Below are 68,395 nucleotides of genomic sequence, written 5' to 3' on the forward strand. Positions count from 1 at the left end.
AAGCAACCTAACTAAGCAGGCCGAGGATCGATATCAATCTTCTTGCTTTTTCGGAACCATAGTAAGTATTAAGAAATTACCGGAGGGAGCGATCGGTGGCCTCTTTCGGTTGTTTGTTTTGTTAATAATATATGCAGGTAGGATTCCCGTGAGTTTTATTTACAGCTTTATGTTAGGATTTTTTTTATTTATATATTTTATGGATTAGGGTTTCTCTACTAGAATGAAATATGACATCTTCCCTTTTTCTATTTGAGTTTAGGCTTGCTTATCCGTTTTTCTTCTATTTTTTTATTTTTAGAATCAGGTCTTTATAAAAACACTTTTTGCAACTCTGAAGTAAAAAAGTACTGACAAAATGCAATCTTTTTGTAATATATCGTGCGATGAACAAATTTTGTACAAGCGTAGATTACTATTGGGTACCCCTTAAACCAAGAAAGAAAAGACAAAGTCTTGTCACATTGAGAAGCTATGAATTTCTTGGTTAAGGAACGTTATCCCGCATGAGGGACACTATTAGGTGAGGCGTGGAAAACACGCTAACCTAGTAAAGGTGTAACCTTTGTTGAGCGTAATTTACGGAGAGACGTCCCCTCGCATTTAATGATCAACCAACACAATGATTAAATGCTAACGAAACCCTATAAATAATTTTGTTAACTAGGTCTGCTTCAGTACTCGTGGCCTCTCCTCTTATACCAGTAAAAGTTGGTTACCACTATTGGTCTTAGCAGATACATAATATTCTTCCTTCATTTGTGTCAACAGAAGAATAATTTATAGTTTGTAATCAATTTTTTAACACTTGACACTGCTATACCGCTGCATTGCTTGGCTTCCTCCTTTTTTGCCAATTATACTCCATCGGTATCATGTCTTTTCTCATGATGCAAAGTGTGATTAATTTGTACTAGCAATGTCAACTTGACAGAAAATGTCATATTTATATCCAAAAATCTGGAGCTGATGATGAACTGACTTACCCTCTAGGCAGTTTGTTTAGCTAGGTTTGTGTTGATTATATGTATACAAAGCAATTAATTACTTTTGTAGGAACGTAACTACTGCTTTTTGTAGAAGATCGAGTAAAAAAGATGATTGTGTTGATATGTATACATCATGCCATCACCACCAGAACACACTCAATAATGAAATGTTTTCTTATTACAATCAAAATAAAATTTTAATTTGAACAGAAGTATTGACATGCAATATAAAAAAGAAAGAAATAGTTGAGAGCCATCGTGGTTGAGTTGAGAAATCTTTCAACTAATTAGTTTACTGGTTAGTGCCCTTAAAAGTTTATGTAACTTTGATCGTTTTTAAATGTACGTATATATACGTAGTCTCTTAAGTCAGCAGCTTAATCTGCATGCAGTGAGTAGAGAAAGAGGATGGTGCTGATTAATGCAATGCCGTTTCATCCTTAGATATTGTTGGTAAGCATCGATCCTGATGATGCTGATGATTCATAAATGGTTGAATCATCAGCGGTAGTATAGAAAAACTTCACAATTGCAAATTGAATACAAAGCATACCTGGTTTGACAGCCAAACAGAAGCATTCATGAATTCTCCTAGCAGCGGTGGTGGTAGTTTCACCTCTTAAATTAATGGGCCTAACTTGCGATGTGAGGGACTAGCAGTGTGTTTTTACTTTTCTATATAAAGTTCATTAATTATTGGTGGTCGAGACAATAATACTTGACAACCATTTAAAAGGTGAGGGCAATAGTTTTTTTCTTATATAATAATCTGTACAAGAAAGTGGAGATATATGCTAAAGTTATACCTGAGAGTCTAACATAAGATTTCTCATTTATAAGTGGAGGAGGATCATTTTAGTGCTAATGACATGGTTAGTCTCACACGTGGAGTATATGTCCCGATCAACCAAAAAAAGTGAAATTGGTCGGATAGCAGTTTTGGTTGTTGATAGGATTTTTACTACCTGCAAAAGTAGGGATAAAAACACTTAAAAATACTTGCAAGAGTACAAGGTAGTTGTAGTATAAACAGCTAAGTAAGGTCGTTTTCCACAGGGATTGAATGAATAATTTGTGTTTAAAACCAACTCTTAATTAATTATTTAAAACAAAGTTTGGAAAATATTAATTTTGAGATTTAAAATAATAAAAACGAATTTAAATAAAATAAAATAAATCAACTAGAAACCAATTTAAAGAAACACTAGGGTTCCGCCGTCACCTTAACAATTTACTTATGAATTATCCATGCATATTTGAAGATCAGGTTTTCCTAATACATGTCCTACTTGGAACCTCTAACATAGAACGTATATCTAACCTGCAATCCGTCCGGACGTTCGGATCAAATATGAACATGAAGGACTCATTAAATTTTATGAAAACCCTTTGAAAAACCATGCAACCCTTAAGACGTGGTGTTCATCCTAAGTGAAATTACAATTATTAACCACAAGAAGCCAGCGTCAATTTCAGGGAACCTTCCGACCAAAATTGCATCAAATTACTTTTCTAAATATCCTAATGGTCGCGAATCACTAAGACACTTAGATAGTTTAAAACGGTGATTAATAATTCAAAACATGCATGCATAATATCATAAGTAAATTAAAAAGAAACTAGTTACGAACAATCATAAAACAAAATATTATTAAGAACATGGAAAGAAAACACCTTGAAAATAAACTTCAATTGTCAATCCAAAATAGTGTGTGTGTTATCCTCCTCTCCTTCTTTAAAAACCTAATGGCTAAATATCTTTATTTATACTACTACAAAATAAAACCCTAAAAGATCTTCTAAAAACTAGGAAACACAATAGAATAAGATAACTAGGAAATACATTCCTATACTAACTTTGGAAAATCTACCCAACCACAAAGAATTCCACGTTTCTGGATCTTTAGGGCTCCAAAACAGGCCCAAAATGACTAGAATTAAAACTTAAGATGTCCCGAACATAATTTGCAGAAGGCCTCGAACACAAAAGACATCATCATGGATGCCAGAAAGCTCACGTCACTTTGACAACATTGCGCATTGCTCATTTATTTCATCGTCATAATTAAACCGCTTAATATAAAAGTCTGAAACTTTGACACAAACACATTGAAGGACTAACGAATATCCTCCCATTGGAATCACTCCAAAATTCATCTGTTTGAATGCTTTATGCTCAAGAGGAAATCGAATGTCCTACATTGGAAATATAATTCAAGGTATCAAAATTTACACAAAATAACCAATAAAATAAAACTAAGATTAGGGTAAAATATATAATAAAATATTGACTCATCCGTTGTTCTAGAACACGTGTACTTATGTGATAACTATATGCCCCTCCGCTTCAATTTACTAACTAATATATTGTAGAGAAGACATGAACAAATCTTACAAATAGAAATAAGCAATTGTTGCTAGAACTTCAAAATAGTCATTTGCACGTCTTTTTGGTCATTATTACTTTTCAGACCAGGAAGGAGTTTGGTGACAATAATAACTCCCGAAAAACAAAGAAAATAGAGTGATTCAATTTTGATATGAAATGATGCAATCTCAAGCATCAAGCATGGTGTAAAAAATGGAAAAATGATGCATTTTTGGGAATTTTGGATTGCTCGAGAAATTTTCAGGCAAAGATGATCTTTAGCAAGATCTAGATTTGATTCTGTTCATGAGATATATTTTTGGGGTTTCATGTTTAAGTCAACTTTTTTTTTATTTCCAGACAATATTACCAGCACATCTTATTACCCAATCGGGGGATGCAAGTTTTACCCATTCGGGAAAAGAACAGAATATTAGAGAGGGATGAGCCTACGGGAGGATACCGATTGAATTTTCCCTTCACCAAAATCCTGAAGGATCCTTTTACGTTAGTTGTTCTGGCCCCTTTGTCCGGTCCGCCTTAGATTCACACCGTTTTGGTCTTGTTTTTGTTCATTCCTGGCGACGTTGGGCCTCAAATGAAGTTTTCTCCGACCCAAAGATTCTATTCATCTATCTTCGGAGCAAGAGAAGAATGCAACTTCCAAAACTAGTCATTAAATAAGGGACAAGTTTACTTGGTACCTAATCAATAACCATCTTCCAACTTGTACAAAACAAAAATTTCCATGTTTTTTCCGAGAATGTGTATAGAGCACGACCAATAACGAATGCTTGAGACGATATTTTTCAGACAAACTGGAGATCTTGAGATCCTACATATGGTTGCTTTCCAGCCAAATGCGTTCAACTGAGACCGCAACAACAATAGCAAAGGATTTTCCCATCCAATGAGTCAAACTGTTTAACACAACTAACCCAAACATTTCGACCCTCGTCATCCAACAAAACACATTGGATAAACGCTTGATAGCATTATTTCCCAAAGTCTAAAATCAATTCACAGAGCCTTTCTCAAATTTTTACCAATGCCACTAGATTTGTCTGGTTTCAATCAAACTTAATGGCAGTCTTGGCAGAGCATTCAAAGTGACGTCCCTACGAGTTTACATCCCAATTCAAAGCTATTGCACATACTGTACCGCTGTCAAAAAGAGAAAGATGATGAAGGAATCAACAAGGGGAATTTTACCGACAAACATAAACATGCAAAAGGTCAGTAGATGTTAAGATTTCCATAAACTAGGGCAGATCACTACACATAACTGCAGCTTAGGGTCACAAATGATAGTTTCCTAGAGTGGGGAGTCGAGACATCATGGCAACAAATACTACTAGTCTGCTACCACTTTCACCTCTGTACATGTCTCAGGAATAAAGAAAGAGGTAATGACATCCCACAAAGATACCTGGAGGTTTGGAAAGCCTGTCGACCCATCCTGATTAACTTATGCAATTTCTGACTAGAGAGAGGACTTAGATCGGAGAGGAGCAGCTCTTTTCTTTTTAACAAAAAGCAGTGATGAATGGGACAGAGCTGCTACAATAGCTTCAAGCTGGAGCTGCTTTATGTATTGGAGCAGAGGTGGCATTTCAGATAGCAGCAGGAGCCGGACCAGCAATTACAGAAGAAAAAAAAAAAAAAAAAAAAAAAAAAAAAAAAAAAAAAAAACAAGAAACCATTACATTCCAAATCGTCCAACGTAGTCAAGCTTTGATTCTTTCACAAAAGTCATCGCAGAACTTTTCTAAACATGTTTTACAGCAAATCTTGTTGAATCTAAAAAATATATATAAACCATTAGAAACAAACAAACATTTTTAATACATAAACTAGGATTACATATGTGTGTGTCTGCATGTATGTATCAGGAGGACCATTGCTATCACGTACATACAGAAAACATATCAATACTACAAACACAAATCACCATATGACTCCTTATTGTTGTTCTTTTCATCCCTTGTTCTTAAAGCCAGTATCCGATAATACATCACTCTGTTCAAACTGGTTGAACTCTTTAATAATCAGATGCACTGTAATTAGATCCTTTTCGAACTATAATCCGGTAACTGCAAGCCAATTAAGAATATTTATACAATTTAGGAACATCTGAGGTGTGTGCAGCAAGTATAGAGGCGTAGTATATGCCAACACATTACTTGCTAAGGTTTAACTTTAAATTAAAGTACCCATACTACTCTGCAGCTGCTAAAAGCTCAAAAAAAGTTAAACTAGAGGTGTCTCATAGAACGTGTATTATAAAAATAAAAGAAGAAAGTACAAACCTCATTGTACAAACCCTAAACCACAACATCAAACAGCAGCACCACAAAAAGACTACTCAACATAACAATTAACAGAAAACTAGAGCACTGATCAGCTAATAGAAGCTTAGATTGAGAGTCTGAGACATAGACTGACTAAAGAAGCCGAAAATCCCACGATACCCCCACAAATCTTTACTCACTTGGCTCTTTATCTTACTTTAAGCCTTTAAATTTCGTTTGTCATAATATAATTTTGACATAAAAACAAAACATATTTAACTTGTATGAGTAAGACTAGTAGTATCTGCTAAAACTTCGCTCCTGGTCATTCCTAGTGATGAGGTAGTATAAACATATTCAAAACATTGATAATCATGCACTGTACTTTCAACCTTTTGCTACATTTAAAAACTGCATAAGCTCCTCTATTATGAAGACATCCAAAAATATCACAGCACACTCAAAACATTGATAATCATGCATGCATGTTAGGTTGGATTATAAGCACAAAAACAGGGCATTTCAATGAAAACTGGGCAATGTTCAAAATCATTGGTACTATAATAGCAAGATGTACTAATACAACCTAGTAACTGGTGTGAATCCAACTGCAAAACTAAGATGACAAATCAAAAAGTTAGAGTTTGCAATACCATTCCCTACAGCAGATATTCCGGCTTCCAAAGACGAGCTGAAAAAAGTATGACAAGTTAATTTTTAGTTCTCGATCCAAGGTTAGGCAAGCTGCATTACAACCTAATGCATCAGCTCCATTCTCAGCCCAGAGCCGCCACAAACCTTCAACTCTTCAAAGGCCTGTACAAAACTCAGCGTCTCCTTGTAAGTGAATTTTTGTGCATGTCCAGCAACCTTTCAAGGGATGCAAGGGACCAAGTTTCCTCTGTTTGGGCATATACCTTTTGATTTAGAGAGTCAACTATTATGCTTACATTACCAAAGCCATACATCTGATGACCATTATGCATCCTCCCAGGCTTAGGCCTAAATAGCAGGCCATGCTGCTGCGCATGGGCTTCAATAACATCTTTCAAACTCATCTCGTGACCAATGCCATCCATTTGAGCAGTACCACCCAAGTTTGCCTGTGCTGCTGCTGCTGCTGCTTTCTGATGTGCCTCAAATTGCCTTTGCTCAAGCACCCTAAAGTAGCTAATATTCTCCTTCAAACCAGGTTGGACCACCTCCATACCCTCAACAGCCCGATTCATCATGTCAAGACCACAATTAAGCTGATACCGGATACTTTCATTAGCATGAAGCTCCTCAGGAATGAGTTCCTTCCAACCTTTATACCAATTTAAAACCTCCTCAAAGTTCGGGTTCGAACATAACCAGTGATACAAAACCTGTAGCCACTTGGTGAAGAAAAATTTCTCCATCATATCTACCATTAGATGAATTGGAATAGCAGAAGCCCAACTCATCACCCAATTATATTGATCAAGCGTCTGATCTGCAGGGTTCACTTGGAATTCTTGTAAGACAAGCTGCAACTTGGGTACTATAAATCTATACATAAGCTGTTCCCAACTCGCGGCATCAAACACCTTCTTCCACGGTGAGAGTATAGTATAGGCAGATCCATCACTTGGGTGCCAAGCACCCAGAACATTACTCAACTTGAATCGTATTGTGTGATACAAGTCTTCCAACTTGTGTCCCAAGAATGGTAGCCACGGATGCACCCACACATGGATGGGTACAGTGTCCCGGTGAGGTTCCCACAAGTCAACTGCGTCCTTCAATTTAGGAAAGATTACCATATCCAATAAGGAATCAAGGACAGAAGGAGGCAGCAATTTCTCCCAGGACTCCAGAAAGCGAAGCATGGGTTCAGGGTCCTTGGGCTGCCATGTATTCACGCCAGCAATCCTAACGGCAGGTACTACAACCTCGGAAAGCAATTGGGTGTAAGGGGACATTGAGTTATCCCAAATATCCAAGTACTGTTCTCTCTCCCCCTCGCCATGAAGCAAAGCCTTCCAAGAAGATACTAAATCCAACCCATGCGAGGGGTTTCTAAGAGGATTCCAGCCCTGAAACATCCTAATAAATAGAGGCAGAGCAAAGGAGCAGGCAATGCAAGACAAGTTACATAACTTATAGTCATCAGCGTATCTCTTCTGCAGGTCACCAAAGCCCTTTGTCAGGGAGTCCAGCGTCAATGTTCCCATTCTATTCTCTTCTCCCAGTCGATCCAAGACGGTCCTAATATCCTCCAAGCTATCCAGGTATTGCTTCTGCCTGGCCACCTCCGTCTTCAACCTCTCTTTCTCCTGGTTCAAGCTGATGGCCGTGTCCCGCTCAATCCTCAGGTCCCTATCAATCTTCTGGATATCAAGCTCAGCTAAGTCCAGAATCAACCTGACGTTGTGCTGTAGCTCGGGCATGGGAACGTCCTCTTCCCTGGCTTTCTCTTCGGCATTCAAATTCTCCAGATTGGTCAAGACTCGAACCTGAGGTCCTCGCATATCAACCACCTTGTGCACAAGGACCTCGGTGCCCTCTTCCTGCTTCTGGGCTAACAACTCCTTGGCGGAGACATAATGGTCCTTGTCAGTCTTGTCGGCAGCGGCCCTCTTCTTCCAGGAAGGCTTCTTTTTGGCGGAGGTCGCATCCGGCAAAGGCTTGCTCGGCTTTTCAGCTTCCAATTCTTGCAAGCTAGGCCGCTTGACTTCCGTCTCCTTGTAATCATTGAAACCCATGCCCATATTCTTTGGCCTCAACTTGGCTTCAATAGGAGCGAGAATGCCTTGCTCGTTCTTCCCAAGTCCGCCTCCTTTGTAGCCCATGTTCTTAAGCATCTTCATTCCAATGCCCTTGGTGTGCTTCTCGAAGGTCCCCAAACCCCCATCCCCGCCGCCCTTTGCTCCTAATCCTGCAAATTGGCCTTCTTCAGAACCTCCTCGACCCTGAGACTGACTACTAGTCTGCTTGAGCAATTTCAGCTTTTCCCTCTCCTTGTGTCTCCTCTCCGCTCCCTCCTTTATCTTCTTCCCAAACGCTGTCGGCAAAAAACTCTGCTCGTCGTCGTCATCCTCCTCCTCGCCCCCCAACGGATCCAAATTCGGAACTTTAAAACCTAAACCGGAACCGGTAGCGGCACCAAAGCCGAGGCCAATGGTGGCGCCGAGGCCAGGCCGGTTATCATCGTTTTGCTGCTTTGAATTGTCGTCGACCTCCTGGTTGGGCATGACGATTCCGGTGGAGATGAAACTGACGGGCCTGGTGAGGTCGACCTTTCGGTCTTTCCTGCGTTTTCTGGGGCCGTCGTTGTCATCGTCGTCGTCGGAATCGGCAGTGAATATGCCGTAGAGGACGTCGTCTTTGGTTTGGACGCGCTTGTCCTTGCGTTTGCGGTAATAGAACTCCCCGCCGATCCACTGACCGTCCTCGTAATCCTTCTCCATTCCAAACCTCTCCATCTCCTGATAATCATCCATCACCCTCCCTGCCCTAAAATTGTACCTCTGATTTCGATCACCAAAACCCTAACACTGGTGATTGGGGAATCAAATCATAATAAATTTTGACCAAAAAATAAAAATAAATCCGAATAAATTGGAATAAAAGTGTATATTCAAAGCAAATTATGGATGCAGTGATTTAGGGTGGAAGCATAGAAGTTTCGGTGGCAGTCTCGGCCGTTCTTAAGAGATCCCCAGAGACATTAGGCTATGTTTGCTGATTACACCAACTTGTCGCCGTTTTTCCTTTTGTTTTTTTATTTATTTATAAAAACTATAAGATTTTCAGAATGAAAACTTTTATTTGAGCCCCGTAGACCTTTTTTTTCACATTCAATTTAAATTTAAAATATAAATTATTTTTTTTTATCTTAACTTATAATTTACAGCCAGTATAATATGACATTACTACCAATTAAAAAAAATTTATTAATAAATTCATTTTCATGCTAAAACGTTAAAATAAAACTCCACTAAAACTCCATCTAACTTCACAAACCTCAAAATGACGATTGAATGCAACTCCTAAGTTAATGAATATTGCTCGTTGTGATTTAGCTATTGGATTAACAAGTTTACAGAATTCTGTTGTTATCTTTCAAAACAAAGCAACTCCAATTCCAAAGTGTGACATCCCACATCGTCCAGGAGAGTGATCCTTATATGTATATTCTCATCCCTACCTAGCACGAGACCTTTTGGGAGCTCACTGGCTTTGGGTTCCGTAGGAACTCCAAAGTTAAGCGAGTAGCGCGCGAGAACATTCTCAGGATGGGTGATCCATTCGGAAGTTCTCGTGTGAGTTCCCAAAAACAAAACCATGAGGGCGTGGTTGGGACCCAAAACGGACAATATCGTGCTACGGCGGTGGAGTCGGGCTCGGGAAGTGGTCCCGTCCGGATCGGGATGTGAAAATTTAGTATCAGAACCTAACCCTGGCCGTGGTGTGCCGACGAGGACGTCGGGCCCCTAAGGGGGGTGGATTGTGACATTCCACATCGCCCAGGGGAGTGATCCTTATATGTATATCCTCATCCTTACCTAGCACGAGACTTTTTGGGAGCTCATTGACTTCGAGTTCCGTAGGAACTCCGAAGTTAAGCGAGTAGCGCGCGAGAGCAATCCCATGATGGGTGACCTACTAGGAAGTTCTCGTGTGAGTTCCCAGAAACAAAACCGTGAAGGCGTGGTCAAGGCTCAAAGCGGACAATATAGTGCTACGGTAGTGGAGCGGGCTCGGGAAGTGATCCGTCCCGGGGTGGGATGTGACAATTTCGTATCAGAGCCTAACCCTGGCCGTGGTGTGCCGACGAGGACGTCGGGCCTCTAAGGGGGGTGGATTGTGACATCCCACATCGCCCAGGGGAGTGATCTTTATATGTATATTCTCATCCCTACCTAGCACGAGGCCTTTTGGAAGTGAGCTCACTGGCTTCGGGTTTCATGGGAACTCTGAAGTTAAGCGAGTAGCGCACGAGAGCAATCCCATGATGGGTGACCCACTGGGAAGTTCTCGTGTGAGTTCCCATAAACAAAACCGTGAGGGCGTGGTTGGGGCCCAAAGCGGACAATATCGTGCTACTGTGATGGAGCGGGGCCGAGAAGTGATCCACCCGAGCTGGGATGTGACACAAAGAATGTGCTCCATGTACAATGAGAGGAAAAGATGCAATTCTAGAATTCTTTTGTTTAGTTATTCATGTGTTCTGTGGCTGTCGGATCTAATATAATGGCTACAAATGGAGCAATCACGGAAAAATAGTTATACAACAAATGTTCTCAAGAATGATAATAGAAAAGCAAAATCATAGTTTACCATGTTTAGACCGCCTCCAAGTTTTAACTTAAAATCTAAAATTTTTAGCTTAGAAAATTTAGGTTTTAACCCATAAATAGTTTTTTTGATCTAACCCTTATGACCTAAATTTTTTAGTTTGAGATTATTAAAGAATAAATTTAGGCTAATTTTTTCTTTTAAGTAATTAAAAAAAATTATGTACACTATACTAATTTAAATTTATGAACATTTTAACCCAAAAATATTTAGATTCCGATAAGTATTGAAAAATCACTAAATTTGGATGAATTTTGAGTTAAATAATTTTTTTAAATTATTTTAGCTGTTGTATTTAAATTTGGGTAGTTAGATTTTTTTTTACTGTTAAATTTGATTATATTCGACCTCAGCCATTGGATTCAATAAATCCTACAAGACATGCCTATGTGGGTGGGATCCTGCTGGTGGTGCCCACATTATTTTCTGGGCCAAATCCTGGGCTATTTTTTGCTTTATTTTGGGTTATAGGTTTTAGGTCCAATTTTCCACTTGGGTTGGGTTGGATTTGGGAGGAATATAAGGGAAAATAGGTTATAGGTCAGGATTGGAGTTGATCTTATAATCAATTTTCATTTAAAAAAATATTGAAAATGACAAGGATAATCCTTTATGTGACATCCCACATTGCCTAGGGGAGTGATCCTTAAATGTATATTCTCATCCCTACCTAGCATGAGGCATTTTGGGAGCTCACTGGCTTCGGGTTCCGTAGGAACTCCGAAGTTAAGCGAGCAGGGGGCTAGAGCAATCCCATGATGGGTGACCCACTGGGAAGTTGCTCGTGAGTTCCCAAAAACAAAACCGTGAGGGAATAGTAAGCCCAAAGCGGACAATATCGTGCTACGGTGGTGAAGCGGGCCCTGGAAGTGATCCGCCCCGGGCGGGGATGTGACAATTTGGTATCAGAGCCTAACCCTGGCCGTGGTGTGCCGACGAGGACGTCGGGCCCCTAAGGGGGGTGGATTGTGACATCCCACATCGCCTAGAGGAGTGATCCTTAAATGTATATTCCCATCCCTACCTAGCATGAGGCCTTTTGGGAGCTCACTGGTTTCGAGTTCCATAGGAACTCTGAAGTTAAGCGAGAAGGGGGCTAGAGTAATCCCATGATGGGTAACCCACTGGGAAGTTGCTCGTGAGTTCCCAAAAACAAAACCGTGAGGGAATAGTAAGTTCAAAGCGGACAATATCGTGCTACGGTGATGGAGCGGGTCCGGGAAGTGATCCGCCCCGGACCGGGATGTGACACTTTATATTTTACAAATTATATTTTTTGTCCCTATATATTGTCTTTGACAATTATTATATCACATTAAATATAATTTTTTCATTTTTCTTATTTAACATATTCACAACGGTTTATATAAAATTTATCAAATACTTACACACTTTTATTTTATTTAAAAAAAAAAAACACTTTTACAAGAAAACATTTTACCAAACACTCAATAATTTTATTTTAGAAGTGTTTATCCTCATTGTGCGTCAGAAACAATTTTTTCAAAAAGCACCGAATACCAAATTAGCCTATTTTCAATCAAATCCCAAAAGAGAGAGAAACACGATACAAGCAAATGAAAAGAAAAGGATGATTACGTTGCATTAATTAACCTCTCACTCTCGCATCAATAGGCATAGATTTCAGAAATTCGGATCTTGCTGTATCCATTCACTGCTTCAACTCGACGCCAAATCCAGTTGCTACTTCCATTTCATAGAGAATTGGATCTGTGGGTGAAACTTGAAACTAGGTTTTCGCTTCGGGACATGTTTATAGCTGGGCTTGTTGTGTTGGTGGTCATGCAAGAAAGATGGAATTTAGATTTGAAGTAGAGATTTGGAGAAATTGTTGGATTTTGTGCGTGTTCGATTTTGATGGGACTTGAGATTTGATTCTGAGGTGAGGTGTGGTGTGGTGTGGTGATTATTTCGGTTCCAAAGGCTCCGAGTCGGAGGACAACATGTTCTGGAGGGACCGTGACCGTGAGAGGGACAAAAAAGACCAAAACGGTGGCGGCGGTCCGCCTTGTGGCCAGGTTCGGGTGCTGGTTGTCGGCGACTCTGGTATCTTTTTTTCTTTTTCTAACTTTTGATTTTCTTTTAATTTCTTTTGTGTTTTGGTTTTCCTAAATTTTGATTGATTGCTTTCTCCTTGATCGTGCTGTATGTGCTCGTATCCTATCCGTGTCATGATGTTTGTAATTAGGAGGAATATGGATAGTGACAATAAAGTTTCGTTACAACTTTGGTACCAAATTGTTGTAGATATGAGTTTGGAGACAGGACATTCTGATCACAGTGGTTGCTTCTCTTCAATTAGTTCGTTACAGAATTATTCGATTAAAAGTTTCTTGTAGCGGTGTACCAAAGCAATTTGAACTCAGAGGCTTAAGTGACACGCGAGAGTGACTTTGTCATGGAATTTTTGGAACTTGATTAGTAGATATCTACACATTTCATTTTTGCATTCTGGCTTGAGAAAGGTCTGTGCATCTTTATATTTTGGAAATAGGTTGGCCAGGTTTAATGAAACCTTTACCTGTTTTGATCTTGAACCAGTAGGTAATATTGTGATGCTTACTCAATCATGGAGTGGTTCTACACATGTTAGTTTCAAGTAGTTGTGTCAAGTTCAATTCTGACGTGCTTGATTGTTAAAATATATTATCTAAGCTTGCTAGAAGTGTAATGGCTTTAATGTTTATGATATTGCATTGCTCAAATTAATTTTTGGTAGGCAGAATTGGAATCCTCTAAGACCAACTCCAATGGTGGGCTAAAAGCCAAATTATCCCCCAAAATTTCCCCCCAAACCCACTCCAACCCCAAGGGGAAATTTTGGGCTAAATGCTAAATGCTAAACCAATGCCAAAATCCCCCCAAAATTTAGCCCAGAAATCGGAGTGGACTCCACCCAATATTTATCGGAATTAAAATTTTTTTTTTAGATTAAAATGTTCATAAAATTAATTTACGATAGTCTATGTATTTATTTAAAAAAAACAAAATTTATTTAACAAAAAAAATAGCCTAAGTTCATTCTTTAATAATCCCGGGCTACAATTTTAGGTTAGAACGGTTGGAGCAGAAAAACTATTTCTGGGTAAAAAGCTAAATTTTCCGGGCTAAAATATTTGGTTTTTAGCCCAACCATTGGAGATAGTCTAAACCTGTAATTTGACATCCGCACATGTGCGCGAAAAACAATTGTTTAATGCATTAGGGAGTATTTTACTTATCCAATCTCTTTTGTTGTACATTACATCTCGTAACTTCAGTTTTATTATCAAACTTCATCGTTATATTGTGATGTATTCGTAGGTGTTGGAAAAACTGCTCTTGTTCATCTGATTGTCAAAGGTTCTTCCATCACGCGTCCTCCTCAGACAGTAGGGTGTACAGTAGGTGTAAAGGTGAGAATTATCAGTACTTTGATTCTGATGGGATATTGAGAACTATTTCTGAACTTCAAGTCTCAATAATTGTTTACTGTTTTTCTATCCAGCATACTACTTATGGAAACTTGGGTAGCTCGTCAAGCAGTATTAAAGGTGACGCTGAGAGAGATTTCTTTATTGAACTCTGGGATGTGTCTGGACATGATAGATACAAAGAGTGCCGATCTCTTTTTTATTCCCAAATTAATGGCAAGTTTGGGACCTCTCTCCCTCTATAAACATTTTATTCTCCTGGTAAATAGTATGCATGTTAATACAAGGTAGAGACAAAGGCCGTGAAGTAAAGAAAGTCTAAGGGACAATTTAATTGAGTATTTACCGTTAATTTAGAAATCAACAGCCTTCTTGGGCTTGTAAGTGCTTAAATTTAACCATTTTTGCATCTCTTGTTGCATCCATGTTCTATAATAATGATGGAAAAAAAAGCATGATAGGTGTTGACAAAATTTTAGTGGTAGGTCATGGTGGTATTCAGTTATGATCAATACGATTGTACACAATTTATTTCCTATAAAAACTATGGAACCAGCATGTTGCAGCCGGATTTAGATTTTTCAGCTCATGATACACTTTGACATTCATATGCAGGTGTAATCTTTGTTCATGATCTCTCCCAGAGGAGGACAAAAACTGGCTTACAGAAGTGGGTAGCTGAGATTGCTGCAACTGGGACATTTTCGGCTCCTCTAGGATCTGGAGGTCCTGGTGGCCTTCCTGTCCCATATATTGTTATAGGTAACAAAGCTGATATTGCTGCAAAAGAGGGTACAAGGGGAAGCAGTGGCAATCTTGTTGACGTAGCTCGACAGTGGGTTGAGAAACAAGGTTTGCTTCCATCCAGTGAGGAACTTCCACTGACTGAGAGTTTCCCTGGTGCTGGAGGCCTTATTGCGGTAAGCAGCAGGTTTTTTATTCTTGTTTTTCTTGCTACCCTTTTTCCCTTCTCTATTGACGCTGTAGACATTATATCAATGAAAATGAAATTAGTATATGGTAACTTAGCATTCAATGAATGTGGTTGTGGTTGCATGAGACATGTTTGTAGGCAACTGACCTTGTTTTGCTGTCTCATTGGGTAAAATGCCTCACCTTAGAAAACCACATTTGGGAAGGATTTCTTTTAATAGCTGCTACTATGCTCTCTTTTTTGTTGACTTGGATAGTTTGCAATTTTCGAGCTGCCATGGAACTTTGTACTTGACGTAGAAAGTGACAAAGGGAGGAAACTTCACATGTGTATCAAAATGCTGTTAGATTCTAAGAGCATCTCCAATGGGCTCTCTATATGAGCTCCTAACTAGAATTTAGGGAGGATTTCAAAAAATCAACTCCAATAATGCTCCCTATCCACCTCCTCCTAAGATAGGGATTGATCTAGGAGATCCTAAATATAGGGAGGGAAAAAGGAGCTCCTATTGGCTCTTTATAATTAATGCTAACTGTTTTAATATTATTTCAAATAAATAATTAATTCCTACTGGCTAATTATTGACGCATAGTCATTATGACTCTAAAGTAGGGAGTACGCATAGTCATTAGTGGGCTCCTAAAATAACTTTTTGATAGTTTTAGCTAAAACTTTGCTATAAAATAGAAAGCATGATTGGAGATGCTCTAAGTAGACAGAATTTTAATTAAGTTCTATGACACAAGTAAAATAAGGGAGGAGAGATTCACTCCGGACTTTGGTGTCACAGAGGTTTTCTTGAAAAAACTCCACAGAAGCTAGACTGTTTTGGCGCACCGGCCTTCGGCATCACAAGAAAGTGTCTTGCACACAAGCCAAGTCAACTCATGCTTCACAAATGAGCAGGAAATCACAAGAACTGTGATTCCTTTCATATTAACGTTAAAGGCTTGAAGTAGCCTTTTTTTTCTTTCTTTTTATAGCACCATGTGTACAGAATCACTGAAAATACGTGTAAAAGACATATTTTACCACACTTAAATCCTAAACATGATCATGTAACATACGGATAATCCAAGATCATTAATATGACATGTAGAGTACATGTGTGAATTACATTCATTGCAACAAAAAAGTGTAAAAGCTCTTATATTCTGCTTGTTAGTGGGATGCCCTTATTTTTTAAGCTTTAAGGTTTCTGCCTGCTACTTGGTTTGTTTATTTCTTTAATTCGTACATATACAGGGAAAGTGTTATCTTTCTAAGCTGGCTGATTATCTTTTTAGATTGTGAATCTGGGTAATTGCTCAAATCAATAGTTTTGTGCATCCAAATTCACCACATAAGTCTGGTGAGAGAACACCGTAGGTTCAGCCATGCATTTGGTAGATGTTTATGATCACTAAGAATTCATTTTCTGCACATGTGAACACTAAGAATTCATTTTTTGTTGTTAGTTGTTGTTGTAGACATGCAAAGGATTTTCCTATTTACAGTTGTATCCATGACATTTGGTAGATGTTAATGATTGCTATTTTATTTAATAAATAAGAGAAGAGGATATTAAATATGGAAGCGGGTAGGTACTGGTACTTGAATAAGTATTTTCACAAGTTCACAACTGTAACTCTTTGTTTAGATGCTTGGGTTGCAAGGTCAGAATAGGTTCTTATTGTTTTCTGTCCCATTTACATGTCATTTACTCGGGAATGAGGTTGCTTGTGTTATTCGAAATTGGTGCCATAAACCCACAGAAAATCTTTGCATTATATTCATATCTAATAAATTGGTCTTAAGTTTGGTGCTCTGTGATTAGAGAGAAGTTCAATTCTGGATGTAATAGGCTAAATTTAGTTTGACTAGATTGTGGATCTGCTGTCATGGCCAGGCAAAAGTTTTTCAAACTTTGCACTTTGATCAATAAAGTTGTCTTTTTCTGTGTACAAAAATGAAATGATTTAATTTCTGTTGGAGAATATGATTGCCATGTTGAGGAATCATTGGTAATGTGGAATTACATATGGTTGTTGATCAATTTATTACAGCTGTAGTTATTCTACATTCTAATATATGTTGGTCTATTAAACATTGACAGGCTGCCAAAGAAGCAAGATATGACAAGGAAGCTGTGATGAAATTTTTCCGTGTGGTCTGTATTCATGCTCGTTGTTAGCTTTTTCTTTTTGCCTTATGAAGGATTCCAACTTTTGTCTCGGTTGTTTCAGTTGATCAAAAGAAGATATTTTTCCGATGATTTACCTGCACAGAATCCATGGTCTAGTTCTCAAGTACAAAGACCTGCACAGACTGTAGATGAAAATTGGAGTGACGAGGATCATTCCTACAGGAATGCCAGGTAGGTTCAGCTAGTTACATTGTTCTCCTTAACTTGTTATATTTATCACCATCAATAAATAATTTATGGCGGGTATGCTGGCTCACAAGTGAGATGGTCTTCGTGTGATAAAATGCAAAACAGCGATTCATTGCATTTTGGTGTTCAGATGCGTAAGTGTTGCAGGTCCTACTCTATAACTGTTTCGAATGCTAATCTATAAGTAACCATGGGCATGCCAGTTATATGACAACCCAAGTCATGATGTTTTGAATACTAACCCGTGACTGTTTATTCACCATCATCTCTCTCCTCACAATAGGCTGTTTTACTATGACTGGACGAGTGATGTTTCTTTTTCTTTGTTGGCAGCTTGCGTGCTGATCCTTACAAGTACAACATGCTCCCTCCTCTTCCAGCGCAACGCAATCTGACTCCACCTCCGACACTTTATCCTCAGCAACCAGTTTCGGTTTCTGAAAACTACAGACTTCCTAGGTTTTCCCATAATAGTTACTCAGAAATCAGCAGTGCAGCTAGATCAAAGCGCTCCGATATTAATGTGTAATTGTCATTGCCTCTGGTTAATGTGATTATGTTTTTGCATGAATGAATTCTAGTGTATGCGGCCAAAGTTCATACCATTTTGTTTACCTGTAACACCATTGATTATTTTACTCTATAGGTTATCATTGTAAGTGGCTTTTGTTTTAGGTTAAGTATATATTGATTGATTCATCGACCTGAGTAAGTACAGGCAATTCTTTCATCAACTTCTCTTTGTTTGCAAATTCTTGTCAATTATTTAGTGTTGAGGACATTTTTGTCATCTTCTCTATTCGAAGTTCTCTTTAACTGGCTGGTAAGATACAATGAAATATGTCACGTATATTTTGTACGCATCACACTTATGTCACCCAATTCTACAAAAGTCTGCAGATTTATCATATATCACTCAAAAAATAATTCAATCATGTCACCAAAGTTTTACGCGTTGCCTCACTCACTGGACCACAAGCGCCTTGCCTACACTACCTTGCTCGAGTCTTGAGCAATTACTACTTGACTGAACTGCAACTACGAGGCAACAAAGGTAAATTCAAAGGAATTTTAACGAAAAGTTTTAGGTACTGTTTATTTTAACGAAAAATTATATTTTTACATTAAAAAGTTAATCTTGGTACTATTCACTTTATTCTTTATTTTGTCTTTATAGTTAAAACTTAAAGTTTTCAAACCATTTTCATTAGTTTTCTTTAAATTCAAAACAATATCGTTTATAAATTAAGATAGTAATATCGCATGTATTGAAAATCTTAATAAGTACTAAGACATGCCTTCAGTTATCTTAACCTGAGCTTATTATTATTTCATCGATACGAGGGAACTGAAACTCATACAAGGACAAATGATCCAAACAATTTTAATTGTTCAGTTTCAGAAGAGTATTTAATATTTATACTCTGTAGATTACGTAGAGAGGTTATTGCTGTTGTGGATAATCCGAACCCTTGAATTGAATGAATCGAAGAATGGGTTCCAGTTCATCCATTAATAATAAATCGGAGTGAGCGTTCTGAGTTGCCGGTGGAAGGAAGCTTCAAAGTCTCGTACAAGAAACAATTAATGGATGAAAAGAAAAAGGAGGAGGCGGTGTGCGTGACTGGAGCCAATGGCTTCATAGGGTCGTGGTTGGTCAAGACATTACTGGAAGAGGGCTACACCCGCATCCACGCCTCCATCTACCCTGCCTCCGATCCCTCCCACCTCTTCTCCCTCCCCGGCGCCGACTGCCACACTATCACGGTCTTTGAGGCCGACCTCCTAGACGCCGACGCCGTCGCCAGGGCCGTCCAGCACTGCCAGGGTGTCTTCCACGTGGCTTCCCCCTGCACCCTCGACGACCCCACCGACCCCCAGGCTGAGCTGGTGCTGCCCGCCGTGCAGGGCACCCTCAATGTGCTCCAAGCCGCCTCGAAGTTCGGAGTGAGCCGCGTCGTCCTCACCTCCTCAATCTCTGCCATGGTCCCCAACCCCTCTTGGCCTCCTCACAAGCCCTTCGACGAGTCCTCTTGGACCAACCTCGACTACTGCAAAGCCCGCCAGGTAGTAACTGTGCCCCTAATTAATTCATCATCCCTAATGCTAATTAAGTTACTTTACTTGATGACGATATCATTTATCATCATCATCATCATCATCATCATCCCCAACCCAAATTAAGTTACTTACTTGATGATGATATCATTCATTATCATCATCATCATATATAATTACTTATTCGTAAGAAGAGAAGATGAACAATGAACATCGACATTTTATCCATAATAGTAGTTAACAGTAATAATCTATTAATCTTGGACAGAAATGGTATCCGGTGTCGAAGACAGAGGCAGAGAAAGCAGCTTGGGAGTTTGCAGAGAAGCATGGACTGGATGTGGTAGCCATCCATCCGGCCACATGTCTTGGGCCTCTCCTGCAGCCTAGCCTCAATGCAAGCTCTGCTGTTTTGCTCAACTTGCTCCACGGATCCAACGACACCCAAGAGCATCACTGGTTGGGGGCTGTCCATGTCCAAGATGTCGCCAAGGCACAAGTTTTGCTCTTTGAGTCTCGTGCTGCTTCTGGCAGGTACCTCTGCACCAATGGCATCTTCCAATTCGCTAACTTTGCCCTCACTGTCTCCAAACTCTTCCCTCAGTTTCCCATTCACAGGTAGGTTTGCTGCTTCTAGTTTATTTATTTGCTACATTTTATCCCTTGTGCGTAGACTTTCTTTTTGGATGCCAAAAGGAACACAAAAGAATTTTTGTGGAGGGAAATGGGACTCATAATCATAAATGTGATTGTGTTATATTTTATGGAAGTATTATTTTGCTAGCACTTTGAACTATTATTACCATATACATGCGAAGGCAACGATCTCATTCACTCTGGCGCAACTCATAGAAGATAATCAAACACTTTCGATACCTGTAATTTTATCTTGTTGCCTCATGTAGTTTATGATTACTTGGTTATTCTTCTCTCCTTTTTACAAATCAAATTTTAAGTGAACGCCCAGAGATCCATGAAATCAAATATAAACAAAACTAAAGTTATCATCAGTCAATTTGGACTTGCCTGAGTACAGTCTGAGTTTGTGAACAATATAGACATGTACTGATTAAGATAATGTTTATTCGTGTCGGTTGAATTACTAGTATCGTTATTGTTTTCCTGTCTGTCTGGTTGGCTTGTTCCTTAGAGAAGTAGAAGTAGAAGTAGATGGTAATGTTTGACTTGAACGAAATCCGTACAGGTTTAGCGGGGAAACCCAGCCAGGGCTAAAGGAATGCAAGGATGCCGCAAAGCGATTAATTGAGCTGGGGTTGGTGTTCAAACCAGTTGAAGATGCTGTGCAGGACACAGTGGAGAGCCTCAAAGCGAAAGGCTTTTTGAAGCCGGAAATATCACCATCAAACTCAAAATAGAGATGGCAGCGAACATAATAATAATAATAATAATAACAACTTAGTACTATTTCTCTCTAGTTATGACTTTTATGATTGGTTTATGTTTTGTTTGATAATTGTGATTTATAATATATTTAAAAGTATTGATGAGGGTCAGGTCAGTTGAGTTGGTTGTAAATATGGTTATTGTTTGTTTTAGTTTAGGGAATGAGATGAGTAGCCATTGCCCATTGGCAATTTGATTGCTAAAACGACACTGATGATGTAGAGAGCATGGCATTGGCCAATGGCCACATACAAATACAATACAATTGCAGATGAATGAGAATGAATAAATAGCAGGACAATGAGCTAGGCACGTCACGTGGATTGGGATCCGTTCTAATGTCGTACTAATGAATAATGAGAGAGGTTGTTTAGATCCTGTAACCTGGCAAAGCAGATTGTATTGTATTGTATTGTATTGTATATTTGTATTTGATTTGGATTGCCTGGCGCTCTGGCCCTTAGTTTAGTGTTAAGCCTACCTGTCTCCTCTTGCAATGAGTTATGCATTTTTATGTATTATTATTGTTTGATAAAAGTGGTCACCCAACACTCCATGTGCATCATCTTCCCTACCCCTTACCCTTTACCCTTCACCCACTACCCTTCTATCCTTGTTGTTCTGACAGTGACTTCTTTTTTCATAACAAAGGAATCAATCCATCTGCTATATATTCTTGTATTTTTCTGTTTCTTTTTCTGATTTTTTAGGGGAGAGAGAGAGAGAGAGAGAGAGACGTGCAGGTGCAGGTGCACTTCAATCATGTCATGGTGGAGGTCTCGGTTGGTTCCTCTCCTCTGGCATTTGCATGTGCCCCTAACCAAAAGGCCCACTCGCCAACTTTATTCCACTGCATTTCATTCCATTCCATGTTTCTCCTTTAAGTTAAGCTGCTTCAGCTTGAATTAATGTGAGAAAATAAGCCTCCGTCCACAACCACCAAAGACACGAGATTGATGACCACTACCAGTCCAGCACCTTGCAGCAGCAGCACCACCACCACCACCAACCGTTCCTGGTGTGGCTACTTACTGTTTTATAATATCCATGACTCTGTTTCTAGCTAGTTCCTACTTACTCACATGATACCTGACTCACTCGATCCATTTCCATTTTTTGAATTGATAGGTCCATAAGTGAGGACTCGCTTAAAAGGTATGTGCAGTTTGCAAGCGAAAGCTGCATTCAAGAATTACTGTCTGCTTCCGACTCCAACAGACCCAACGACGGCTGGAAACCCCTCCTTACTCTTGGCAACGGAGTTGAGATCTCCAAACGCAGGTCTGGATCCTTTCACACCTTCCGCAGCCGCTGCCTCCTCACTTCTCTGTCACCCCAGCAATTCATTACCGTTGCAAACGCCATCGATGCTGCCAAGCAATGGGATCCTCATCTTGTAGAAGCAAGGTACATAAAAGATCTTGGAGATAACCTCAGCATCATCCGTCTCAGGTTTGGAGATCATTCAAAGCCCCTCTTTCGAAACAGAGAATTCGTAGTCTACGAGCGACGTGAAACCATGGAAGATGGCACACTGGTGGTAGCAGTTGCTTCACTTCCAAAGGAGATAGCTGCCGGATTGGAACCAAAGCAAAATAACGCCATCAGGGGGCTGCTGCTGCAATCAGGATGGGTTGTTGATAAGCTTCAAGGTCACTCCTGCATGGTTACCTATGTTGTTCAGGTCGCCTCCTTATTTATTTTCCTTTAAAATTTGCAGTTTGCAGAGTATGAATGAATGTTATGAAAACCTTGATCAATTGTTAGTCATATAACTGTAACAGGTTTTCTTGTCATTGTTGAATGAAAATGCAGTTAGATCCTGCCGGATGGATGCCGAGGTGCTTTGTCAATCGACTTAACAACAGACTCGTTATGATCATTGAAAATCTAAAGAAACTGGCACAAGCCTCTCCTCCTACTGATGCCCAAACATCCTGAGATCACTACTACCTACATTGTACAAACTACAAAGTGGAGGAGAAACTTAATCTCCCCTAGTTATCCTTTATTTTTTGGCATACCCTAATTATCCTAGTTAATAATTATGACGATGCCAATTATCTGATCCATTCTCTCTCTCTCTCTCTCTCTCTCTCTCTCTCTCTCTCTCAATTAAAGTTTCATTTGAAGGGGGGAAAAGGAAAGAGAGAAAACAGTCGACCTCTCTTCTTTTTCTCTCTTGTTTCTTAGCTCTTAAGAAAGGATTAATGTTTAGGCGTCCAAGGTTTCTCGGCTTGTATCACACTGATGCCTTGCATACTCTCTCTACTCCTACCCAACCCATCTTCTCTCTTCTTGCCGGAAGTGATAGTTGCAGCACCGCAACCCCTCCCCATCCACCAGATTTCTTATGTACCAATCTATACCGGACTTTTAATCCTGGCCGTTCAAAGAAATCCAGTGATCACTGTCTTTCATGTTTTGGTAACTTAGTCTTCCATCACCACTTCGACCCTCTCCATTGTGCCATGGCTTCCGTCTGCCCACCTCATTCACTCAATCCCTTCTCCCCCATCAACGTTCCTACTCTTTAGAGCTTCAGTTACGCGTGTTCCACATTGCTTCCATTAACTAATAATTTGAATTTTAGCTTAGCTAAACTTTTATGAAGATTGATCTAACGTGCTGCCTGCCTACTTTCTGAAGGTATTTCCATCACTCATTTTTCTCCTCTATTAAACTTGAGATAATTCTCCTCTATCACTACACAATACTGAACAACGGCATTGGCAACAGTATCCCCCCATGGGAAACTACGAGACAAACTGAAATATAATTCAAGTACCAATGAGTTCTCACCACACTCCAGAACACCCTGAGTGAAGGACAAATTGGAAAAACTCCATTTCATCCTGGGTTGGATTCGTGTAGTTGGGAATTCTTCTCTCGTTAAGAATACACACACAAAATCATATAGCCAACATGTGTGTGTGTGTGTGTAATAAACCCGATTGCTAGGCAACTGATAAGTCATTGCATCAACAATACAGGAAGCTGTATCCTCCAAGTACACAGGATGTGTACTTCAAATGACTATTTTGACAGGCATTCCAAACCATTACATCACTCAACAATTCAACCACAACATTCTACAGATTCATCATTATTCCATCATGGGATAACCCTTATTTGGACGGACCAACACCTGAGTGCTTTACAACATTTCAAATGCTTCAGCTCAGACCATAATTGTTGACCCTTTATTTTGCACTTTGGGATGGATACGCTTCATCTGAATTAAAAAAGGGAGTTTCAGAAGAATGGAACTGACGAATTCAAATAGGGTCCCTGAAGCACCAATCAACACAAAAGCAACAATAGGCATTTCTTTCGTATGGTGCCTCACGTATTTGTCAAATGCCAGATTTAACCAGAACATTAGATATCTGCCTTTACTTTAACCAAGAGAGTAACTTATGAAACGTTAATTCAAACCTCTTCAACCCAATTGTTTAACTATGAAGAAGGAGCATCCGGCTGCTTTTCTGGTAAAGCATCTAGGAATGCTGGTATCTTATTGTATGCCTCATGCAACCTGGCCAAAAGGGGAAACTGAGTCTGCACAAACATTGAGTGAAAAGAGATTAATCAGAAGATACAGATGGAGAAAGCCACTTGAAAGTTAGACTATAAATTCTTAAAAAACTGAAAACCCTTAGCTCTAACAAGCTCAGTAAGAGATGAACACAGGTTCACTACACTGAACACATTGAATAGACTTCAAATGTCAACCTAGGCCTTGAACTAGTACAATTGAGTTCTTCGCACCACCCCACCTCCTAAATAACTAGGAAATGATACAAACCCCTAATTAATGACCACTATAATTTCCACGATATAAACCGAGCCCCTGTAAGTACCTTATTTATGGTAAACCTACCATGATATAAACCCCTAATTAATGACCACCATAATTTCCACATCAATGTGAAAAGCTACCATTCGTATCATAAGAACAGATGTGCAGATCAAAAACGAGCAGTGACTGATTCTTATGATAAAAAATATAGCTAGAATAAAAGAGACAGGTTGCTCTTGAAAGTTGAATCAGATAGGAACTTGATTTCTGACCTAAAAGGGACAACAACTTGATCATGTGATGGAAACATTACAACACCACAAAATTGGATTAGTTTCCATCATCACGCGAAAAGGGGAAAAAAAAAAAAAAAAGAAGAAAAGAAGAAAATTGTTATGATACAAATCAGATAAATTTAACATTACACAATCACGTGAATAAATGTTCATTTGCTAGAGTTGTAACTTGCACAAGAATCGAATGATAAGTACCATGTCTAGCTGGAACCTTGTAATGGCTGCACAAAGCTGCGGTGCCAGAAACAAATCTGCCTGCAAATATTTGTCAATATTTTAGAGATAAAGAATTTCACACTAACACTTGTTCTGTGGAACATTATGAAGTGACAATGCCGTGCAAACATGCCACTCAAATTTTAGAGTTCATGTAAGGACTTTTTGAAAATCTAAATCACAAAACTTCCACAGATTTTCCAAAAATCTTGATTGAATACCACAAGACTTGTATGGAATCTCTAAAAATTCTAGAAATTGTAATTGAATACCACAAAACTACTGACTCTTCAATAGTCTACATCATATATACACCTAAACTTCTTAACTCCACAAACTTTCTTGCAAAATCCATCAATTTCCATATAATCTCATACTTAATGAGACTCTTAGTACTTCTAGGAGTGTTTGGCAGTCCTATTTAGAGTTGGCAAATCAACCCATTGGATTGTTAATGGGTACCCATTATGACTCATTTAGTTTGATTTTACCTTACGTCATCATCATCACTACCAATCTCATCCTTATATTGTGGTGATATCAAATTAAATGGGTCTTGACGGATACCCCATTAACAACCCAATAGGTTAATTTGCCACCTCTAGTCCAATTAGAAGCCTATAAATATGTATATCTTTTGGTGCCTCGGTATGTCCTTTCTTCTCTCTTCACTCCTATTATTCTTTTTCTTCTTTTTTTTTTTTTTAAGTATATTGATATTTTTACACTAAGGGCAGGGGGAGTTTGGCTAAGCCACACAATGGGCAGTCTAATTTGGTATCGAATTTACCATCCACGAGATTCGAACCTAACCTCCTATTATTCTTTATTTCTCTAAAATTATAGAAACCCAAAACATTCATTTCCCTTAAAACTTTCTATATCCCCAAATTTCCGTCAATCCATAACATACCATAATCAAGAAATCCAGTAACCTTAAACCTGCCTCATAAATGGTTTCTTTTCTGGTTATTGACTCTAGTTTTTGGGTCATATTATTTCAAAAAGTTTCTAAAAGTGTTCTTATTTTCCAACATAGAAAAGGATTGCGAGTCTTTTTTTTCTTTTTTTCTTTCTGAAAAGGAAGAATAAAAAAAAGAGGACAAAATGAGCAAACAGACCATGTAAACTTCATCTCCAGTTGCATATTTTCCTGCATGGTTGTTCAGCAGTTCTTCAAGTGCTGAAAGACATGAAAATAGCAGATAATTAAGCCTACAACCATCCATAGAAAAGAACAACTGAAGACAGGAGTTTCATATATTGTAGGATTTTCCACAGAAAATAAAATTGTGGTTTGACAAATCACACATTTGGGATGAGTTGAGGGATAGAGACGCAAGTTTGAGGTGGAAATATCATTATATCTTTTCTAGGGTATAGAAACTTTGGGCGAGAGTAAGAGCATAGACTAAGGCAAGAGACACGGGTCTTAGACAATAAATTCGGGTTTATGTCAGGGCGCTCGACTACGGGGGCAATTTTTCTCTTACAGAGATCATTTGAACGACATAGAGATATGCAAAAGGATTTGCACATGGTCTTTATAGATATGGAAAAAGTGTTTGATAGGGTCCCAAGAGAAATTATTTGGAGGATTCTAGAGAAGAAATGAGTACAAGTAGCATATATCCAAGCAATAAAGGATATGTGTGAAGGAGCAAAGACTCCAGTAAGAACTCATGAAAGACAAACTGAAAGCTTTCCCATAACCATAGGATTACACCAAGGCTCAGCTTTAAATCCTTACCTATTTGCATTGGTGATGGATGAGTTAACGAGACATATTTAAGATGATATCTATTGGTGTATGTTTTATAGAAAATATAGGGTTGATAGATGAAATGCAAGAGGTAGTAAATGCAAAGCTTAATGTTTGCGGGAAGTGTTGGAATCTAAAGATCTTCAACTAAGTAGGTCAAAAGACATAGCATATAAAGTGCAAGTTCAGTGGGAATAGGGGTCCAAATGAGAAAGGAGTGAGGATTGAATAACAAGAAGTACCAAAGAGTGAATGCTTTCATTATCTTGGATCTATGTTGCAAAGAACGGAGAATTGGATGGATAGCTTAACCATTGAATACAAGTTGGATGGATGAAGTGAAATAGTGTGACCATCTTATGCCACTAAAGCTTAAGGAAAAGTTTTATAAGACGACAATAAGAGCAGGGCGGTCAAGCAAACGTGCAAAAAATGAGTGTAAAGGAGATAAGAATGCTTCGTTGGATGTGTGGCAACACAAGAAAGGACATGATTAAGAATGAGGATATCAGAGGTAAAGTAGGAGGGGTTGCAATTGAAGATAAGATGAGAGAAAATTGGTTAAGGTGGTTTAGATGTATGAACCCAAGACCTACAGATGCTCCAATTAGAAGATGTGATTATGAGACATGGTCAGGGCAAAAGGGATAGAGAAAGACTAGGAAGACTTGGAAAGAAACTCTAAGAAAAGACATGGAGTACTAAGAGCTAATGGAAGACTTGGCGCAAAATTGAGCACAGTAGCGTTCTAGGATTCACACAGCCAACTTCACTTAGTGGGATAAAGCTTTGTTGTTGTTTGTTGTTGTTGTAGAGTATAAGAACTTTAAAATGAAAAAGGTGTCGTTATTTTTAAAAGTGTGGCATCATCTGCGAAAAATCCTTATTTAACTTTTAATGCTTTCTTGAGATTCTCTTTTTCAGGGGAGGGATGGACCATTAGCTTTGTAAATCTTACCTAAAAAGCCTTTTCCAATATGAAATTGAACCCATTCAAGTTTCTCAACGGGCCTAACTTTTTCTTCAATGTACTTCTGTAAATTGGAAAAGCAGCAAAACAAGATCCATATCATTTAGGTTATATAATAGTAACATGAGAAGTAAAGTCAATATTATATTCAGCTAATTACCAGTACAGTCAGATTCTGTAGAGGTTGTATGCTTGAGGAAACAATATTTGCAGCCTGCATATCAGATGAGGAGGGACAAGCTAATAGCATAAGAATTTTGAACATACATTTAAAATCTTACATATTTTAGATAAATTTACGCATACTTTTCTTTTTTGTTTTTGGTCAGAACGGATCAGAACGGATCAGAACATGTTCCACAGTTACACTTGGAAACTTAAACTACTAATACTATATCATACTTTTTTCCTTGGTTGAATTAGCATCACTCAGCGTTTTAAACACAATATAGTAAGCACCAATACAGGTGAAACTAATTTTCCATTCCTCATAATCACAATAAAGCAACTGTTCCACATCATGTGTGTAGGCCATCACATACTCATTAATGCAGTTCTGGGTAAGTTGCACATGTTTTGCAGCACAATTACTTGTATTGCACCAAGAAATTGAGTCACTCCGCCAATTTTGAAGGCATTGAGTGCATGATCCGCTCAATTAGTTCTAAATGGAAAAACACAATATAACGGGAGGGGAGTTTTCAAGGACTATATGCATACATCTTTTTTTGTTTGGTAACTTTGGTTTCTTTCTCTGTTGCATTTTTGGTTTCTTTCTCTGTTGCATCGGTAATACTAATAGTTGAGAAAAGGAATGAATAATTAGAAAGAGAAGAGAGAAAGAAGCAGTTAGACCTGACCTGGTAATTGATAGCCTTTTTCTGAAGATCTGGTGGTAACAATGGATGCTGCGGGTACTTTTCTTCTAAATACTAGACATAAAGAAGAAGATTAATGCAATGCAATGGAATATTAGGTATTTGGATGGAGGAGAAGCAATCAACAAGAGTAATAAGAAGATAGAGGAGAAAGTAGAAAGAAGAGGGTACCAATTACCAGTAGGATGGCAAATGAGTCAGCAACAACGGTGTCCCCATCCACAAGCACAGGCACATACCCCATCGGATTTAGCTTTCTGAACTCTGCTTTATCCAAATTACAATAAAAAATATAGACAAAATTACAATAAATGAGTTAGTTGTTTGTCAATTGTCAATGGAGGGAGGGACTAGACTAAACTAACCGGGACTGAATTGCTCTCCCTTCACCAGAGCTTTGTACTCGTATTTCAGCCCTAATTATTATTAATTCAATACATATTAAATTATTACATGAATGAACCAACAAATGAACGAATATTTACTTCTTTAGAAAGAAAGAAAAAAGAAGGAAAATTGACCCTTCAAGTTGAGAGCAATTCGGACACGGAAGGAGCAAGAGCTCATCCAGTAGGAATAAAGCTTGAGTTGTTGTTGGCCACTTTCAGTCGCCGCCTGCGCCTCCACCTCCTGTGCTTCCATCTTATCATTTGTTATCGTTATCTATCAAATCAAACAAATCAATCAACCGAATATTCATCGAACACAGAAAAGAAATTCACTCACCATTTAATTACTTAAACGCAGCAGAGCAGCATCAGCCTCGGCCAGCCCAGCAGTTTTCAACTTTTGATGTTTGACAGACAGATTATTCGATTACTGAGTTTTGAGTTTTGACAGATAATTCTACTTTGTTTGACTTACATTGGTTTCTTGCCGTTTGCGCAATTTTTTTTCTTTTTATTTATGGGATGTTTTCACACACTCATTTTTATTTATGGGATAACAAGCAAGTATTTATAAAAACGCGAGTCACGACAGTGTTTCAAGTTTGAAGATTCTACGCAATTAAAAATGATTGTTTTACTGATACTCCAGGAATTGTTCAATGGATAATGCTAAGGAAATTAATTTTTAAATTAAATTTATAAATTAAATTATGTGTCATCATACAAAAATAAACACATTAATTGATACTTAAATAATAATTTAATCATCTACAATCATATTATTTGATATGCAAGTTTGATTTTAAAAAAATTAGTTTTTACCTTATCACAAAATTCCTAAAATTGACCTACCCTATCAAAATGGTCTAATAAAATTGAAAATTGAAAATTGATCAATGTAATTCTTGAAAATGTGTCCCGCAAATCAATTTAGTACTTCCGTAATAATTCTGTAAAAGTTTCTGTTATGTGTTGATGTGGCCCATAATTAGATTCCATAACTTTAACTTATAAATAAAAAAAATCTTTTATTTTTATATAATTAAAAACTTAAAAAATATATATATATAATGATGAACTGGGAACTCTGCAGCTCGACTGCCTCGACAACAATGGCGGAAATCTCCACTTTCAGATATTCCAGACGTAAAAAAAAATGCCGATGCGAAGGCCATTATTCAAATTCTGCAAAAAACCTGAATTAACTTTTCTTTCTTCTTCCAAAGATTTTTCATTCCTTCTGCTTTCCACTTTCCCTCTTCGTACAAAAATGGCAGCAACATCGCGTTCTTTCAAGTCCAATTTCCAGGAGGAGAGAGCGGTTGCTCTCTGTCCAGAAGGGCTACTCCTACTCCGAGCTGGGTGGCTTCCCCACATCGAAGAGTAAGACGCCGTTGGGGTCTCCCCGCTGTTGCACTTATCGATCAGTTGGGCACGAGAGTGGTTATTCGCCTGCCACGTCAGTAGTTATATATTAACAGATTTTTTAATGGAAGTCTAACGTTCAACAAATTCATAAGACAAGACTATTGTAATTTTTAAACATGAGATATGAGATTGTCCTCGCAGTTAAGTTAAGGTAATTTTGTGTAATTTTTTTATTTATTTAAATATTTTTATCTTATTTATAGGACCTAATTACGTGCCACGTCAACACATAACGAAAGTTTTGATAGATTATTTGCAAATGGATTACATTAATCAATTTTCAATATAAAAAAAATTATTTAGAACGTTTTCTATTTTGTTTCTTATGATGAGGACTGGGGTGCAATTTCATGCAAGCATATATGATTGCAGAAATGAGAAGCTGGAAGGGCACATTCAACCAGCAGACTCCTCTGCTTTGTAACTGCTAAATTGTTGCCCTATCACGAATTATGATTATTTCCCGGGTAACCTTTACTCGGACAAAGAAATCGAATGACAAAATGAGGATAACTAATTTTTTAGGGTTCCTTTTGAAGAGTTGATACAAAAATTCCACAAGAACTCCAAAAAAACATAATATGAATCTTGATGTAGGACAAATTTTCAACCTTGAAGCAAACACAATTTCAAACTTAACCACTTACATTCTGTTTGGATGAAGAAATTTAAGTTTATTATGGAATTATAAAATGAGGAAAATTGAAATGACATAAATTTATTTTGTAAAATTTGTTAAGTTTCTTATTTAGTTAATCTAAAAGAACAATGGAATTGGATACGGAATTTGTTATTTTTAAACTCTTGCTCATATAAATTGAGAAATGACACCTATTTACATAAAATTTAAACTTGGAATTGGAGGTCTCAAATTTCAAGTTTTTTTTTTTTTCCACGCGCAAGTTTTAAATTTCTATATTTATGAATCTAAATAACGGAATTGGTTCATGTCAATTTATAAATTCTGACTTTTGTCAAAATTTTAAGTTTATTTTTCTCGTCCAAACATAATATTGAAGTTTTTGAAAATTTCTACACAACCAGACAACATATGAAGTGGCATGCAGAATTATGCACGGTGTGTTTGTGGTAAAGACAAAGGTTTGGAATTTTTTCTGACCACAGGAAAACTTGAGATTGGTTTGGCGTGTAAGGTGTGTGGAGAATGTGATGTATGAGGGTTGTTTTGGTAAGCAAGTGGGGGTGTATTTAGATTATTTTTTAATTTAAAAAAATAAGTGTGGAGTGTTTTAAGCAAATGGGGTTTATTCAACAATATATGAGGAATGCTAAAAAAAAAAAAATTATAAAAAAAAACTCATTATAAAAAGTGTTTTTTTCCCTATATAATCCACTGGCACAAAGTAATTGAATTGTTGGGGTCATTAGCGAATTCATATCAGCAAAAAAAAAAAAAAAGAAGCTTGGACGAAATCCTATCATGGAATGGCACTGATGTTAGGGTAAATTATACAAAATTGCCTTAATTATGGATCACACAATAATTTTATATCTCATATTTTAAATATTGTAATGTCATATTTCAATTTATGAATTCGTTGTAATGTCAGACCACTATTAATCAATCTATCAAATGTACTGTTAAGTAATGACGTGATAAATGTAAGGTCCATATTTTTCTGACGTGGAAGATCATGTAGATAAAAATAAAATTATAAAATAAATCAATTTAAAAAAATAATTTTATGCCCAAAAAATTAAATAAAGAGGAGTGGGACCCACCCCAACAAACCATCCATCTTCGCCGTTCTTCCCCTCCATCCGCCCTCACTTTCCTTCCTTCACGACCAAAACCACAGCCCCGCGCCTCCTCCGACACCCCTCCTCCTCGTGTATTCCAATTCCAACCAAAACCCACAATTCAGATTCATGATTTTACTTCGATTTTGAATTTCATTTAAAAAAAAGCATAAACAAAGTTTACTCAGATGGTGCTTCGTCCTCTCGACGAGGGTTTTGCCATCCTCACCCTTCTTCCCCCTCTATTCCTGAGTGCATGCCGCACCCCACCATCCCCTTTCTTCCCTCACACTTATTTTTCTCTCTCGCCACGCCAGCACCCAGAACCACCATCCCACGTCGATGAATCCCGCCGCAATTGAAGCTAGAGCCGCCAACATAGTCACCATCTCGGCAGCTACGATCTCGAAAGGTTGACGACGATGGTGCTCAGGAAGAAGATGGACATGGTTTTGGAGGTGAGCGTGGAGGTCTGGACGAGAAGAGATCGTTGTCGGCGAGAGAAGTTGTCTTCGCACGCTACCGCAAAACTTTGGTTGAGAGGGTCAAGCACCACCTGGTAAGTTTCGTTTGTGCATTTTTTTAATGAAATTTGAAATCGAAGCAAAAATTTTGAATCTGAATTGTGGGTTTTAGTTGAATTGGAATTGCAGGAAGATGAGAGGTGTCGGAGGAGGAGCAAAGCTGTGGTTTTAGTGGTGAAGGAAGGAATGAGGGGTATATGGAGGGGGAAGAAGGGCGAGGATGGATGGTTTGGTTGGGGTGGGCCCCACTCATTTTTATTTAATTTTTAGACAAAAATTATTATTTTTGTAAATTGATTTTATTTTATAATTTTATTTTCTTATCTACGTGGTCTTCTACGTTAGAAAAATATGAACCCTGCATTTACCACGTCATCATTAACGACCAATTTGACGGATTGATTAACGAGGGTCTGACATTATAACGAATTCATAAGTTGAGGTATGATATTACAATGTTTAAAATATAAGGTATGAAATTGTGATGCGATCTATAGTTGAGGTAGTTAAGTGTAATTTACCCTTGATGTTATAATGGATCAAGGTTGACAATGTGCTACCATAATAATTTGGTTTGAAGTTGTATTTAGTGAGAATCGGATATAAGACTTCTCATTTACAAGTAAAAAAAGAATTATCACTAAATCATATTATTAAATGTGAGATACTCATTTTCAAGGATGACAATGATCGAAATCGAAATGGCTTATTTACTCCAACACCCCCTAAAACTCAACCTTCCACTCATTGTCCCAAGAAATTCAAAATTTCTCACTTGACCCCCTAAGTGTATGTGTCGCACTTTGCCCATACATGACGTGCTGGTGACCCATACATCCAAAAAGATAGCACCCGATAGATATAATGAGACAATTTGTAAAACTATAAAAAAAAAATAAAAATAAAAAAAAGAACTAAAAGCAAAAAAAAATTTGTAAACAAACAAACTAGTGTTGTAAACATTCCTAGTTTAAGTGTGATTGTGTAAATCCTAGATTAGATTTGATTCTAGTTATCTTTTCCTATTGTATCTTGTATTCCTTGGGAATGAAGGAATATCTTCTCTCCTTTTACTACTATAAATAAAGGCACAATGTAGGAAGGATAACAACACACATTCCCCTACAATTCTACAAACACATCTCTCTCACTCTCTTCTCCTTGCCGCCGGCCACCATAACCTTGTCAGATAAAATAGACCACAAAAACAAATATGAAATTAATAAAAACAAAAGACAAGTATGAAATTTTTCTCTTTAGCTTGAGAAAGAGTAGAGGGGTTGGATGTGACGAAGGATGCATTGGTTGGGCCTTAGTTGCGGCGTCTGTATTTGCTGCTGATATTCTTTTTTTTTTTTTTTTAATTTTGTTTTAGCTTGTGTTTATCCACGTGACAATATGTCTTTAGTTGTAGGGACCTCACATAAAAACCATGTCAGCACATTAATTGAAAATTTAACATAACTTAATAGCAAAAAAGCTAAATAAAAAATAAAATTGAGAGAAGGTTGAGTTTCAGTGAGATACATAGTCAATATTTAGTGACTAAAATTGAGTAGGTGGCCAATTTCAAAGACCATGTGGTAAAAAGCATACAAAATGAAAAGCAATCCCAACCCAGAGGCCCCAAAGCCGTAAAAAAAATCCAACGGCCTCCTTCCCTCCATGTCCTCTATCCTTCTCTCTTTTCCCCCTTCCGTTGAGCTAGCCCTGAGAAACTCTTGATACTCGAGGGCTCATGACTCAAGGGTGGGAATGGGGCTGGTTTCTTCGTGGGCTCTTCTTTGACAATTAATATTTGGATTGGACACGTGTAGGCTTTAGGCTGTAGGATTAATTGGGTCCGTTGGGAGTTAATAAGTTGATGGGGGATTGCCATTGGGGACTGCAGGGCCAAAAAATCAGGTAGCTAGGAAGGAGACAAAGGAAATACGAGGCCAGCCGCCAACCACAGGATCTCTGCTCTCACCTCGATCTCAAGTGTTACTATCCTGATCCACAACAAAAGTAAGGTACACATAATATTTCATATTTGAGTGGTTGTTGGTTTTAGAATCATATGCTTCCTTGCTTAATTATATCCTTACAACAACTAATTAGTATAGAGAAAATGAAAATTTAAGGGAATATCTGTTTGTTTGTTTCGTTATTTCTTTTTGTGTGGGTATCCTTGAGTTGCGAACATCAGCCATTCATCCTTGCTAGTTACCGAAAATTGATGGTGCTCTGCTCCAGGGTTTCCATGCTAGACAGACTCACTTTAGTGTGGTAGACTCTAGTGTGTGGACTACGGAGTGGCAGGATATTAAAAATCCTCAACTCCCCTGCCGTTTTCTTTTTTCACATTAATATTCTTGATTATTACCGAGAAGTCTGAAGTGGTATTATAGGGGGACGATTCTCTTTCCTTTTAATCTCTTTTCTCTTTTATCTTCTCTTATTTGAACGATCAAGATTAAGTTATGTCATCATCTTATATTGATTTTTTTTAAAAGACAATAAGACAGAAATAAATATGTAAAAAGAAAGGAGGGAAGATGATGAGAAAATAAAAGAAGAAAATCCTGCTACGTGGTACTGGTAAATAATAAATATTAGGGTAAAGTACAAAAAACTACCTCAACTATTGGTGTCATAACACTTTCATACCTCATCTTTTAAAATTGACAATGTCATACCTCATCTTACGAATTTGTGCCAATGTTATACCTTCCGTTAGCCTACCGTTAATTTATCAGTTAAATGCTGATGTGGCTTAATCCATACCCCACTTTCTATTAAAAAAATTAAAAAAAAATCATTTAATATTTTTAAATATTAAAATAATAAAAAAAAGTTAAAACAAAAAAAATAAAAAAAATAAAAACCTTTCATCCCATCCACCGCCTTTCCCCCTTTTCCCTCTCCCCATCATCTTCTTCCCTGCGTGATTCAACCAAAAAAAAAAAAAAAAAAAAATTTGAAAACCCATCAACCCCCAACCCCCCCGAAGAAGAAGAAGAAGAAAAAAAAAAAAACCCAACCCAGTTCATCCATCCTCCCCCCCAAAAAAAAAAAAACACAAACCTAGTTCGTCCCCTCTCAAAACAAATCCAACCCCCTGCCAACCTAGAAAGAAAAAGGAGGAGGAAGAAGAAGAAGAAGGTAAAAAAAAAAAAAAAAAACCCAAATCCCGTTCGCCGATTTTGCGAGGGGTGGGTGCGGAGGGTGCATGTGAGGGGAAGACGAACTGAAATTTTTTTTTTTTTCTGGGTTGCAGGTAGGGGCTCGGGTGGGGGAGAAGAGGGGGTGGGGGAATGGGGGAGAAGAAAGAAGGACGCAGGGGGGGCGGGGGCCATTGGGAAGGGATGAAGTTTTTTTTTTTCTTTTCTTTTTCTTCTTTTGTTTTCTGGGTTGCAGGCTTGCAGCAGGGGGAGGGATGGAGGGAGGAAATGGTTGTTTTGTTTTGTTTTTTTTTTGTTTTGTTTTTTACTTTTCTTTATTATTTTAATATTTAAAAATATTAAATGATTTTTTTTTAGTTTTTAATAGTATTTTATTAATTTTTTTAATAGAAAGTGGGTCCTGAATCAAACCACGTCAGCATTTATAACATTGATACAATTTCGTAAGATGAGGTATGACATTGTTAATTTTAAAAGATGAGGTATGAAAGTGTCGTGACACCAATAATTGAGGTAGTTTTTTGTACTTTACTCTAAATATTAACACTTGCAGCATCAGTTGTCAGTGCTACAAGCCTACGGGAGTACATACAAGTACGCGACTAGTTGCAACTTACATGCCACTATTTTCATCATTTCTCTATTTTTTTCTCAGTTTCATATTTGTGGGAAGCATTTGCTTCCTTCCTACCGAGCAAATAAGGATATTGTTAAAGAGATTAAATTTATAAATAAAATGTTATAAAATAAATAATATAGAAGTTGACAATTAAATTATTACTTAAACGTTAATAAACGTGTTAATTTACATATATTTTAGTTTACAAATTTTATTCATAAACTTTACTACTTAGCATTACCAGTAAATAATATCAGACGGAGTAGAAGCATTAGTAGTCCACAAATTTCTGTAGTTGCATCATTTTCTCATTTGTTGAAAATATCCTTTAAAAAATACCTGGTTCATATGACAACGCGGTCCACAACTTTGGATGCTTCCCACCTCTCTACCCCCCCCCCCCCCCCCCCCCCCTCTCTCTCTCTCTCTCTCTCTCTGTGTGTGTGTGCAATGTGTTCAATGTTGTGAATCCCATATATATTGGCAGGCCTATGGCCTTCTGGGTTCGCTCAGTGGACAGACTGAGGTTGCTGGAAAGCTTTAGTCGGGAGCATTAAGCAAGTTTGAGAAAGAAATAAATTAATTTGGGCCATGGATAACAAGCAACCCCTTCTTCTGAGCCAAGGATTTGGAGGACATGTTAATTATTATGTCAATCTCAGGAAGACATCTCTTTCTGTAACCTTTGCAAAATGGATCCTCAAGATTGCCATGTGGGTGCTTTTCATTTCATGGGTTGCTCTAATGTTTCTGTTCCCATCAGATTTCATGCAGAAATTATTTCACAAATCGATCCAAGCCACTCAAGGAACTGTTTTTGGGATCACAGGTGGGCAGCGTTTCAACTTCTTTTTTACATGATTCTTCTTTCTCTCTCTCTCTGACTTAGAGGTCTCTTGTTATATATGCAGGAAGCCTATTCCTGGTTTTCAGTAGCCCAATTCTCACTATTGCACTGCTTTCTATAGCATTTCTTATTATCTCTGGCGAAGAGCAGCTCCACGAGTATGTCTATTTTTAAGTTGGAAAATATTCATATTCTTTACCTATCCTATAGATTGAATATGCGTGTTTTCATTCATGTTTTGATCATAAGATCCTTGTGTGTAATTAATTTATGAGTGTAGGAACAAGACTTCAAAATGTCCGAGTTTCCGCTTATGGACGTTCCCAGTTCTTGTGGATGGACCATTTGGGGTTGTTTCTGCTGCCGAGTTTATCGGGATATTACTCTTTGTTGTGTATGTTATCTGGGCTGTCTACAGTTATATCACGAGTATTCTCAGCTCCATGTCTGATCAGTTAACTTTTAAAGTGCAAAGGTATATTGTTTATCCCTAGAAAGTTATCCAATTTAATGACTTTTACACTTTGTTGTTGTTACTATCCATGGACGGTCTTGCTTCATTGAAAGCTTTGTTTAATCAATAAAAAAAACAATATTTAAGCCATCATAAGATTTGTCTGGGTTTTACTGTTTTAGTTAAAGTTCCAAATTGATGCACATTCATTCATCTAGGTATTCAGGCTTTTTAAGCCGAAACGCCTCTCAGTAAAGTTAATTAATTTAAATGGTTGAGAATCTAATCTTCTAAGGTGGCAACCCTATCTTCAGTTTAAGATTGGTTTCATTACCTGAGTTAACTTGTACTTGAACTTGTCAGTTGTTTGTTCCTGGAAATATTGGGACTTCGTTTAGGCTCAATTGGGATGTTTTGCCTGGCACTTTTGTTCCTACCGGTTGCAAGGGGATCAGTTCTTCTTCGACTTATAAATATACCTTTTGAACATGCAACAAGATATCATGTATGGCTGGGACATCTCACCATGATGCTCTTTACCATCCATGGACTGTGTTATGTAGTGGCATGGACGATCGAGGGCCGTCTCCTCCATGAAGTGAGTACTCAAGCTGGATATACATATTTGCTTCTAAGTAATCCTAGTTGTTGTTCATAGCTCTTAGCTGTTAGCTAAAATTAGGGGATAATTTAGAGAATACAGCTACTTCCTCCCTTTTACCATTATGACATTTTTTTTTCTCAATGGACCATGCATTCCAATCCGTCAGGATACCTCAATGTTCTGAAATACTTACTGCTTATAAGTGTATTAAATATATTAGTGTACATGTATCTCTCATCTCTAGTAGTATAACTTGGAAGAGCCTTGCTACGGGGAGGTGTAGACTCAGATAACGATGCCGAACTACTTATTACTTATATTTAATTGTTTGATGCAGATGTTGGATTGGAAGGATATTGGTATTGCCAATCTTCCAGGATTGATCAGCCTTATCGCAGGTCTGTTGATGTGGGTCACATCACTTCCTCCAGTAAGAAAGCTGAATTTTGAGTTGTTCTTCTACACTCATCAACTATATGTCATCTTCGTTGTCTTCTTGGCTTTGCACGTTGGTGATTTCATTTTCACGATGGCTGCTGGAGGAATATTCATTTTTATTCTTGATCGTTTTCTGAGATTCTGCCAATCTCGAAGGGTTGTGGATATCATTTCAGCGAAATGCCTTCCATGTGGAACTGTAGAATTGGTCCTCGCAAAACCAAAATGTAAAAAAAAATTCTTCACACATTTTTTTATTTCATTTATCATTTTCTGTTACCAAATGAGTGACTGCTAGCTCATGACTCATTTAGGTCTGCGGTACAATGCCCTCAGTTTTATTTTTCTTCAAGTTCGGGAATTATCATGGTTGCAGTGGCATCCTTTCAGTGTTTCATCCAGTCCTTTGGATGGTAAATATCATATTGCCGTCCTCATAAAGGTTCTAGGGAAATGGACAGAAAAACTGAGAGGAAATATCTTGAAAAACTCAGAGGCAGAACACCAAAAAGAGCTACCTTGGACTCCTCGTGCTAAGATAACAGCTTCTGTTGAGGGGCCTTATGGGCATGAGATACCGTACCACTTGATGTACGTACTCTATTCCTTATTCCTCTAGAAAGAAAGATAAGCTATTTTGTCCACTCTCCACAATCCCCCTCCAAATCTCCCAAAAAAAAAAAAAGAAAAAAGAATAATAAATATCAACTATCATAACATTTTGGCAAGGAATTGTATCTGATACAGGCTATTGTTTAATGTTCCTTATTTTGGGATCAATAGAGGAGAATTTACCAGACATCTAGCTCAATAATGAATTTTTCTTTCTGTATCTAACTATATGAGTTTATATAATTTATCTCAGGTATGGAAATCTTATCTTAGTAGCTGGTGGCATTGGGATTTCACCTTTCCTGGCCGTCTTGAGTGACATTCTCCATTGCGTTAGGGAAGGGAGACCTTGTATACCAAGAAATATTTTAATTGTTTGGGCTGTCAAAAGATCAGATGAGCTTCCACTTCTTTCAACAATTGACATGGAGTCAATTTGTCCATCTTTCTCTAATAAACTAAATATTGAGATTCGTATTTATGTCACTCGAGAATCTGAACCTCCATTGGTATGTTTGGTTGCATTTTGACACATTTTCCGAACTTCTGCATAATTTTTTGTTTTTTCTACTGTTATCATTTCCAGTTTTAGGAGCTTGAGTGCTTTTTATTTTCAGGAAGAAGGTCAAGTTCAGAACACTCTGGATTTTTCTCTTTGTCCTACATCGAATAGGTGCGGCATGTCTGTTTTGGTTGGTACTGGACATAATGTATGGTCTGGACTGTATATAATCTCATCTACGGTTGGCTTTGTTATCTTAATGGGTTTATTGGATACCTTCTACATAAACCCGTTTCGCATATCTTCATGGTGGTACAAAGGGCTTCTTTTCATTGCCTGTATGGTGTTTAGTGTCTTTATCTTTGGGGGTCTTGTGGTTGGTTTATGGCATCTTTGGGAAAGAAGAATTTCAGAAAAAGAACAATTTGAGGATGCTAAGCTAAATGCAGATAAGGCAGGGCATGGAGAAACTGTAGCTCACAAGGATTCGCACCAGAAAGTTCTTGCGAAGCTAACTGGCATTCGTTATGGTGCAAGACCAAACTTCAAAGGTATGCCTCCCTACATGTCTATTTCTGTTCTAATACACAATACATGAAGTTAATGAGAATGTAGATAGTTAAAAAGCTAGTTGATAACTGAAGATAATGGCATGCCACAGATACAAGTGAAACTTGTTCATTGATATTTTGAAGAAGTTTGAAATGAAACAACTATAATTTCTTCTTGGTAGCTTCATATTTTTGAGGTGGCGGCATACCATTTTGTATCGGCTTCTACTTTGTGTTGTCCTCTTTCGTTTGCCCGGTAACAATCTAGAGAAAAATATCTTATTAGCTTGTGATGGTGGTGGATTCTTGTTCTGCAAAGCTCCATTTGATTTCATTGCCACATAATAATGAAGAACCAGAGAGACTGATCCTTTGACCAATTATTATAGAAGAAAATTATGTCCTTTGGGTACGTAATAATTTCCATTGCTTACAGTTAAGTTAATACATGCTTTCTTGTTAGTGCAGAAATATTTGAAAGCGTATCGAAGAATTGGGGCCATGTTGATGTGGGTGTCATTGTGTGTGGTCCTCCAACTCTTCAATCAAGTGTTGCGAAAGAGATCAGGTCGCACAACTTGAGGAGACAGTTCGACCATCCTATCTTCCATTTCAACAGCCATAGTTTTGATCTGTAGCCTCCCACTCCACAACTTGTTTATTTATATGATTGTACACAAATATGTATATAGATATAGACTAGAGCTTTAGTACCCGCGCGTTGCCGCGGGAATATCAAATGAATTATAAGTTGTATAAAAGTGTTAGAATAAGAGATTAAATGAGTTGTGACCTGTGAAGTTGTGAGCATAATCGTAGATATGTTAAAAAAACTATTTAAATAAAATATAAAAAGTATGCACAAAAAATATATAGTAGTTGTTGACAACTCTATAGACACCTATAGAGTTGTTCAAAATATAACAGCTTGTACAAACATGAGTTTTTTAAATTTACCTGCTTTACCTTCTCCACACACTACACGCCTTGGCCCTTATTCTAAAAGCTTGCAAAACGTCGATTTGGACTATTTCCATTTTGTTAGAAAGTTGCTCAACCAAAATCTAAATTTCATCAATTTATGAAAACATGAATATACAGATTAAATTGCATGTAAAGAATGTACAAATGGTGTTCACCAAAAAAGAGAATGTATAAATAGAAAAATATCAATCAGCAAAAGAATTCTTAACATGAATACAACAATAAGAAATCTCAGATAGAAAATAAATATCTACCAACTACCATACAAAAATATAATGTGTCATACAAACTTAAAGCTTTTACTTGCATACTTTTCCTGATGAGCTGCAAAACTCATAATCTCTTCCTGACGCAATCTTACTTAATCTCAAATTTGTTAGTTACAGAAAAAAGATCCGTTTAACATCTAGTCCACAAAGTTATATGATTGACTTTAAATACATCTTTGTTGTGTTTATTCAATCCCTTTTGATTTAAGTAAAACTAATGAAAATGATTATAAAACTTTGAGTTTTAACGATAAGGACAAAATAAATGATAAAGTGAATGGTACATAGTTGATTTTTTAATGTAAAAATATAATTTTTCGTTTAAATGAACAGCATTAAAAGTTTTTCATTAAAATATCCAATAAATTTTATTTTAAATTGTACTAAAATGAGAGCTTGAATTGGAAAGGAGTGAGCTGTAAAGAACTACCAAATGGTTGCTTAGGGGAAGAGGGACGTTCTTAACCAATGTGGACGCGTGGAAAAATTGAATTTCGATCTAAAGTGGGTTGGCTTGGGTTTGTAACTTGTGGGTGGATTGATGGAAATTGGAATAGCAGCAGTGGTGAAGTGTAAACAAAGCAAATCAGTTTGGTATGGCATTACTTATTAGGCGCGTGGCGAGGGCTAGGAAAAATTAGACGGGGTGTCGTTGTCGTGGTAGTGGAGTGGTCAGTGTCATCAACCAAATAAATGTTAAATTGATTATATTGCTTAAACTTGATCAACAAAATTAAAAAGAAAAATAATTAGGGGAAGGAAGAAAAAGAATCCCATCCCATCCCACCACAACAACTGTAAGTCTGAAAGCCACATGATACGAAGAATATATGAGGTATTATCAATACAACTGTGATCTGCTATTGGGTCGAAAAATAAAACCTCTCCCACCGTCACCCATCCAAGTTCAACCTACCCAACAGAGAGACCCAACCCTTCCCAATCATTGAATAAATTAATATATAATACACCAGAAAAAGTCCAAATTTAGTCCACATTTCCTATTTATTACCAGCAACAGCGAGCAAAAGCAACTGGCTTGTTTGTTTTTGTGAATTCAGTTCATTCATTACTCATCAGATCTGATCCGGTGGTGCTTTGCTTTTGGTGTCGGTGTCCGTGGGAAACTCAATAACATCTGTCGGTCGGCGGGCATTCTATCAGAGCTATGAGCATGTACGGCAGGGACCCCTGGGGGGGGCCGCTGGAGATAAACACGGCTGACTCTGCCACCGACGACGACCGCAGCCGGAACCTGCAGGATCTGGACAGGGCGGCGCTGTCGTCGCGGCCACTGGACGAGACTCAGCAGAGCTGGCTTCTGGGGCCCTCCGGCGAGCAGAAGAAGAAGAAGTATGTGGATCTGGGATGCATCATCGTTAGCCGTAAGATCTTTGTGTGGACGGTCGGGACGCTGCTGGTCTCGGCCCTCTTGGCGGGCTTCATCACTCTCATCGTCAAGACTGTGCCGCGTCACCGCCACGCCCGCCCTCCCCCCGACAACTACACTTTGGCGCTTCGCAAGTCCCTAATGTTCTTCAACGCCCAGCGATGTATGTTTCTTTTTCCCTTCCTTCTATTTTTGGTTGGTGCTTTTTTATTTTTATTTTTTATTTTTACAGAAATTATGTCTCAAGACTCACTCAATACTCCTCAAAATCATAAAGTGTAACTGTCAAATCTGGATCATGTTTGTTGTTTGTTTTTGGTTAATTTGGCTTCCTCAGATCCTGTCATCACTAATTTGTTTGTCATTCATTCAATAATAATTTCATTCATGTTAATTTCCTATTTTATATGGCAGCCGGAAAACTCCCAAAGCATAACAATGTGTCGTGGAGGGGTAATTCGTGCTTAAAGGATGGCAATGATCCCTCCGCCACTTTCAAAGATCTTGCCGGTGGCTTTTATGACGCCGGAGATGCTATCAAGTTCAACTTCCCCGCGTCCTTCGCCATGACCATGCTCAGCTGGAGCGTCATCGAATACAGTGCTAAGTATGAAGCTGCCGGGGAACTCTCCCATGTTAAAGAAATCATTAAATGGGGATCCGATTATTTTTTGAAGACCTTCAACCATTCTGCCGATTCCATTGACAAACTTGTTGCCCAGGTATACTTAGCCCTTTTATTTATTTATTTATTTATTTTTTATGTTTACTTTTCAGTGCGCTAATTTCCTAATCTGCTACTTTGCTAATCTGACAGGTTGGGCTAGGATCTACTGCCGGAGGAAGTACTACTCCTAATGATCATTATTGCTGGATGCGTCCTGAGGATATTGATTACCCGCGTCCTGTGTCTGAGTGTCACAGTTGCTCTGATCTAGCTGCGGAAATGGCCGCGGCTCTAGCTGCTTCGTCCATAGTTTTCAAAGATAATAAGGCATACTCTCAGAAACTTGTCCATGGTGCAACAACACTCTTCAGGTTTTCAAGGGAGCAGAGAGGCAGATATAGTGCTGGTGGTAGTACAGATGCGGCAACCTTCTACAATTCCACCAGTTATTGGGATGAGTTCGTATGGGGTGGAGCTTGGATGTATTATGCTACTGGAAATTCCTCTTATCTTCAGCTTGCAACAACTCCAGGTCTTGCTAAACATGCCGGTGCTTTCTGGGGAGGACCTGATTATGGAGTATTGAGCTGGGACAACAAGCTTGCTGGAGCTCAGGTAAGCTAACGGAAGAATTCATGTTTTGATATGATGCATAAAATTTTCTAAAAGCCATTTGTACATGTCTTATCTTCAGATAGTTCTATGTTCATTAATCAGGTCTTTATCTAATATCAGATCAAATTCGGGTTACGACCTTCACAATTTTAGTCCCTTCATATTTTTCATTGCCAACACAATCTTTAAATTCTTTGTACTAGGTGCTTCTGAGCCGTTTGAGGTTATTCTTGAGCCCTGGGTATCCGTATGAAGAAATTTTGAGGACATTTCAGAACCAGACTAGCATAATCATGTGCTCATACTTGCCTGTTTTTACAACCTTTAACAGAACCAAAGGTACGAGGTTTCCTAATGCATAATTGTTTTTGTTGTGGACTTAATTGACCTCAATGGGGTCCACAAGTATGGGATCTAACATCTTACTGACCTGCTGCAGGAGGCTTGATCCAGTTGAATCATGGAAGGCCACAACCTCTTCAATATGTAGTCAATGCAGCCTTCTTAGCTACGCTGTATAGTGATTATCTTGATGCTGCTGATACACCTGGGTGGTATTGTGGACCCAACTTCTACTCTACTGACGTGTTGCGAGAATTTGCCAAAACTCAGGTATATAGTATTCATTTTCTTTCTTTCCTTTAATTTTTTTTTTTTTAGTAATGTTGCTTATGGGGCTTGAACTCCCCATACATGTGAAGAGACTCATGTTGAGACTTGATGGCCAATACTTCTTCTTTCTTCCCCCTCTGCTTTGGCAGATTGATTACATACTTGGCAAGAATCCTAAAAAAATGAGTTATATCGTGGGCTTTGGGAATCAATACCCAAAACATGTCCACCACAGAGGCGCATCTATTCCAAAAAACAAAATCAAATACAGTTGTAAAGGGGGATGGAAATGGAGGGACACTTCAAAGGCAAATCCAAACACGATTAATGGGGCCATGGTTGCTGGCCCTGACAAACATGATGGTTTCCGTGATGTTCGTTCTAATTACAACTACACAGAGCCGACTCTCGCAGGAAATGCAGGTTTGGTAGCAGCACTCGTTGCTTTGTCTGGAGAAAAATCTGTTGGAATTGACAAAAATACGATTTTCTCTGCGATTCCTCCAATGTTCCCCACTCCACCACCACCTCCGGCACCCTGGAAACCATGAGATGCTAAAGCGGTCACTATTGTTTTAATATGTGTGCGACTTATGGGTAGATGATTTCGCTGCAGTAATAGACTTTGAAGCTTATATCTCGTTGACATAAACAGTGACTCAGTAACATGAAGATCGAGAGGATGGGCGCAAGGAAGTAATGGACAAGACATTGAGAGATTGTTGGGCTGGGCTAGGCTGGGGCTAAATAGCGTCGCGAAGAATTGATAAAAATGTCTTTGATTGAATTTTGTGATATATACAGTGTATATGTATGGAACAAATCCTGTATTCTTTGAAACATGGAAAGTGAACAATTTGAATTTGGTTGACAGATTTTAAATTTGAATTTTGCATGTCAGTCATATATTTTTTTTCTCGCTCCTCTACCGCCCCTGAATTTGTGTTTTGACAGGAATGTGTCATGCTCTTGTCATGCTAATGCTGTTATGAGCATTGAGTTGTATACTCCGATTCGACCCGACTCAGCTTCTTACTTTACATCGATCTGCTTTATATTTTCATATATTTTTCTGGTAGCCGCAGCGCAGAGTTTTGGTGAGTTGGATAAGGAACTCTTTCTACTTTCGTTGATGTAGATCTTGTAGTGGGAACCTTCCTTGAAATGCACGGCCACCTCGAGTATGTGTACCCCTAATTTATTTGCTTCTTCTCCCCTTGTTCTCTTCTTTTTCCTTTGCTTTGGAAAAGGGTATTCTTTGTCCCCAGAATCAAGGTTTCCCTATACTTAAATATTTAAAGTTCGCAATCAATTAAAACAACATTCATTTCCGTCCCAATCTAATATGCTCACCACGGCAATCTTTGTTGGTGGATTGTTCATTTTGGTGTGACCAAGCTATGGCAGAAGAAGAAATCAACAGCTCTTTAGAGTATACACCGACATGGGTGGTTGCACTTGTTTGCTTTGTCATTGTTCTGCTCTCTCTTTGTGCCGAGCGCACTCTTCATAAACTCGGAAAGGTATCCAGACATTGTTCCCCCCTCTCTTATCATATTTGCAGTCATTATAACACTTGAAATCTTTTTGCTTTTTCTCCCTCCCCATGCTGGAAAATGCTTTCCACTCCCCATTCCCCCGGCATGTCACCTTCACCTCACCTAAACTGTTCACAACAAAACTAGCATCACCAACAGTTCCCGAAACAATATTAGCAAATACAATCATTAACAAATCTGATAACTGAATTAGCCTCGATCCTTTAGTAGAGGGATCAGTTTGATCACAAGGTTCATGACGATGATGATGATTCCGAAGATGTAGTGCTAACACCACCTACGTAAAAAGCTCAACATTGCTAGAATTCTACAAGTGTTGACAGCTTGAATCAGGCCCCTGGGTAAGGACCATAGGTAATGGGTCAAAAGAAGTAATAGAACACTGATAAATTAGATTTAACTTAAGTGATCCCTCGCAGTAGCGGTGGATGCAGTTTGTCTTTCATTGTTCCCTCATCGGTACTTGGAGAAAAATAACCCTTTGTCATCAGTTCCACAATAATAAGTAATAACAGTAGGCTAGTTCTTAATCGACTACAGTCATCATCATACTGCTCCTTATTCAATCTATAGAATTCTTAGCAGCTGGTGAATATGGAAATATGTGAATAAGGAGGAATGTATTGACAGGTGATAAATGCAATGCATATACGGAGGGCGGGAACTTATTTAATCAATAAATATTTGTCAGAAATTGATACTGTTGAGATTCAAATAGTTCCAAGGCAGGGAAACGAATCTTGTAATCACAATTTTGTAAGAAAATTGTAGGAAATAAATTCTGGAGCTTATCAGAAATTTAGATGTCTCAGTCACAAAAGATGCACGTAGCATTGATAAGCTACGAGACATGTCCAAAATCTTGAAAACCGAGGATTTTTCCTACTTTCAAATTATTGACGGACTGAGTCCCATCGTACTCTTAACTCTGTTTTTGGAAAGTTGAACTTATCTATAGGACAATTCTTCAAGGGGTTATTTGGGGACATCAAAAAAATTTCAACTAGTTTGCTGTTTGGTTTAATGTTTTTTTTGTCTGGAAATTCAGTACTTAAAGCATGAGGAACAAGATGCGCTGTTTGAAGCCCTACAGAAACTAAAAGAAGGTCTCTCTCTCTCCCAACATATCATTTGCCAATTAGATGGATGGATCATAAATTAAGAATGCCTATATACTTTACTAACGCTAATCATTGTGTTTCCTATCGTTGAAACAGAGTTGATGCTTTTAGGGTTCATTTCCCTTCTACTAACTGTATCTCAGCGTTCCATAATCCGCATATGCATCCCCTCTAATCTAGCAAATCACATGCTTCCGTGCAAGAGGGAAACTTCTGAGGGAAACAATAACGCGCATTACTCTCTTGATCAATCTATAAACAACCGGCGGCGGCTTTTGTCTGCAGATACAAATTCAGACCATTGTCTGCAAAAGGTAATGTATTGTTAGTACCTTATATATTTTACCACCACTTACAATGCTTTTGATATGAGTTTGGTGTGGGTGTGTGCGTGCGCATTCCCCTTCTTTGACGGAACAAGTTACAGGACAATGCTTGCTTTTTTCTATTTCCTTAGGGGAAGGCTCCATTGTTATCATTGGAAGCACTACATCATCTACACATCTTCATCTTTGTATTGGCAGTTGTTCATGTGATCTTTTGTCACTACTATGGTTCTTGGAGGGGCAAGGGTAATGCTTCTTCAGAATCTTTTTACTATTTGGATGATTATCTAAATATGTTTGATACAACATGGTGTCCTATTCCACCTCTTTATGGTTTGGGACCTTCCAGTTTGTATAGTGCTGCAATGATTATGGTTTGTATCTCTACGTTGTAACACATACGGTTTATCATATGTAGGTACGTCAATGGAAGCGCTGGGAGGATTCTGTTAGGCAGGAAAGTACAAAATCTGGGATGGGTAAATATGAAATTGGATTTGCAAGTATATTTTAGCCAATCCAAGTGCTTGTATCCGCTTTGTATGATTGAATATATGCTATCCTATGCAGATCCAACTAGTCGTGAAAATGTGCATGCTCAATGCCAACATCATGAATTCTTCAGTAAACGAGGAGTAGGATATTGGCGAAGAGCAGCTATCATAGGTTGGGTGGTGAGTTTGCTATAGTTTTGTTGTTGGAGATTATGGACTCTACATGCACGGTTCTGAAAATTCCTTGTTGCTTTATATTATTTCCTATATAATATGAAGGATTAAGATATCTGATAACACTCAGTTTAATGTACTTTCCTAGATATCATTCTTCAAACAATTTTATGGTTCTGTCACTAAGTCGGACTACATTGCATTGCGACAAGGGTTTATCAAGGTTAATATCTCCTTCTTGTTTCTATGTGGTTCACATATCAAGGTTAAAGTTTCTCCCGTGGGCATGTCATTACAAAAAATGTATGGGACTGACTTGGTTTCGTTTCAGGAGCACTTCCCTCAGAATCCTTGATTTGATTTTCACAAATACATGATGCGGACACTTGAAATTGATTTTAGAAAAATTGTTGGGATAAGGTAGTGCCTGGCTGTTGAGGTTTTGTTGTTGTTGCCTGGCTGTTGAGGTTTTGTTGTTGTTCTTGTTAAGCAGCTCAGCTGTGTATATGTATGAAGATCCTTTTGTGGCCGGAACTGTGCATTAAGATTAGATGGAATTTGATTGTCGACTAATATAGTAATACATATTCATTCAACCGTATATATGTGTGTATGTATGTAGCTAGTACCTATGGCTCTTCGTTGTGCAATTTTTGTTGCTGAACGTGGAAGGTAAGCTCTTGTAATAAGATCTCAATTTGAGCTGAATTAAATATCTGAGTGAAGTACTTGACAATCTATATCTTCGAATGTGCAGGATGGCATACCTATTTTTGGTTAGCGTTTTTGCCGCTGATTGTGAGTATTGCCTTAAGGTCCCTTAATTTTAAGTGGAACTGGAAATCAATAATTTCCTATTAATCTTGTTGAGTGACTTTGAGGAGATGATCGCATGTAAAATGATTGATGTTTGATATGGGATGACAGCTTCTGCTTCTTGTGGGCGCTAAGCTGAACACATAATTATCCGTTTGGCTCAGGAGGTTACGCAAGGGATGACAGCACAGGATGATCATGAAGCAGCTGCAACAGTGAAGCCTTCAGACAAACACTTTTGGTTTAACAACCCTCGCATTGTTCTGAATTTGATCCACTTCATATTGTTCCAGAATTCATTTGAGATTGCATTCTTCTTCTGGATCTGGGTATGTGTGCACTATGCAATGCATATATCTTACAATTCTTCCGGATTTGGATCTGCGTATGACTGACAGTCAAGATTCACTTGTTTGCAGACCACGTATGGATTTCATTCATGCATCATGGAAAAGTTGGGGTACATCGTGCCAAGACTTATTATGGGGTAATGGAATTCTATAAGGAAACAATTCGACAAAATATAGCAACTTGTGTACTTAATTACTCCCATCTCATGGTTCCATCACCGTATGCAGTGTGATTGTTCAAGTGATTTGCAGTTACAGCACGCTACCTTTGTATACAATTGTCAGCCAGGTAAGCTCTCTCTTGGCCTCTCTCTCACTGCTTGTTTTGTTTTTCCTTGTCTTTTTCATTTCATTTGTACAGTAAATAATCTCTTCCGTTTGGATGATTCAGATGGGTAGCATGTACAAGGAAGGAATATTTGATCAAAAAATACAACAATATATTGGTTCGTGGGTGGGAGATGCATAAGGCAAGCAAGATAAAATAGATAACGACGGATCCCTGTCAAGGAGAACACAAACACACAACATGATGAATACAGAGTTATATCAAATTAATATTGTACAACAAGAAACAGCTGCCAACGAAACAACTACAACTTCACCAGTTTCATCCTCTCAACTTTGTTCATGATTTTTTATAATTACCTCTTTTGTTCATTTAATTTGCATGTAACCATATACTTAACTATGTGTACAAACAACATATTTCATTGTCGAAATTTATTTCTACGTACAAATAAATATTTCATCCTCTTTGTTGCAGTTAATGTTTAATTAAATATGTGTTCATGTAAATCCTTAGATTAAGTATAGTATTGCTAGAGATCTAGAAGATCTTTCTTTGCAAAACGTTGTTTTTAGTTCTTGATATGATAAGAACAAATTTTCAAACACTGTAGTTGCTAAAAAATTAGTTCGGAATGAAAGGCCAAAACAAAACAGTGCTCTTTTCTTCTTCTTCTTCTTTTTTTTTTTTTTTTTTTTTTTTTTTTTTTGTGTAAAAGCTTATATAGTCTTAAACTGGGTCAGATTATGCTCGATTAAAGCATATCAGGGTTGGAACATGTTTATATCAGGCGGAAGATTCCAGGTAGGTTTTTATCGAGTCAGATTACTGGTAAGTTCTGCTAATTAGGAAGTTTCAGCTAATGTTGAGTGATTACTGGTACTGTTGCAACTCCAAAAGATTCCAGGTAGGTTTTTATCGAGTCAGATTGGAGTTATCGTGTGTGCACTTGGTGGCATTTGGCCAGAAGTACATTGGGGCTGTGTAGATAACTCAATTTTTTTATGTTTAGTTGATCAACCAGTACTTGGATCTAACGGAGGTATGACACAGAACTGAGCGCAATGACATTCTAGAATTCATATAGTTGACTCCACTTAGTGGGAAAAGACTTCGTTGTTGTTGTTGTTGTTGTTGTAGTTGATCAACCAGTGGTGAGACTGAGACTGGTGGTTTTTGATAGTTTGTGCGACAATTGTCTTGAGTTCATTGGCGTGCATAACAAAATAGTCACAGATGATCGACAAAAGAGCTGATGGCTTGGTTATGGTGTATGGGGCCACACTTGTTATGGCGTAGATTTGTCACGGGGGCCTCACACATGGTCAACATGCTCGCAAGGATGACAGTGAGAGTTGAGATTGAAGTTTGCTTAATTAATATAGGACAAAGAGGGGGTAAGACAAGAAATTAAAAAAAATCGAGGAGGATGAGGAAACGCTGTATAAACTCAAGACTCAATCCCTTTTATTTTATTTTATTTTTGAATACATTGATATTTTTACACTAATAGGAGGGGAAGTTTGGTAAAGTCTCACAATAGGCATTCTAATCTGGTATAAAATTTACCATCCACGAGATTCGAACTTAAGACCTCTTACTTTCAAGTAAAAATAAATACCACTAGACCGCCTATCATTTAAACAATTGATATAATAAGTAAAATTTTGAAATAACAAGGTAATTAAGTCCTAATAAACTCCAAACTATAATTCTAATAGATAAAATCTAAAATATAATAAGTGCAGAGTTCCTTATTGCATTGGTCCCTTGTGGAATTCTCATATAATATTGTGTTAATTACTGCTTAATATGGGGATTACTTATAGGAGCATATTTATGTGATTTTGTTAGCATATTTCCTTACATTTACTTAGTTAGTTTATATTTATTAGAGTGTTTTAAGCTATTTTCGTGTGTTTGTAGGTTCAAATGGCAAAAATGGTAAGAAAAGGCAATTTGGAGCATTTTAGAGCAGTTTTGGGTTTGGAATGGATAGCACATGCATGGAGAGAGGTGGATGGACGTTTTTGAAGATCAAAATAGACTAGGAATGTGCTAAAGAGTTGAAGAAATTAATTCAAGACATAAAAGATAAGGAATCAGCTAAAGAGAAACAATATTATCCAAAACCTTATCTTATCTTATCCTATCCTAACCTTATCCTAATCCTATTGTACCTAAATTCCAGCTGCAAGGGGGAGTTATTTCATATTAGGACATCTAAAAAACCTGATTTCTAGAAGGCCTTACCTTTTCCTAAAAGGGTGTCGCATACCTTATCCCTTGTCCTTGTTGGTTTGTGCTGTGCAATCCTTTTCCAACACAACCTTTGGATTGCCAAATCTTTCTCCAAAACTACCTTGTGCCATGTGCCCTCAGCCTATAAATACACCACAATGCTGCACCATTCAGATCACCACACACAAGAGCCTAAAAATCAGAAAAAACACACTTGTGTCGTAGTTTTGCAAGGAAAGAGAAGAAGAAGCTTGGAGTTGTGCTTGCCATTCAAGACCTTTGGATTGCTGGAGCGTTTTTAGGTGTATTCTATCCTTAGTTTTAGTTTAATGTTTATTTTAATTTGGTTTTCAATTATGATGAACATGAGGAACTAATTTCGTTTTAGCTAGAGGTGAATACAAAGCTATGAACATATATGTGATATGAATTGATTACATCTAGTTATTGTTTCATAAATTGTGAATGCAATTTACTTAACTGTTTGATTGATAACTTATTATTGTGTGTTGATTAAGGGGGCCCACTTAGTTTGCATGCTTGAATTTGATGCTAAAATATAAGGGAGTTTCACCTAATAGTTATGAACTTATATTTACAAGTAGTAGAGGTTGCTAGTCACAATCGCGTTAAGTAAATTCCTGGCAGAACTATCATGCAGTTCATAGTTACGAATGCCATGTCAATGCTTATGATTTTCACAGAACTTAATGATCTTTGATATGTATCTCTATTATACAGTTCATATAGGGAACTTGATAAGAATAATTTGGTTGTGTCGCTGAGTCCAATTCAATGAATTTAGGAAAATCTGAGAGTTAATTTGTGCAGTTCACGGTTAACTTGGGGCATTGTCATTCATAGTTTATAGGAATAATAACTGGAAATCGATTTGTATGTATATGGTTCATGTGTGGAGAAGAATCCTCTAGCTAGCCTTTCACCCCCTTAAGTCACCTTAATTTCGTGCAACCTTTACTTAGTTCTGCAACTTATTAGTTTTAAGTCAATTTTCGTCCAAACAAACCCCCCTTTCATGTTTTGAGTCAATTTAGTTAGATTTTCGTCCAAATCACCCCTAAGTGCTTGTTTTGAATTATTTGAGTCAGTTTAGTTTGTTTTGAGTCAGTTTAGCTTAGTTTTATGTTTTTGAGTCTAATTAGTGTAGATTAGCATCCCTCCTGATCCCCGACCTAGAACGATCCCTACTTTCATATACTACAACTATCAAAAAGAGGGTTTAAGTTTGTGTGCTATTTTTTATCACATCAAATTTTTGGCGCCGTTGCCGGGGAATTAGCAAAATTGCTAATCTCCTTTTTGTTTCTGTTTTTGCTTTTCTTGTGTTTTTGTTTTAGTTTTGTTTAGTTTTCTTTGTTTTAGGTATTAGTTTATGACTCGAAGTTCTCAACCTGTTCGTGAGCATATATTGGAGTTTGACAACGATTTTGAACGAACTTTGAGAAGGAAGAGGAATGAGCCAGAGCCCAACCCACCTAGTTCTAGCTTTGAATCCGAGTTTGAAGAAGTAGAGGAAGTGGAACAAGACATGGCTATGGAATATTGAACAATCAAGGAACTTTCAGCCTCGGGATTAGACAATGCCGTCCCTCTTTGCATTCAATACCCTAGGGCAGCTCAAGGGAAGACCGATGAATTTGAATTGAAGTCTAGTTTGCTGCATCACATTCCCAAATACCATGGGCTGTCCATGGAAAATCTGAACAAGCATCTTAAGGAATTTGAAGTGGTGTGCTTGAGCATGACACCAATCAACGTGGATGGGAATATTTAAAAATGAAAGCCTTTTCATTCTCTCTTATGGACAAGGCTAAAGATTGGTTCTATGAACTAGCACCTGGAACCATTACTTCTTGGGAAAGCATGAAGAAAGCATTCTTAGAGAAATTCTTTCCAACTTCAAGAGTCATTGGTTGTAGTTTCTGAATTTCCTTCCATCGTAGTCATGTATCTACGAGCAAAGGAAGTTGAAAGCTAGAATCTTCTTCAAGTCTTCGAATCAGAGCCACTCATGGTGAGGAAACCCTAAGGCAAGAGGCCCTATGATAGTATTTTATGTGAGAATATTCAAGATATTTGTGTAAATAAATATGTTGGACTAATTAGGTAAATAAATTGAATTAGGATTACTTACTTCAAAGAAGTCCTCTCTGCTTATGAATGTATTTATGATATGAATAAGGAATTATTCTATCATAAATACCTTTGACTTTTCCTATGGGCAGGGGTGCCTTGAGCAATCGTTGATCTTTGCCTATTCTATCTCAACCGCGCGTGGTGAATGAGAATGCTCCCTACTCATTTAACAAGGGCAGTCTTGTCCTTCTTGGGAAATAGTCCACATTTCAGCTCCATAATTTTTGGAATTATTTTTTGCTCCACGACTATCATTTGAAAGTGATGAGCAAGAATATTCCCAACTTGCATTGGCCAAGACACCAGTCCTGGTAAACTTATGCCACCTACTTTCCTAGGTCATTGATGACTCTTGTTGCAGATTTTCATTATGTTCAGTAGATTCTGTTGGACATTTCAATCGCACCGTCTAGCTGTGTACGCATGAATCGAATGGATGGCCTTTTTAGTGAATCACCATCCGTTCGGGCTTTTCTTTATAATTCTTCTGTTTTTATTTTTTTTATTTTCTTTTCCTTTTTTTATTTAATGCTTATGCGGCAAATCCTTACCGGCTGGTGCCTTACATGCTGAAATAGGTCGAGGGTAACTCCTAAATTTATTTCCCCTAAATGAAAGTAACAATGTCCCAAAAGGGAAGTAACCACCAAGAAACATTGACAACTAGATTTTTCGGGAATCTCATCTTCAAACGAACGGAAAACAAGAAATTAATATAAATAGAAAACAAAAAGGTTGTACAGCAGAAATTTCATTTAAAGAAAAAAAAAAACTAATCTTGTACATCAGTAAGGGAAGAAAAACAAAATATGCAAATTAGCCAGTGCTGCCAGATACATCTCCAGAAATTGCACTTCCATATGAAGCTGATCCAGTCTGTGAAGTGGTACCGCGAGCCTTCTGGATCTGCCGTATCCTGAAAGCATCTCTTGGGAGCGGGTGACTCTGGACCGTCATTTCGTCGTCCTCCTGGCCTATCAATCATAAGATAATTTGTTACCATGAGATATCAACTAGTCCAGAAGCTTGGGTTAGATTTATACGATCTTTCTGGAATCGTATAGTAGCACGCACACCTATATCTCAACAAAGAAAGGATATACGTACTATCTAAATGTTTCCTTTTCCCCCTGCTTGGCTTGAAAGATGACCCACTTAGGATGGGATGAGACTTGCTTGAAACAGAAAGATCACTCGTAGAAGGGACGGGTATAGATGCCAATGGCATTGGAGCAGTCCCTGACTTCCCAGGTTGTGGTGTTGGTACATCATTTTGCAAACAAATCGATAACACGACATCAACATCTGGTGTTGGACCTGAAAATTTATAAGAATAAAATTTCCATTCAGCAAAAGCATAAACTAAAAAAGAAATCACATTGCATTTAACTGAAAGAAACTTAAAAAGTTACCCTCAACGACTGGCAAATTTGCTAAGAACGCTACCAAAGCAGGTGGTGTAGCTTTTAATATTTCATCAAATGCACTGATTGTTTGACCACACACTGCTGCAATCATGGGATTTGATGTGGATTTAGACGCAGTGGGAACTCCAGCTGCTGTTGTGGTTTGAAAATTTTCTGCCCCTGCAGTAAAAAATTAACAGATACAGTTCAGCCATTTGAGCATAAGCTACATAACCCCAAGAATATATCAAGCTCATGCTACAATTAACAGATAAAAGTTCCGATGCTCTTTCCTTTATTATTTGTCCAATTTAGTTGTTCGAGATCTCTTTACCATATACAAGGCATTCAGAAGTTCTCAAACCCATTCCATTTCACAAGGTGTTTGGCAAGTAGCTATTAGTGTAAATGTGCACTGCACCCCATATTGCTTAAAACATACAAAAGAGGTAATATATTATTGCCTACCAGGTTTTTGCCTTGGATCATAGATAACCATTTGGTTAGTATCGGGATAAACTACTTGTGATGACACCGCTAAATTGCTTATCAGGCTTGCAGAACCCTCTTCTACACAAAAAAGGCCACAAATTATTAAGTAAAAAGCAAACAGTAGCAACAGATCTGATATATGACAATCGAGGTACCTGCAAACCCAGGTGCATTCAACATACTTGACTTCTCCACTTTTTTATTGATATTTTTAGCAAGCCACTGAAAGATCAGTAACAAAGAAAGGTACTAATCAATAGAGGAACAAAGAGACTTGATGTAGAAGCCAAAAGGCACACCCAGTGGAGTGCATCCTTTGTAAATTTGAAGTGTTTCTGTAGCAATGTTACAATTGACCTGGCAGCGAGCGGTAGTCCATTAGTAGGAGATACTTTTCTGCACTTATTTTATAAGTTGTTTTATCATGACAGCCTGTAGGGATCCTAATACATTGGCCCATCCCCCCCACCCCCCACAAGTGAACTTGTAAGTAGCATGTTTAATGAAGAAACGAGGAGAAAAGCTCCAGGTGCAGACACTGGACAACTCTTTGCCACAGAGAAAAGAGGCAAAAATTCAGGTGAGACGAGATTCAGTGGCGACTGCCACTATTGCGGGAAAAAGGGTCACATGAAGAAGCATTGTCGTAAATGGAAAAAGGAACAAAAGAATGAGAACAATACTGTAGGTGTTGTGACTTACGATGAAGAGCTTCTTAATGTAGATGATCGATGTTTTCTGGCAAAGAAGTCTATAGTTGCCTTTACCAATGAAGATGAGTAGTTCTATCAGGGGGAGCTTGGTCATGAGTATTTCAATAAGGGGGAGCCTGGTCATGAGAAGTTCGATCAATGGGAGTTTGATCAATAGGAGCAATCATATTTTGGTATACTTTCCTCATGGTCTGGAGGGGAAGATTGTTGGGTTTTTCCAGCCCATGATGAGTTGTCCTAAGGCTACTGGGAAATGTCTTAGAGGATTAAATTGTTTTCCCAATTGAAGTTAGTTACCCAATTGGAATTGGGAAAACCAAATGGATTTGTTTACCTAATTGGAGTTGGTTTCTCAATTGGAGAAAGATTGATAACTAGATTCCAATTAGTATTAGTAATCCTTATTGAATAAGACCTTTATTATGTCTACATAAAGGGGATATTGTACTAGTTTTGAATTGGAGCAAAACAATAAATTGTATACCACTCAAGGACTTAAGAGTGAGAGAATATTGTAAAGGCAAAGTGTGTGCGAGAGAAAAGAAAAGAGATAGTGTATTTTTTCTTCTTGTTCTTTCAGGTTTCTCGTCAAGTCTTAATTCTAGAGACTTGGCAAGATTATCCGTTGTACTTATTATTGATATCTGAAAGATTGTTGTTGCTGTCCCATGGACATAGACACATATAGCCAAACCATGTTAATTCTTGGTGTGTTTATCTTGATTACTTTGTTTTTCAATTTCCCGAGTTTGTTCTGATTTTCCCATTCTTAAAACGCAATATTCACAACAAAAAAATGTTTGATCTCAAAGCTGCAAATCTTATGGCAACTGATCAAAAGAGAGCCAAGACAGTGAAACTAATGAGCTGCATCCAGTTGCAGCGAAAGTACCAGCAGCCGCAGAATACATTTCCACAATAAGCTTAATAATGCCCTTGTCCATGCCAAGGGCTAGAGCTTACTAGCGTCTAGGGGTTTACTCTACACATAAGCTAGTACTATTCCACTTTGGATGGTGAATGAATACTGATTCAACATTAAATTAAACTGTCCCCTTTACATATTTCATTCTTATGATTTTAGTGTTTTCGGTAGCATGAAGAAAATGTAAAATAAATAAATAAATATAATCTCTTAGACATCAGCTTTTTGAATAGATGGCAGTATGGGGCATGTGTACATACTACGAAAAAGGCAAAGGCTGATGACAAAGATGTTCATGGTGGAAATGGACATACTAGCATAACATTTTCACTAAAGGTACCTCTTGTCGGGCTAAATGATCCAAGTCCTTTGAAGAGCAGGGCCAGAGATCCATGAAACTATATCGTGATGCAACATCTTGCAATGAACTTTCCAATGATGAAGGTCCCTCTTCACCTGCTCCGGCAAGTGCTGCTTTTTTCCTTTGTTCAACCTATATGAATCATGAATTCAACAGATTACTGCTTGTGTAAGACGAGGATCAAAATTAGCAACAATAATCCAGCACTAGCTTTTTGTAAAATTTATATTTAGACAAACAAGTAATGTTTATAGCTTTAGTATCCCAAGTAATGTTTATTCCCGAACCCTATATAGCTGATGAGGATCTCAAGTCTTCTATCAAATTAAATTGCACAACTACTTGCAAGTGGCCCTCTACCATAGTGGTGGAGAGGAGTGTTGCCCTTGCACCACGGCATGGGTTCGAACCAATGTTTTAAAAGGCTCGCCTCAGGGCGCGCCTAGGCATCCTCTGAGGCTGAGCTTGAGGGTTGACGCCTCTGTTTTGAGGGAGTGGGCGGAAGGCGCCGGAAGGCGTTGCCGGAGCCGCCTAGGCAAGCCTCAGGAGATTTATTTATTTATTTATTTTTTAAATACTCCCAAACCCAAATTTTGGGTAGGGTTTTAACCACCTCATACCTCTTCCTTGCACTATCATTTCTTTGCCTTGTTTTCTAATTTTTATTTTTTATATAAAGGATGTGTGTGCCGTCTACGTGCATTGTTATATGTCTGCTCATTGTGCTTTTCATCCTCTATCTTATATATATAATATATGTATATATATGTGTGTACATGTATTTATAATGTGTGTGCTCAAGATGATTATTGATTAATAATCTTCTTTTTTTTTTAATATAATATATGTGTATGCTCAGTGTATATATTAAAAAATTTAGGTCTCGTGACGCCTAGGCTGGGCTATCCCTCGGACGCCTTGCCCACGCCTCACGCTTTTAATATATTGGTTTGAACCCCACTCCCTAATCTGACATCTAATTTAACAAATCTATCATTGGACAAAAATAAATTGCACAGCTACTTCAAATTGACCAATGAACCATCAACCATTGTGTGTCATCTTATAATAAGATATCATATATAGAACCAGCACAACAGAGTAAAATAAAACCACAGTACTGTTCCCTACGATATATTTACAGCAGTATATACTTGTGTGCTGATATTTCCTGAGGTGCAAAAGGAATTCCGACACATGAATTCCAAAGAGTCAACAATCAACGTGTGCTCATCTTTGTGTAAATACCACTTATGTAGTTGATTTAATCCCCTTTATTTGATCTTGTTTGTCTATAGTCTTTACGCACACTTATAAGATGATGCTAGGCGAATGTATGAACAACAAAGTCAACACGCCACACACAAACACAAACAATGTAGCGAGGTTTAGCAAACTTTGCCTACTCATGTGATCTCTCTTGAGAAATCACCTGCACTACAACAACTCGGTTAGAAGAACTTATTCAAAACCCCTATGCTAAACCCCAAAACCTTGCTTTATCTCTCTCTATCACTCTTGGCTCTCTACCCTTGCAGTTCTCTGATGTTCATGTGAATACAGCCCCCAACAAGGCTATTTATAGTACATAGACCAATGATTACATGCCTTACAAGTATAGGATTCCTAATTCCTTCTAAAATAGGGAAAACTAACCTATTTCCTAATCCTAAACTGGTTGGGATTACAAAGAAAACCTATTTCCCAGTTCTTATGAGAGATAATTTCTGCACTTTCCTTTCTCCTTTCCCAACACCATTTAGAAACCTAAACCTATTTGGCCTTAGTATTTTGACGAGCCAAATCACAACAATCTCCACCTTAGTGAGTCAAAACCAAGAAATAATTGTTGCGCCCCAGAATATCTTCAAACTTCTTGAAGTAAATCTGGAAACCTTCAAGAACTTTCACCTTGGCAAAAATCTTCTTGCCTCAACAAGTGAGAAGGTGCTCCATCCAATCCTTAGCATGTTGTAAGATTGAGCAAGTTCAAGCAATAGTTGAACCTCTCTGTTGTAACCGGTTTAGTCAAGTAATCTAAAATGTTCTCCGGTGTATGAACCTTCTAGGTTATAACTTCCTTCGATTCTACCTGGTCCCTAATCCGGTGATATAGAGCTTCAATATGCTTTGATTTCCCACAAAACACTTTGATTCTTTGCTAAGTAAATAGCACTATGACCGTCACATCTAATCACCGTGGAACTTTTGAGTAATTCCAAACTCTCTTGTTAAACTGTTAATCCAAACTGCTTTCTTTCCAGCTTCTGCTACTGCAATATACTCTGCTTCAGTAGTAGACAATGTTGTAATTGACTGTAGTAGCTCTCCAATTGATTGATCCTCCACCACAAACAAAAATGTAACTTGTAGTGAACCTTTTTTTTGTCTAATCTCCCGCATAGTTAGCATCTACATAACCCAGCCCACATGCTTCCTCTTCTCGTTTTTAAACAAGATTCTCAGACTCTTTGTACCTTTTCTAGTAATAGAGAATCCGTTTAACTGCAGATCAATGCTCCTTTCCTGGATTTGCCATATACTCTGGAACAACAGTTAATGCTTGAGCTAGGTCATGTCTTGTGCAAACCATTGCATGCATGAGACATCCTACTACACTTACATAAGGTACTTTTCTCATCGCTTCCAACTCTTTCTGTAGTTGGACATTGTTGCTGCGCACTCAACTGATAGTTTGCTGTCAATGGAGTAGACACGGGCTTCGCTCCATCCATATTGAAACACTCCAATATATTATGCATATATTTTTCCTGTGACAGCCACATCTTACCCTCTTCTCTGTCCCTCCTAATTTGCATTCTAAGGATCTGTTGTGCAGCCCCTAGATCCTTTATGTCAAATTCCTTACTCAGTTGCGTCTTTAACTCTTGAATTCTAGACACATCCTCACATGCAATCAACATGCCATCTATGTAAAGCAGCAATAGTATAACCGTACCATCCTTGAACACATGGTAGTAAATGCAGCAATCATATAAGCATCTTCTAAAATTAATATACAACATGTATGAGTCGAACGCCTGCTCCATTGCCTTGGAGATTGCTTTAGCCCATAAAAAGACTTCTCCAATTGACAAACCAGATATTCATTTCCTGTTTCGACAAAACCTTCACCTGCTCTATCTCCATATCCTGTTGAGCTGCTATTGATAACAGAATTCTTATAGAAGTATGCTTAACCACTGGAGAAAATATCTCGTCATAATCTAACTACATCCTTTTGTGAATTTTGCCACTAACCGAGCTTTATATCTCATGGCATCGTCTTCATGTGTTCCTTGTTTTTTTCAAAACTCCTACTCACAGCCTACAATCCTTTGCTCCTTTGGTTTAGAAACTAGCTCCGAAATAGAGTTCTTACAAAAGAGATTTCATCAGTTCAGACATAGCAACCATCCAACTTTCCCGATCATTATTTGCTATAGCTACTTGATACATGGTTGGATCTTCCTTACTAACACTTAGAGCATAATTGACTTGATCTTGATCAAATCCATACCTGTCAGGTGATTGAGGAACCCGGAAGTCTTGGTTCCACAATGGTGATAGCTCCACCTGAGCCTAAACTGGTGATTGTTGTTGTTGCTCTACTTCTTCTCCATTAACCCCATTGTCATGCTCCGCTTGCTCGTGTTCGACCTGAGCTGGATTCCATGACCCATTTGGTTATAAGAAATTCAGTTGCTTCTTCTACAACATCAGTCTTCTTCTCCTCATTTGTCTTGACTTTATTTAGCAGCGTAGTCTTTTTGTCGAATATGACATCCCTACTTAAAACCTTCTTTTTGTTGATACGATTCCATAACTTGGAGCCCTTCATTCCTTTCTCAAAGTCAATGAATATGCATTCAAGAGATTTTGGTTTGAGTTTGGTCCTCACATTGCTTGGAATATGAGCATATGCGCTACAAAAGTGCAACCAAAAACTCTTTAGTTTGGAAAAATCAACAAGTTTACCAAGCCATACCTCTACTGCACACTTGAAGTCAAGAACCCTTGAGGGTGATTGATTAACAAGTAGCAAGCATGGTTAACCGCTTCTATGCAAAACGCGTCAAGCAATCCCGCATGAAACTGCATGCTTCTCTCTCTTTCCAAGAAAGTTCTATTCATCTTCTCTGGAGCTCTGTTTTGTTGAGGGGTTTTCTCCACCGTAAAGTGTATTGTGATGCCTTCTTCCTTGCAAAACTGGAAGAATCTCTTTTCTCTATATCCCCGTTGTCGCTTCTTAAATATCTGATTTTCCTACCCGTCATCTATTCTACTTCTGTTTTCCACTCCTTGAACTTGGCAAAGACCTCGGATTTCTCCATCATGAAGTACACCCAAACTTTCTTGAAATATCATCTAGAAAAGTAACAAAGTATCTGGAGCCTCCTTTGCACCTTGTTGGAGCTAAACCCCATACATCTGTAGGGTACAGCAAATCCTAACTTCTTTTCTCAGAGTCTGCTACCTTGAATGACATCTTTGTATGCTTCCCAAGAGTACAATACTTGCAGAAATCCAGTCTGCAATAACTAACACCTTCTAGCAAATTTTTCTATTGTAGTTCTTGCAATCCTATTTGACTCATATGCCCTAGCCTATGGTGCCAAAGCTCAGTCTTGTTCTCTGAACCAACCTCAGTAGATATTGAGGCTCCACCTATTATTGTAGCTCGATGTTACTGCAAGGAATTCGCCGTCACTTTCCTCTGAAATAACCACACTAACTGTATTTGAATTCACTGTCATCGCCTTTGCTTTCTTCTCTTTCCATATTTTGCAATTTCTTTTCCAGTGGTCGGAAGCACCACAATGGAAGTAACATTTCTTTTCTTTTCCTTTGGATTTTAGATTTTGATCTACCCCTGTCACCAGATTTATCACTCTTGTTCTGTGACTGACCCCTCTCTTTACCTTTCGCATAAAGACCATGTGCTTAAGAGCTTTGGTGTTCTCATCCATCTTGACATAAGTGTTGTTCTGAGTATCCTTACCCAACATGAATGTTGTTCTGAAGTGCTTGAACAAAGGCAGTAGAGATCTTAACAGTAAGAGTGCCTTGCCATCATCTTCATACTTCACATCCATCTTTGATATGGTAACACTTTTCTGAAATTTGCTCATATGATCTTACAGATCTCCACCTTCTTCTAACCAAAGACCGAGAAGTTCATCTTTCAAGCAAAGTTTGCTGTATAAAGTCTGACCCCTGTAAAATTTCTCAAGTTACTCCCATGTTTCTTTAGAGCTCATATCCTCATCGAGACGACACATCACGTTGTCAGCAAGATGTAGCACGAAACAGCTCTTCGCCCTTCTGTCCAACTTCTTTCACTACGCATCTGTGGTTCTTTGTGGCGTATTCTCCATTCCGAGAATAGCGTCTTGCAGATCTTGTTGAATCAGGAAATTCTTCATCTTCCACAGCCACAACGTGAAGTTATCCTCTCCATCAAACGCCTTGATCATGGGCCTCACATCATCACTTGAGCTTGCCTTACAAGACCGCTATCTATATATAATAAATATATTTAAATATATATTATCTGCAAATGTCCAACTTGAAATCCATCTGCAAATGGCGTTTATCGCAGTGGCGGTAAGTAATTAAGTCTATGTATTATGATGCGGGTTCAATCTTCACCAATTTTCCTTCTTTCTAACAACTAAAGCTTTAAAGATCAAATGAGCAAATTTTAGACAAGGCGCTCTATTGAATAGTTTCTGAGTTGAATTTCTTTGTCATTTCACCAGTTTGAGTTCTTTGGTTTCTGATAAAAGGTTGTTTTCTCCCAACTTCATTTCTTTCAAGAAAAGGAGAGAGAAGTTCATCTTTCAAGAAAAGTTTTCTGTATAAAGTCTTACCCCTGTAAAATTTCTCAAGCTACTCCCATGTTTCTTTAGCGCTCATATCCTCGTTGAGACGACACATCTTGTCAGCAAGATGTAGCCGGAAAATTGGTGAAGATTGAACCCGCATCATAATACATAGACTTAGTTACTTACTGCCACTGCGATAAACGCCATTTGCAGATAGATTTCAAGTTGGACATTAGATTTCTTTTCATATTCTACTCAATACTTTGAAGGTGAAAAGGAAGTGGGTTACATGCCTTACAAGTATAGGATTCCTAAATCCTTCTAAAATAGGAAAAACTAACTTATTTCCTAATCTAAACTGGTTGGGATTACAAAGAAAACCTACTTCCCAATTCTTATGGGAAATGTTTTGTGCACATTCCTTTTCACCTTCACAACACCAATTGGAAACCTAAACCTTTTTGGCCTTGGTATTTTGATGAGCCAAATCACAACATATATTAAATCATTACGAACTTAAAATCAATGTTTTAAAAGACGAGCCCCGAGGCGCACCTAGACGGCTTTGGAGGCGGGCCTGGAGTGATAATGCCTCCGCCCAGTGGGAGTGAGCAAAAACTCGCTGAGGCATGGTTGAGGCGAGCCTAGGCAGCTAAGGCGCGTCTAAAGGCGATTGGCAGGCGTTCCCAAATCCATCCATGACCCAAAATCGAAGTCAAATGCTTTGTTGTCAGGCTCTACCATCTGGGTTTAGGGTTGCAGGGTGTGCGGTGTCTTCGTGAGAAAGACAACCGCAATGAAGAAGAGGAGGGATTTTTTTTTTTTTTTTTTTTTTTTAAAGACTTGGTCCAAAATGATGTCGTTTTGGCCAAGTCTTTAATTTTTTTTAAAGGACTTGGCCCAAAACAACGTTGTTTTGGCCAAGTCTTTTTTTCTTTTATTTTTAAAACCCCAAGAGTCCCCTGTTTCCTCTGTTTTTCTCAGCAGTCCCCTATTATTTAAGGTCCCATAAGGCTTCGCCTCACGCCTTACGCCTAGGCCGGGCTATCCCTCGGATGCCTCGCCCACACCTCACGCTTTTAATACATTGCTTAAAATACAGAGCAGCTTTCTTGACAAAACTACATAACACTTATACACTATTTCCAAACTAATAGGAAATTATTTCTAAAATCAAAGAGTATTATTCAGGTACAAATTTATCGAACAAGCAAAGGGTTGAATAAACTTGTTTTACCAAATCCATAAACAAATTTCACAATTATTACTAAGCAGAGAAACTCACTGTTTTCACCAGCTTAGGGGAGCCTGTTGGCATAAGTTCTACTAACGGCAATGAGCCAAAATCAACTCAAGCAAAAACGAGTGTAAAATAATCAAATAGGAAAAAACTTTAAAATTAAATTTTTTTTTATTTTTTTATTTTTAAATTAAGATTTGGAATGGGATAATGCATTGCAAACTAAAAGGAAAGATCATATTTAGTACTACCTTCAACATACTAGCCAAATCTCCATAAGTTTGCTCAAAAATGGTGAATCTCTTCCATACCTAAGAAGGAATATCCATCAGAATCTGGTATTCAATATTTAAAAAAAAAAAAAAAAACAAAAGTTTGGAGAAGTGTGCAATAATCAGTAATGCAGATGACTATAGTACTTAATCATAAAAAAGCATCGGTTAAGAAATAAATAACCCACCACATAATAAAAATAGAGCTAATACAAACACGAGCAAACATGTATACTTATGTGAATGGCATTAGGTGTCTACCTCAACAGATTCCTCTGATGGTAATGAGCTTAATGCCCTCTCAAATAAGGCCCGAATATTTCTATCATCATTCAAACGAGTTAAAAAGTCTGCATATCTGCAACATTAAGGACACGATAACCAATAAGAAAAACACAAAGAGATACTTCACAACCCAAAATACTTGAATGACTAATATTATGAAATACAAAATAGGGTTGCCAGTAACATAAAAAATCTGCCTCAAAGCCACTACTTGGCCAACCCATAAGTTAGAGCCACACAACACAATGCAGCCACAGGTGGAATCCTTTATGCCAATAAGGTGCTCACTTTGTGGAGATGTGCCCTCTCACTTTGGTGGTGTGTTTAGATGAACAAGAACAAGAGAACTTTTGACAGTAAGGAGAAGGAAATGGGTGCAATGTGGGATAGAGTCATATTACTTCTCTGGGAATCTCGGTCAAAATGTCTAAAACATTCCTTTTTGTGTGATTTTTCTTGATAGGATTGGTCCTTTGTATAGGAAACTTTCTGGGATGGAGTTATGCCTGTTGGTTTAGGCTTTCTCTTTGGGTTTTTGTGTTTCCTCTGTTGTTTTGTTGTTTCTTGGACCACTTGTCCATGCTTGTATTCCTTGTGTTTTCTCTTTATAAATCTTGTGTCTTATACCATAAAATCAAATAAGATTTGATGCCACAACAGTAGATTGCATGTGGAAAACATAGAGAGCTCTTCAATTCACCCAAAGAAAGCCCGTAAAGAATTCCTTTTCCCTCATATGCCTAGAGGATCCTTTTCCTAAGTGTACTGGACATGCATATATCATTTCACATAGAAAACCCAGAACAAAAATCACCAAATAAATTTAGTATTCTGAACAAGAACATGAACTCACTCAAGAATGTAAACAGGCTCATGCATAAACCGTTTCAACCCAGCTTCAAAAACATTGTGTGCCATCTGCATGAATGTAGAGAAGTAGTAAATGCTTGTTCCTCTACCTTTTGAATGCCCATTCCGTTGTTTGGGGAAAGTAGTAGAGCATTGCCAAAGTAAATATGTGAACCAATCAATCAAATAGGCATTCCATAATATTCATTCCAATGCAGATTAAATTCTACTCCTTGAAGCCAAACATCACCTTACACTTTACCATGGCTTTCTTTAACAACCAGGAGAAGAAAAGAACTGAAGAATTTCTTCTGGTAAATCTATGCGAGAAAATTGTATAGGCTATATATATGACCCAAACACCAATAAATCCTATCCAACAATTTCAGCACCAAGTACTGCTCATCATGAAAATTTTGATTTTAAATAAAATAACCTTTGGATCCTTGTCAAGACAGAAAGCCATCATCGCATAAGCAACATAAACATGGTACGTGCAGTTTGGAGATTTGCGCGCATCTAAAAAGTACTTGCGAGCTGCTTCAACTCCTTCAGTTCTCCTTAAAAAGCGAATAAACTGCAGTGAAATACACAAGCATGAGATTTTTCCAAAGCATGGTCAAAATGAGGATGTAAAGAAGTATAGGGCCTCCTCTTTTGAAGCATATCAAACGTATTGGTTTTACCATGAGCCACCAGTCAAGCAAAAAATTGAACTTTAGTGGGTGCACCAGTCTTACAAAATTAAATCATTGCAACCAATGGTACGCTGACTGAGATTATCTAGGCACAGAAAGAAGAATAGACTTGCCAGGAAAAAGAGAAAAACCCCAAGATCCCTGAGTCAAGCATATTACACGACAAAAGGAGGATCATATTCACTAAAAGATCCAAAAGAAAATTCCTACCTGTATATGAGCAAGTGCTGATGTGTTAATACCATCTCCCAAAAGGCCTTCATATATTTTC

At 38.0% G+C, this 68,395-nt stretch overlaps 9 protein-coding genes and 1 long non-coding RNA gene across 21 annotated transcripts in view; 7 read left to right on the plus strand and 3 right to left on the minus strand.

Moving 5' to 3' along the window:
- Positions 1–4,010: 4,010 nt before the first annotated feature.
- LOC103946426 (septin and tuftelin-interacting protein 1 homolog 1-like) lies at positions 4,011–9,365 on the minus strand. Of its 4 annotated transcripts, none has more exons than XM_048581735.1 (4): positions 6,302–9,365; positions 5,064–5,157; positions 4,787–4,939; positions 4,011–4,521 (listed from the first exon to the last, which is right to left on the minus strand). In XM_048581735.1, exon 1 carries the CDS (start codon positions 9,110–9,112, stop codon positions 6,476–6,478), a length of 2,637 nt encoding a protein of 878 aa, XP_048437692.1. In that variant the 5' UTR covers positions 9,113–9,365; the 3' UTR covers positions 4,011–4,521; positions 4,787–4,939; positions 5,064–5,157; positions 6,302–6,475. The 4 variants fall into 4 exon arrangements, with proteins under 4 accessions (XP_048437692.1, XP_048437691.1, XP_009355404.2 ...); XM_048581734.1 differs by having other exon boundaries at positions 5,064–5,450; XM_009357129.3 differs by lacking the exon at positions 5,064–5,157.
- Positions 9,366–12,458: 3,093 nt separating this feature from the next.
- On the plus strand, positions 12,459–18,446 carry LOC103946428 (small GTPase LIP1). The gene is made up of 7 exons (XM_048581736.1): positions 12,459–13,037; positions 14,295–14,386; positions 14,479–14,620; positions 15,020–15,324; positions 17,434–17,487; positions 17,564–17,694; positions 18,046–18,446. Exons 1-7 carry the CDS (start codon positions 12,935–12,937, stop codon positions 18,239–18,241), a joined length of 1,023 nt encoding a protein of 340 aa, XP_048437693.1. The 5' UTR covers positions 12,459–12,934; the 3' UTR covers positions 18,242–18,446.
- A 600-nt stretch (positions 18,447–19,046) lies between these two features.
- Positions 19,047–21,284, plus strand: LOC103946430 (phenylacetaldehyde reductase). The gene is made up of 3 exons (XM_009357134.3): positions 19,047–19,779; positions 20,039–20,388; positions 20,975–21,284. Exons 1-3 carry the CDS (start codon positions 19,300–19,302, stop codon positions 21,144–21,146), a joined length of 1,002 nt encoding a protein of 333 aa, XP_009355409.2. The 5' UTR covers positions 19,047–19,299; the 3' UTR covers positions 21,147–21,284.
- Positions 21,285–21,432: 148 nt separating this feature from the next.
- Positions 21,433–23,246, plus strand: LOC103946429 (START domain-containing protein 10). Of its 2 annotated transcripts, none has more exons than XM_009357133.3 (3): positions 21,433–22,192; positions 22,303–22,858; positions 22,959–23,246. In XM_009357133.3, exons 1-3 carry the CDS (start codon positions 22,131–22,133, stop codon positions 23,034–23,036), a joined length of 696 nt encoding a protein of 231 aa, XP_009355408.2. In that variant the 5' UTR covers positions 21,433–22,130; the 3' UTR covers positions 23,037–23,246. The 2 variants fall into 2 exon arrangements, with proteins under 2 accessions (XP_009355408.2, XP_009355407.2); XM_009357132.3 differs by having other exon boundaries at positions 22,990–23,246.
- An 882-nt stretch (positions 23,247–24,128) lies between these two features.
- On the minus strand, positions 24,129–30,025 carry LOC103946431 (glutathione S-transferase zeta class). 7 transcript variants are annotated; one of them, XM_009357137.3, is made up of 11 exons: positions 29,825–30,023; positions 29,620–29,740; positions 29,464–29,514; positions 29,277–29,362; positions 29,081–29,152; positions 28,381–28,434; positions 28,209–28,284; positions 26,610–26,671; positions 25,468–25,527; positions 24,613–24,735; positions 24,129–24,409 (listed from the first exon to the last, which is right to left on the minus strand). In XM_009357137.3, exons 1-10 carry the CDS (start codon positions 29,825–29,827, stop codon positions 24,634–24,636), a joined length of 687 nt encoding a protein of 228 aa, XP_009355412.1. In that variant the 5' UTR covers positions 29,828–30,023; the 3' UTR covers positions 24,129–24,409; positions 24,613–24,633. The 7 variants fall into 7 exon arrangements, with proteins under 7 accessions (XP_009355412.1, XP_009355410.1, XP_009355411.1 ...); XM_009357135.3 differs by having other exon boundaries at positions 29,620–29,761; XM_009357136.3 differs by having other exon boundaries at positions 24,129–24,465; positions 29,620–29,761.
- A 1,769-nt stretch (positions 30,026–31,794) lies between these two features.
- LOC125476032 lies at positions 31,795–33,523 on the plus strand. Its single transcript, XR_007257398.1, has 2 exons — positions 31,795–33,235; positions 33,330–33,523. It is a non-coding gene; the product is annotated as an uncharacterized LOC125476032 (long non-coding RNA).
- Positions 33,524–37,394: 3,871 nt separating this feature from the next.
- LOC103946433 (ferric reduction oxidase 6) lies at positions 37,395–41,791 on the plus strand. The gene is made up of 9 exons (XM_009357143.3): positions 37,395–37,812; positions 37,895–37,988; positions 38,111–38,305; positions 38,648–38,882; positions 39,226–39,553; positions 39,641–39,917; positions 40,192–40,447; positions 40,556–40,991; positions 41,460–41,791. Exons 1-9 carry the CDS (start codon positions 37,575–37,577, stop codon positions 41,627–41,629), a joined length of 2,229 nt encoding a protein of 742 aa, XP_009355418.2. The 5' UTR covers positions 37,395–37,574; the 3' UTR covers positions 41,630–41,791.
- A 1,497-nt stretch (positions 41,792–43,288) lies between these two features.
- Positions 43,289–46,416, plus strand: LOC108867179 (endoglucanase 25). Its single transcript, XM_018647282.2, has 6 exons — positions 43,289–43,797; positions 44,049–44,356; positions 44,452–44,916; positions 45,120–45,255; positions 45,356–45,528; positions 45,678–46,416. Exons 1-6 carry the CDS (start codon positions 43,413–43,415, stop codon positions 46,077–46,079), a joined length of 1,869 nt encoding a protein of 622 aa, XP_018502798.1. The 5' UTR covers positions 43,289–43,412; the 3' UTR covers positions 46,080–46,416.
- Positions 46,417–46,541: 125 nt separating this feature from the next.
- LOC103946471 (MLO-like protein 13) lies at positions 46,542–51,120 on the plus strand. Its single transcript, XM_048581738.1, is given in 15 exon segments — positions 46,542–47,051; positions 48,136–48,193; positions 48,305–48,522; positions 48,666–48,751; positions 48,753–48,780; positions 48,953–49,013; positions 49,105–49,208; positions 49,351–49,425; positions 49,534–49,622; positions 49,825–49,874; positions 49,960–50,000; positions 50,130–50,151; positions 50,154–50,347; positions 50,438–50,657; positions 50,760–51,120. Coding segments are annotated over 14 exon segments (1,221 nt in total). The 5' UTR covers positions 46,542–46,928; the 3' UTR covers positions 50,510–50,657; positions 50,760–51,120.
- A 4,633-nt stretch (positions 51,121–55,753) lies between these two features.
- Positions 55,754–68,395, minus strand: part of LOC103946472 (cleavage stimulation factor subunit 77) — a 19,296-nt gene continuing 6,654 nt past the window's right edge. The window contains exons 15-25 of one of the 2 annotated variants that reach the window (XM_048581740.1): positions 68,335–68,395; positions 67,863–68,003; positions 67,431–67,495; positions 66,554–66,650; positions 66,272–66,331; positions 58,932–59,084; positions 57,109–57,175; positions 56,930–57,028; positions 56,468–56,641; positions 56,163–56,372; positions 55,754–56,029 (exon numbers count right to left, since the gene is read on the minus strand). The exon at positions 68,335–68,395 is cut by the window's right edge and continues 8 nt beyond it. In XM_048581740.1, the coding sequence (XP_048437697.1) occupies positions 55,872–56,029; positions 56,163–56,372; positions 56,468–56,641; positions 56,930–57,028; positions 57,109–57,175; positions 58,932–59,084; positions 66,272–66,331; positions 66,554–66,650; positions 67,431–67,495; positions 67,863–68,003; positions 68,335–68,395 (1,285 nt within the window). In that variant the 3' untranslated portion in view covers positions 55,754–55,871. Of the gene's footprint in view, positions 56,030–56,162; positions 56,373–56,467; positions 56,642–56,929; positions 57,032–57,108; positions 57,176–58,931; positions 59,085–66,271; positions 66,332–66,553; positions 66,651–67,430; positions 67,496–67,862; positions 68,004–68,334 lie in introns of both variants that reach the window. The other variant, XM_048581739.1, reaches the window with a different exon arrangement.

This window comes from the organism of the source record quoted next, unplaced genomic scaffold (assembly GCF_019419815.1).
Source record: "Pyrus x bretschneideri cultivar Hongxiangsu unplaced genomic scaffold, Pyrus_bretschneideri_v1 Contig17, whole genome shotgun sequence".
Taxonomy (NCBI): domain Eukaryota; kingdom Viridiplantae; phylum Streptophyta; class Magnoliopsida; order Rosales; family Rosaceae; genus Pyrus; species Pyrus x bretschneideri.

What these genes read in the sequence shown, in the direction of transcription:
- LOC103946426 (XM_009357129.3), bottom strand. Translation starts at nt 9,112, where the DNA reads ATGGATGATTATCAGGAGATGGAGAGGTTTGGAATGGAGAAGGATTAC.
- LOC103946428 (XM_048581736.1), top strand. Translation starts at nt 12,935, where the DNA reads ATGTTCTGGAGGGACCGTGACCGTGAGAGGGACAAAAAAGACCAAAAC. An exon ending in GGTGTACAGTAGGTGTAAAG is followed by an intron (nt 14,387 to 14,478) that starts GTGAGAATTATC and finishes TTTTCTATCCAG; the next exon opens with CATACTACTTATGGAAACTT. An exon ending in TTTTTATTCCCAAATTAATG is followed by an intron (nt 14,621 to 15,019) that starts GCAAGTTTGGGA and finishes ATTCATATGCAG; the next exon opens with GTGTAATCTTTGTTCATGAT.
- LOC103946430 (XM_009357134.3), top strand. Translation starts at nt 19,300, where the DNA reads ATGGATGAAAAGAAAAAGGAGGAGGCGGTGTGCGTGACTGGAGCCAAT. An exon ending in ACTACTGCAAAGCCCGCCAG is followed by an intron (nt 19,780 to 20,038) that starts GTAGTAACTGTG and finishes AATCTTGGACAG; the next exon opens with AAATGGTATCCGGTGTCGAA. An exon ending in CCTCAGTTTCCCATTCACAG is followed by an intron (nt 20,389 to 20,974) that starts GTAGGTTTGCTG and finishes AAATCCGTACAG; the next exon opens with GTTTAGCGGGGAAACCCAGC.
- LOC103946429 (XM_009357132.3), top strand. Translation starts at nt 22,131, where the DNA reads ATGACCACTACCAGTCCAGCACCTTGCAGCAGCAGCACCACCACCACC. An exon ending in ACCACCACCAACCGTTCCTG is followed by an intron (nt 22,193 to 22,302) that starts GTGTGGCTACTT and finishes TTGAATTGATAG; the next exon opens with GTCCATAAGTGAGGACTCGC. An exon ending in TGGTTACCTATGTTGTTCAG is followed by an intron (nt 22,859 to 22,989) that starts GTCGCCTCCTTA and finishes ATGAAAATGCAG; the next exon opens with TTAGATCCTGCCGGATGGAT.
- LOC103946431 (XM_009357135.3), bottom strand. An exon ending in ACTCATTTGCCATCCTACTG is followed by an intron (nt 29,153 to 29,276) that starts GTAATTGGTACC and finishes CTTTATGTCTAG; the next exon opens with TATTTAGAAGAAAAGTACCC. An exon ending in TATTGGAAAAGGCTTTTTAG is followed by an intron (nt 26,672 to 28,208) that starts GTAAGATTTACA and finishes CATGTCTTTCAG; the next exon opens with CACTTGAAGAACTGCTGAAC.
- LOC103946433 (XM_009357143.3), top strand. Translation starts at nt 37,575, where the DNA reads ATGGATAACAAGCAACCCCTTCTTCTGAGCCAAGGATTTGGAGGACAT. An exon ending in GAGATACCGTACCACTTGAT is followed by an intron (nt 39,918 to 40,191) that starts GTACGTACTCTA and finishes AATTTATCTCAG; the next exon opens with GTATGGAAATCTTATCTTAG. An exon ending in GAGAATCTGAACCTCCATTG is followed by an intron (nt 40,448 to 40,555) that starts GTATGTTTGGTT and finishes TTTTATTTTCAG; the next exon opens with GAAGAAGGTCAAGTTCAGAA.
- LOC108867179 (XM_018647282.2), top strand. Translation starts at nt 43,413, where the DNA reads ATGAGCATGTACGGCAGGGACCCCTGGGGGGGGCCGCTGGAGATAAAC. An exon ending in GTTCTTCAACGCCCAGCGAT is followed by an intron (nt 43,798 to 44,048) that starts GTATGTTTCTTT and finishes TTTATATGGCAG; the next exon opens with CCGGAAAACTCCCAAAGCAT. An exon ending in GAGAATTTGCCAAAACTCAG is followed by an intron (nt 45,529 to 45,677) that starts GTATATAGTATT and finishes CTGCTTTGGCAG; the next exon opens with ATTGATTACATACTTGGCAA.